Below are 72,089 nucleotides of genomic sequence, written 5' to 3' on the forward strand. Positions count from 1 at the left end.
TTTGTCTTGTATTTACTGTGCAAGATGTAACTTCAAAATCATGCATCCTTTAAAAAAAACCAAAACACCTCTTCCAGATAGCATGTTTTCACCTAGTATCTTTCAGTTGGAGGCCTGCTAATTTCATTTGCTACTATCTGCTTCTACACAAGTGATTTGCTGTAGACTCACTGACAGAGCTGCAGAGAACATTAAGCCCTAGGATTTTTTCTAGCAAGTTTATATAGGCAATGCCTTCTGATTATCAGCATATGCAGCAGTTTGAATAATAACTATTTCCTCAGAGGACTGATTTCATTTTGGTCCATTTTCTGTTCATTGTCAAAGAAACTGACAGTGTTTGGTGGACAGTCCAGTTTATCAGGTCAGTTTTGCATGGCAATTATTTCTAAAATAAAACAGACAGCTTCCTGGGAACATACACGTCTTGTATAATTACCTCTGAGTAAACTTTGCTGTGAATGCAAATCTGAACTGCACAGCTCTTACTGTTTCCAAATAGTTTTAATATTTATAACAGTTCTAAAAAGGAAAGGCCATCTGTTTTAGCAAGACATGCCTTGCATAGCTTATTCACCCCAAAGACAGTGACTGTATCTACAGGTTATCAGGTGAATAAATACTTCTTTGAAGGAAATGAAGCTCTTGTATGCGAGCTGCATAGCACAGAGTACAACAAGCTCATAGTGTGCAAACCAGCATTCAGTTGCTTTAGCAGTGCATTTCCAACACTGCCCATCACACAGATCAACTCTGAGGCAAGCAGCTCATGGCCCCGAGGCAGGAGGACAGGCACAAAACTTTCCTGATCTGAGCACAAGCTGCAGGGGTTTGTGAGTTGCTGACTATTTCCTCTGACAAAAGCAGTTATTTGTAAAAAATAAAAAATTTTAAAAAAGTAATTAGCTTACATTTTATGCTTTATCTGGAAGTCATGGCTTACCTAGGGTGAGATGAATATAGCAGAATGCAGTCACCTCCTGTCACCAGAGTGACTCCAAAGTTAGGCCCCTCCAGGTGGTCTCTAAGAGGCTCCCACTGAGAGCTGAACACAGTGCTGGGAATCTTTTATACCCTCACTAAGCAAAAGATTTCACTGGAACTGTCTCCAGTTGCTGGCCTTTGACAGACAGCAGGACAACCCTCGGCAGAGTGCAGTGGTTTGCCTTTGAATCCCCGTGATGTCCCTGCAGCAGATGAGTTGCTTTGTGAGTGCTGCAGTTTGATGGGTTTACATGCTTAGCTTCAGTCTGCACATTACCCTCTGACAGCTTCTGGTAAAACTGCAAGTATCACTTATAATCTGTGGTGATCCAGGTGCTTTAGGCTCTCTGCTTTTTGCTTCTGTCTGTCTCACTCTTTGTGCAAGGAGTTCACTGAAGATGTGTCCCAGGGTGTCCCTTTGAGGACAGGCTCCCAGCTGAAATCTCCCTCTCATATTCATCAAGCCGTGAAAATTGTCCTGGAGTTCATTCATGTTTAGTTCTTAGTGTCTGCCAGTTCCTGTGTCTGTCTGCACTTCTCTGAAGAAATGGCTTCCTGTTCTAGGTAGAGAGGGGCTTCTTTGCCAGGACAATATCTGCTAGCCTGGGGACACATTAACTGAGCCAGAGCTGCTGATGCTTATTTAAGCCTTTTCTACTGAGTTTAGTTATATGAGTAAGTGTACATATTCAGAATCCCACTTCCAAAGGCAGGCAGGGGCTGCATCACCTCTTTCCCTTATTTGATTATGCAGCTCACCGCTGCTGCTATCGGATTACATCTGCAGCTACTACCAGCTGCACCCAGTTACAATTTAGTCTTGTTAGATGCTTATGTTATGGGGTGCTCCAAACACCCCTTCCCCCACCTCCATCAGCTGAGGTTTGATGGAGGAAGACATAGGCACAAAATTGTCTTCCCCTTTCCCTGGGGGACAGGTGAAAAAGCTCCCATTCCTCCTGCCGGGAGCTGAAGCCCCTCACATGTATTTGCCCGCGGAGGGAAGCCCGCGCTGGGACTTGGAGCTGTGATTGGCGGGGTTCTTCGTGCCCAGTCTGTGTTGGCACTGCACGCATTCTCTAGGGAAATCGTAAACAGAGTGACAGGAGAGCGGCCTGCGCTCTCATTTTGGCTCGCATTTTTGGATCAGTTTTGGCTCTCGTTTTGGACTCGCTCTGGATTCACGATGAAGTTGGAGAGATCAGCACTTGGACCCGGCTGCTCCCCAGACCTGCCTTCCCTGGGGTCCTGCTCCCTGCCTGGTGCTGAAGTGACCCTGCCTGCCGTAAAACTGCGGCTGTTGGCTGGGACAAGTCGGCAGTGTGGCTTCTCTTGCACTGCTCAGACAGTGCTGCTACACGAGTTTTGCCTCGTGGCAGCTGTGTCTAAGGACACTTTGATTTTGGCGGGCCCCTTTGGATTTGTGCCGCGTTATCCACAAATTGGATTATAAACTTGCAGTTCTGGAGCCTGCCACAGAAGAGAGACTTAGGGACTATCACCCAGTTCCTGCTCCATCCTGGTGAGTACAGCTGGCATTCTCATTGGCTTTCCCTAAGGTCTGGTTTGCCTCTGTTTTATAAGTGGGGTAAAACTATTTTGTGGCTTAGCCTTTTCTATTTTCTGAATTCTCTAAATTGTGCTAATGTTGCCCACAAACGTGGTGGTAGAATTCGTGACTGAATAGAACCTGTAAATAAAATGTAACTAGTTTGTACACAATTTTGGGGCGGGATTTTCAGGAAAATAAAGATAATTATATGTTTATAATTCCCGCCTGTTAATTTAATCCCAATCAAACCAGCTTACTATGATGTAGGCAGAAAACAGAACAGAAAAAGGTAGTTTATCAGTTCATAATATTCCTACCTCCTAAAACCTTCCTGAATATTACTTATAAGTTAGTCAATAATCTGTTCTGATGCTATCATGTAAATGGAAATGTGGCATCCAGAGTAACACGGGACAGTTCACATGCACAGCACATATGGTCTCATCTCAAAAATATCACTCTATCCCTACTGCAAGAAAAATAAGTTAATTTTCTTACAAACTCAAAGAAACTCTGTGATTCTGGTCAAGCTTTGAGCATTTTCATGTGTTTTAAGTTCTCTTGGCACTGCTTTTGCCTGAATAAAAGACTGTTTTCTGCATGATAGGCAAATCTGTAAGGCTGGTACTCCTGGCTGTGCATTTCCTTCCAAATTAAGGTTACATTTCCTGGTAAAAATAAACAGACTTTGCATAGCATTAGAGATTGTTTATGTAAATTTATAGAGTCATGTGATAATTGAGAGTAGCTATTAAGGTCTACTAAACTAAATGGAGAGATTGTGAAATGAGCTCTGAGATGGAAGGCTGGGTCAGTGGTAACTTGGTGAGGTAAGGTTTGACCTCCAGAGATAAAAAAGGCAAAGCTTGAATTCATAGCAGGTTACTGGGGAAGCTTCTTTGAGTCCAGGCATAAAGCTCTGAGCTGTGTTTATGTTGGGATCCTAAAGCAGTTTTTACATTATGATTAGCTTTGGCTGGGATGAAAGTGAGGAGTCAGACTCAGTAAACCCATGATTTGTACAAATATAAAAAGTAATCCTAAAATCCAGCATAATCCTAGTTGTAGTTTCTAGCTGGCCTTGAAGAGGGGTGGGGCAAAATGCATTTGTGGAAAAACTCAGATGCAAGCCTGTTTAAACTAAGTGGACTGTCCCACAGTTAGCAATGATGAATATTTTTCAGGAGCCTGAGCTAAAACTGCAGGTAAACACTCAACACATTTATTTTTCTTCTTTGAATCTGCTTGAATCTTGCCAAATATAGCAGCGGCACAAATGCTACGGATGTGCATTGAACATACTGACCTTTCAGCAATTTGCCCGTGTGTTAAGCATTGTATCCTTCTGGGCTCTGGGGAAACCCAGGACACTGGAAGCAAACCCAAGTAAAAGTATGAAAAAATCAATGTTCTTGATTTCAAAGACCATCACAGGCATGAGTCAGTCACAGAGATGTCATTCCTTGCTCCCTTCCCTGTCACTTTTAGTCATCATTTCATTGGAAATCAACCTAAAGTGCTAACCCAGAGGGAGTATCTTCTGACTAGATTTTTCCCAAGACCTTTGATTTTTATTTCTTTTCATGCATGCTTTAGAAAAAAAGACAAAATTGGTGGCTGACCACTGATGACTGGTAAGTTAAATGAATGTCCAGCTTTGGGAGGTAGCAACCAGGTGAAAAAGTGCAGTTATTACCTGTTCACTGGACAAACTGTATAGCCTACTGGGAATGGAGCCACACAACCCTTGGGGAATAGCTGTTTCTCATGGTATTATCTAAGACACAAACAAAAGGCAAGGTCAAATTCTGTTGTACATTTCATGTGTTTTCTAAGTGTAAGTCATGATGGACTTTTGTCTACTCTTACTACATGGTGAACGAAGGTCTTGTAGATGAGTTAGAAAACTGGAAGTCAGAAGGTTGAGGTTTCCATCTTGACCTCAGAATTCCGTTGGAACTTTGGAAAAAAAAAATCTTACTTTTGTGCCTTAGTGTTCCAGTCTACAAAGTGTAGATGTTAGGTAAATGTACCAATTTTTGTAAAGACTGTCTTACAAACAAAATGCTTTTTCTGGATCTGCTAACATGTTGCATGCCTATATCCATTTGGGCTTGTGAGCCCTGGCCAGAGATAGTTCACTGACATGGAAAACAGTTACTTTTCCCAACTTTTGCTCTGATGTTGTGCGTAGAGAAGAAGAAAAAGCATCAAAACAAATGTGAGTAATCTGCAACAGATTTCTATCCATCCTTAAAACGTTTTTTTCAGCAAAGACTGTTGAAGTCATGAGGCTCTTTGTTCATTTGAATAGTACAGAAATCACAAACTTGTTCTGGAATTTGGTGGTATGAGAAAACAATTTAAAGTTGTGCTTGCCCAGCAGAGATGATTTTGGAAAAAAAATTAAACCTGACCACTTTACCATCAGTGTTCATGGAAAGAAAAGATAGTGTCTTAGGCTTTTAATACTAGTTTAAAAATAGCCTGGGTGGCACAAAAATAGCTTGGATGAGTTTTGTGTTATGTAGTAAGGAGGAAATTTCTTTGACTTTGTATCTCTGTGGAGGGTCTGGCGAAACTTAGAAGAACCTCACTGTGATTAACTAATGTCTGTGGAACCAGAGCTTCAGGGAAGCTGAATTTTAAGGCAAGTTCAGTGATGAGTCTACGGATTTCTCATTCTCCATAGCTTGGCCTACTTTCTCTGCTGTGATCTTTGAGGAATGGTGTGGTGCATTAAGTATCCCTTACAGTGTGTGTTACTGATTCCCACTGCTAAGTGCACTGCTGGGGCTAGAGGAAGGTCTGAAGGCGAGTATTCTGTTAACCAGAAGAATTGCCAAGGGAGCCTAACAGTATCAACTCCTACTATCTGCTTTTCTCTGCACAGGTCCATACAGCAGTTGTACTTTCCAGATACAAGCACCAATGAGTTTAAGCAGTTCTTGAATTTGCTTATATACAATTGTATAGACTCCACTCTTGCAATGGGTTTTGTGAGCTAGAGTTGACCAATAGTAAATGACAGCTTGGCAAGTAACAGTTTGGGTGGCCTCTAACTGCCAAAATATATTAAAAGCAAAGGTTTCTTTCAGTATGTTTTAGTATTTGCATTTTGTAACTGGGACAGATGAAAATGTGTTGCTCCTTGTGAAAGAAAAATTGTTCATGACAGGAATGCTAAAAACCACAAGCAAATACTTACCTATTCCTACTGAAGAATACAATGTGGGTCACCCTCTCTCATAAGCATATCAAAGTTCTGCATGCAGAACTTTTAAAAGAGCTATATTCTACATTTTCTTCGTATCATCAAAGCACACTGACAGAGAAGAAGCAGTATGATCTGTTACGGTGCAACAAGAACCAACAGAATGAAATTATATTGTTCCTGTAGCTGGTTTATTCCTCTCACCATAGTCACTAGAGAAATTGAGGAATAGTTACAGACTGTGCAAACTGGAGGGTTTTCTAACACCTGCATATGCAGAAACAGTATTTTTCTCTCTAAGCTGTATTCTGGTAATATTCCTGTTAGGAGGGACAGAGAAGAAACTGAATTCAAGTCAAAGTGACATCACAATTTTGTCATTGACAAAAGGTGCCTTTCATTTATGCAGACTCATTGCTGCAAATTTTCCATGACTCGGCAAACTGAGGAGATTGGCTGTCAGAATAAAATAGATTTTCATGGCACAATGCCAGACTTCAGCGTGCTTTCACTTAGTGTTATCAGAAACTGAAAGTCAATAAAATTTATAGCAGCAAAAATTTCCAGCAAATCCACTACCTTGCTGGAGAAGGTAGAGCATTCAGCAGTGCCAGGAGCCATCTGCCAGTCTTCAGAGGTTGCACTTGCAGTGGTTTGTATCTAGACTACCTTTTGTAAGGCAGGCAAGGGAAGGAGTTTCATGATATTTAGAATTCTAGTCTTATGAAGCGGTGCAATTTAAACTAGATTATACATTATAAACCCACTGTGTACTGAATTGGTCTCTTCATTTTGCTTTATGAAGAAGTGCAAGGCAATGGGTCTCCATAAGAACTTTTAATAGAAATAAATGTCTTTTCTGCTGTGGGAAGTAAGAGCACGTTTCAGTGGGCAAAAATCTAGCTTATTTTTCTGGACATCCTGCATATTACTTTCTAGCTGGAGTAAGTTTCATTATTATGAGCCTAGTTCTTAGGGTCATGAAAGCATTTGCTATTTTTCTGAACATATTCTGGAGAATTAAAACTGGAATACAAATCCCAAAATCCTCTTCACAGGTCACACTGCCTAGAGAGTGCATACCTTCCCACTTCAACAGTCTGATGAAACAGACTCTGCATGGCCTCTCTTTGGGCTTCATAACATTGGCTATGGCTCATTGATGTTGTTTCTAAAGATTCTCACCATCTGGATGCTCTGTACTCTCAGTACTGTGTTCTTTTTCTCTTCTCAATATGATGATTCCTCTCTCTTGTTAATACAATGATGACTCCTTTGTTTCCAGTAAATCTAATACATTGCTCACAAATCAGTTGGTGAAAAACGTCATACCCATTTCTGCTGCAGAAATACTGCAATGGATGCTAGTGTTCTGCTCTATGTTGTTGGAACCTTTCCCAAAAAGCATTTAATTATGTTTTCTCTTTCTCTGATTATCTTTACTCTTATCTCAAACACTTTTTTTTCAGCTGCTTCATCCGTCTGTATAAACTAGGTAGCCAAGTAGCATAATCCTTGTGCTGGCAACAGTGTTACAGGTTGTTAAGGAGCCACTTGTTTTGTAAATGTTGAACCTGGGTCTGAAAATGCGTTCTGCTTAAAAACTGCGCTGTTAGATATTAAACGATGACACTTACCAGAGCTTGGCATTAAGAAGCAAAGACAAGAATTTAAAAATCGCCATCTGGTTGTAAATCCACTTAAACAGCCCCTGAAATAAGGTGGGGCCTCAAGTAACTGAGCACATAATTTCAGTGAATGATAAAAGCAATTGATACACAAATGCAAACCCACCTTCCTTAAGGAATAGCTGTTGCAGCGCTTGACTTATTTACCACCCCAAACCACAGCAAACCAGACCTAGTTTGATAGTGTCTGGTGGAGAAAAAAAAATCCTGTTTTGCAGATAAGACTAAATGAAAAAACAGGGCTCTAGAACACAGCGTAAGTATAAACACTTTCTGCTGAATGACATTATCAGATGCATCTGTTCACCCAGGGCTGTTCATATTCAGCAGTAATATGCCCGTTTGGTCCATCTGGTCTAGAAATGCACTCTGAAAGAAGATTATATAGAGTAGATGCAGTCCATGCTGCCACTAAATCACTGACCAGAGAACAACAGTATTTCAGAATCAGGTTACCATCAAAGTTCTCTTAAGGTGTACATTAATGTGAGGTAATTTGCTCTATGAAATGTGTTGTAAAAATAGCCTGTGAGCTAAAGGAAAAAAAAAATTAAATCAATTAAAGTATGTTGTTCTTTGGCAGCAAAGACACATGGGACTCTTTTCATATCTTTGCAACACCTCTTTGGACCAAATACTTTCTGAAAAGTTGAGATTTTCCTCAGCAAACTACATGAGAAGTGAATTCTTTTGCCATGATTGTGGTGAGACGGGGCAGATTCAAGACAAGGGAAAATTTGAGCCCATAATTAAAACAGAAGATAAATCAGGTCTTTAGAATATACTGTCAATCAACTCCTAATGTAATTTTCAATTTTAAATGACAGATAATTTCAAACAGTAGATGTTTGAAAACCTCCCCACTGGGAAGTTTACATCTGAATTCATGTTTATTATTACTTTGTCCGTTATGTAATGAATGCCAGTTTCAGCAATGGAAAAGGAAAATGCAAAATAACAGAAACAGATCACTTTCTTACATGCTTAAGGAAGCTTCATTTTCATGTTTGAAAATATTGGGATAATGGTACACAAGAAGGAAGTATTATTATTATTACTGCTTAATAATTTCAGTACTGCTTTGTCAGTGATCTTGTCTACATTTTGAGTGGTAGGACAGCAGTACTGTGGGATAAGTTCTATCTAGATTTTATCACCTGGAGACTGTCTAAAATGTTTTTTTCCTTCTGCTTCTTTGCTGGTGTGGTGAATGACACATTAGTTTGAAAACACTCACTGCTTTCTCACTCATTTTGTCTTTCAGTGTGAACACTCCAAGGCTCTGTATAGTCATGCTCTTCTAACAGGTGTTGTGGACCTTGTTCTTAATGCTGTAAGACTTAACAGAAAGAGCTTTACCCCTTTAAAAATTTATTTTACAGACACAATAATGTTTCTACATATTTTGCTCTCTAACTCTACTTCGGTTTAATTTTATTCAAGAAAGCAAAACAAAAGTGTTTCCTGGTACTCATTTATGTGAAAGTGCCAAGACACACTCTGAGATCTGCAGTTGTAGAATTTTGCTGATAATAAGAGCACTGGGATCAGGTAAAAGGCTTGATTTTATTTTTAGTAAATCTCAAGTAGACTCTTTAGGCCTGCTACAAAAAGATACCTTTATCTGCAAAGATGACTGGTTGGGTGCATGGACTTAACAATGTGACTGGAATAGAGCTATGAGAGGAACAATACAGAATGCTGGGAACCACATCTGTCTGCACATTGTGGAGTTATTGCTGGTCACTATTTCTCCACAGGAGGAAAAACAGCACATGTGCCTGGCCCTCAGCTCCTCAAATGAGGTAATATAAGGAAAAAACTTAAGTTATTTCCACTAACAGCAATACTGGTGTCTAAGACATGAAGCTATAAATGAGCTAATTGTATTAACACCAAACCCATCATTTTTATCTGCTTTCGTTAATCAAGAAAACAAAAAATATTGCAATAATTTCTAAAATCTTTCATCATGCTGTCACTAATACACCTCTCCAACAGGAGGTCTAGTGTGACATGAAACAACAAAAATGCCATGTGATAAAAATAACTAAAATAGATGAGATCTTTCTCACAGAGCTTTTGATAGCTAAAACATAGTCCTGTGCAGTGAAACGAGTTGCTGTTGACAGAAGGAAAAAGCTGTTCAATCAGCATCCACTGATTAAATCCTTCCTACTTCTTCTGCTATGAGAACAGTGCATGACTACTCCCTATGTGTTTTGCCTGTGCTGTTGCTGGTTTTATAGATCTGTTTTGCATATCTTCAGTCTCTTTCCAAACTGCAGTGCCTGCAGTACCTTTAGGGGGAAGCTGTTTTGTATCCCTTAATGCTTTCTAATGTCTGTGATGCTGGTTGCATGTATAAACCTGTTCTGGTTTTCTGAATGAAGAGTGCTGCATAAGAAGAAGAGAACAGGTTTTGTTGTAGGTTTTGGTAGGGGCAAAACATTTGTGTAGCTTATTCATCGTAGTATACAGTATCTTATGTGCTGTGTTAATGTGTTACTGGTAGCAAGCGATTGCAGCTATTAAATTCCTAGTGTGGCGGTAAAGATATTAGAAAAGCTGTAAGAAGTATTCAATTATACATAGTCTGATTTAAAGAGGATTCTATATAAGGCAATAAAATAATTTTATCTTGTTAGAAAAACTTCTTTATCCCAGAAGAATAGAAACAGAAGTCATCAACACAGATGTAACTCCACAAATTTCTTCTGGAATAACTAGGCTAGCAATAGCACAACTTTATAAACATAACTAGCAGTGGTTAGGGATTAGTTTCCCCAGTTAAATTTTGTTTACTACTGGGTTTTACTAGAAGCAATTAAAATTTTCAATTAGAGATTTTTTTTTAAGTAAAATGTATTAAAAATAATAATAAAAAAAGAAGATGCTGAGTGTTTCAAATTGTCCTTGAATTCTTGTGGCTAAAAAATGGACATAATCAAGCCATGTTCTTGATGGCTAAAATTAACCTCTGCTATCAGTTTCATAGCAAGAAGTGTTCTAACTTCTGCTTGATTTTCATGGCTAAATAGCAATAGAAAAGGTAATGCTGTATCAGTTAAAATGGGCATTTTCTCAGGAGTATAACAGGACAGCTTTTCATGAAGTGTTTTTGTATCCAGAAAAAATGGTGATAATTTATGCTGATGACACAAATAAGCAGATTTCAGGATTCCAATGATGTAACAAGCTGGAAAAAAGATAATACTTCTAATTTTTTGACAAAACAATACTTTATTTTTAGACTGTTATATTCTCCTTCCTGAAAGAGATAATACAGTGGTTGCTCCTCCAAGGTTCAGCTGGCGTGCATTTACATGCTGAAATTTGCAGCATACATAAGCTGTAGCCTTGTCCTTTCTTTAGTACTACTGTGCACAGCTAATTCAGGATATGCCTGCATGATCTCCTGGTGATTATTCCAGTATTATGGAGCCACACAGATGCTCCACCATGTCCTTAGTGGCTGGTGGTGATGTGCGCTGAAAAGCTCAGGTTTCCTATCTGTTAATGCACCTGGACACCAAGAGAGTCCTAGGGCTGGCATCTCAAACTGAATTTGGTTAGAAATTCCAGCATACAATGAAGCAAGAGCTAAAATCCTGGGGCAGGCCAGTGGTATTCTACCTCTGTTAATGTTTGATTTTTCTGAGGAAAGTACATGAAAATCTTTTGAATCTTTTGAACCTTTTAGGTTCAAAGTTCATTGTTAGAGAAATGTAGAGAAAGTTCAAAGTTCTATGTAAATAAAGGAACAGAAATACCTTCGTATTAATTTTCACTAGGTCGCACCACAGCATATTCCCTTGCTGTATTAATCCAGATATGATTTAATGCAGGTAGTAAATAAAATGTAAATTTGAAGACATGCTCCAAATTCTGCACAGCTAGCAGGAATCTAATCAGCAGTAAGATTGTTAACAAATTTCTGGGATATTAATTCTTAAAAAGAATCAGCCTGACTCTTAGCCCTCTTCCATGGTGACGTCTGAGGTTTGCAGGGTTACACAGTGGCTTCCACAGACATTATGAGAAAAGTGAGGCACTGGTCCTCCTGGTAGCAATGTTAGAATAATTAGAATTTTCGTTTCTTTCTATTTGCAGAGTGTTTCTCTTTCGGAGTGATTACAGTTCAAACACTGCAATTGTTCTACAGTGGACTGCTCAAAAACTGTTATTTAAATAATAAAAATCCCAGGCAGATTAGGGCATGCACTAGTACAGCTGTATTGGTGCATTTGTATTTGCCCCGGTACATCACAATCCAGATTGCAAAGGCAGAATTGGAAGTCCTGCAGAGCTGTAGGTTAAAAGGTTCTACACAGAGAAAATGAACTTTAAAGGATGAATTTTAAAATGAAACTTACATTCAGAATTTAGGGAACAAACTCCCCCAAAACTAGACACACAAAACCTGTAAATTCTTGAATGCCACCATCGATGCTCAGGAACTGACATTCAATTAGGTGAAATAATTCGCTGCATGCTCAGTTTAATGTATGAACTGTCATATCACATAGACACATGTGCTCTCTTCTAATGAATTCCCCTTGGAAACCTTTTTTTCTCAATTATCCTTTATCACAACAGTGCTGAAGGGCTCTTGTTCAAAAATAAAGGGAGTAATTAATGGTAATTAATGACCAGTGTGAACCTAAAATCTGTGTATGTATTTTATGCAGAAGTTCAAGAGTGATGTTGAAGTTTTTACAGTTAGTATTACCTCGTTCCCAGGGAAGAACTGCTACCCATCTGTAAAACTCACAAAGCATTAAGTGGGATGAATCTCACAAATCTAAATGTGTAGAACAACTTGTGCACATATACTGTGCCTAGGATGGGCTGAGATTTATGTCTCTTGTACAATAGAATTGTTTTGGTCTCGTGCATTGGCTATTTGTCCACAATTTCTAGGTGTTTTCCATCTGCCAAAGCCTGAAAATCCAGTGGATTTCATCTTGTATGAATGAAACAAAAATGAAATCCCAAAAATTTCATTTGTCACATAATTTCTATGTGAACCTGCTGCCCACTCTTTTCCTTTTGCCTCTAAATTGCTTCCTCCAAGAACATTTAATCACAGCAAATGCTCTCTCAGGAGACCAAAAACTGCTTTAAGAGGTTCAGGGAAATGTGCATGTAAGATTTCACTGCCACTGTTTGATTTGCATTGTTCAGGATAATTAATTTGGTTTTAGATGCTTTACCACAGTCAGGGGAAAAAACCCCAAACGCTCTGTAAATTAAATCAGCTAGTAGCAAAAGCATCTAATGTGCAGCAAATGGGACTGCATTTTTCTTTCATTCAACTAAATGATCATTTAGATCTCTGAAAACTAAGAGGTATATTATTCAAGATGCCACCAATATAAAGCTTGATTAATAATGATATTTTGGTTATGTTTCTCTATTTTGAGTCTGGCTGAGTAACAATATCCCAACAGTATCTGATGACAACAGCATTTGCCTGAGAACTAAAACCAGACTTAAGTGACTTTACATTTATTCATCTATAAAAATAGATTTTAATTAAACACACACATCAATTCACCATTGTGCAAATGATTTTCTAAATGGAACCCAAGATAAAAATTGCCTTACTGATAGAGCTTTCAGAATTTTGACATGTAGTTAATAAACTGAGTTGAAATGCAAAAACTTGCCATCAAGCAGCTCTGCACAGAAGGCACTGCTAGCTTGGACCCTGTGTTAGCACCATCAGTGTAAAAAGGGGCCAGTTTGTGCTCAAAGACAGCGTTGGTAACCTCAGAGCTGCTTCTCCCAGCACTATGTCACCCTCTGAGTCATGGCAGCCTAAGCCCAGCCTGGCTCTGTGGCAGGGCTGACGTGCACCAGCTTGCCCACCGGCCCACCAGCAGCAGCTTCACTCCTATTGCTTACAAGGAAGATCCATGGGGAACCTGAAAATGTGCACTGGGTTCTGGATGAGGTGTGGTGGGACAACAGATCCAGTCCTGTGCTTGCAGGAGAGCAGGAGCGAGTGACTAACAAGATGGGGGCCATACTAAGTACTCTTGAGTAGGTCTGAGAGGAAAGGTGTCAGATTATCAAATTGGAGAAAATTAGTCTGACATTCATGTGGACTTGACTAAAAGTTCAAGTAATGTGGGAAGAGGGAAAAGGACTGAGTTTAGATATGCTGCTCATGAAGCTGCAAAATGCAGAGATGGTTTGGATGTGTAAGTAAATTGAAAGGTCAGAGAGAGAGATAAATGGTGATGGAGGGCTGAGGGCACTGGAATGATGATAGGATAGATGCTGGAAAAGGCAAACATCTGTGCTAGTTTGTTACGACACATGCTATTTATAACTAGGGAGAATGAGAATTATTGCTGGTACCAAAACCATGACTCTCATGAAACCTACAATTATGTGCCTGGCCCTTACTTGGTCGGGTTACCTGAGCTGCTAAAGGATTGTCTGGACCCTTGAACACAGATTTTTTTTCCTTTGAAATTATGAACACTTGCATATAAAGAAACAAGTCACAAAGCAAAATGGGAAGCCTTGAAGAATCTGTACAGTTAAAACCTTACAGAGGTTTTGTACATGTTGCCAAGAGTCAGATGTTTGGGAAAATAATGACCAAGAGATTAGAGATCAAAACATTGATTTTTTATTTTGCTTGCTTTGTACATTTGGCAGTGTCATGGTATTGTACATTCTATGTCCCCCTGTTCAGTTACCTACACTCTGTGTTCAAAACCACATCTGACTGATTAACTAAGAGCACAGAGCAGTTCTATTAGCACATCCATATGCCTTTGCAAACCAGAGACTTTTCTAACACAGGTACACAGTAATTATTCAAGAATGAAGTGGAAGCCAGCAATCAGAAAACCTTGTACATGTTAGAGAATGTGCAGCAAGACCCATGCAAACTGCAAGAGGCCTTAGGCCAAATAGTTTGATTTGTAATCGCAGCCTGATTTTGGTGGATCAGTTTCAATTTTTAATATCCTTATATCAGTTTTGTCTCACAAAACTTTATCAAAATTAAATACTGGTCTTCAGATTTTCAAAACCAGATGCCATACAGCAGGTCAAGAAGGCACACAAAATCAGTTCTAACACGGTGTTGGAGGAATGTATCAGTTGGGATTAAGTCACAGTGGAGAAGACCACCTCAAACACTACTTTCTAAGTAACCAATTTCCCTGTTTCCCACCTCAAATGGAAAACAAATCCCAGAAGAAAAATAAATTCAAATATAACAAACCCATGGATTTGGTGGCAAAAAGAACAGTTTGGTTTTGAGTATTTTAAACATTGCTGAATTGGAATAAATCTAGTAATGACACTTCAAAAAAAAAAAAGAGGAGAATGGTTTTCACTCATTTTTTGCTTTTTTAGCTGAAATGATCTGAGGAAACATCCGCTTTATTGTGCTTGCTTTTAAAATGTTTCGATGAAATCCGAGTATTAATAAGTATTTTCTGGAGACAATTTTGATTGCTGCAAGAGCTCCATTTAGCTTTTTTCACAGAGATTCTTTTATAAGGCCAGCCAGTCTCTCGAAGGCCTGCAATGACAGAAATATGCTTTGCATTCGTATTCCAGCATTACTTATATAGGCAACGCACCAAATCTGTAAAGCTACTAAAACTACCCTTGCCATATCCAAACTCAGTATTTTTTACTGCCAAATTCTGCTGAAGTTCTTTATTTTCCTTTTATAGCAACATGTATGGGCTTCGGCTAGATAAAGCTTCCACTTCTTTGACAGACAAAAATAGCTAATGAGTTTTCTGAAACAAAAAAAATATATTGATGTTCAAAGGTTATTTGGAGTTCAGATGTCACTAAACAGTTGTATTTTTAATAGATCTAGTGATCCCTGGAAGAATATCTCTTTTATTTTAATGTAAGGGCCTAGAGGTACCAAAGATGAAAGAAAAGGAAGAACAGTTACATAGGAAAGCATATAAAAGATCCACTTTGATTGTCAATAGTATGGTTATGAATTATTTTTACAAAGAAGAAGGAACAAATAGAAGAAGTACAGAAGAACTGGAAAGGCAATAGAAGCACTTACCTGTTACAAACCTTTGTAACTCAATGAAAATACAACCACAAATACTGAACTGTTTCAAGCAACAGAATCAAACAAGCATTAAATCTGCACATATAAATGTCACTTAATACTATTCCCACTGATTTAAAAAATGTTTCTAAAATACAGAGAAGACTAGTTCCAGAGTAATTAAATACAACATATATGTCAACTGTATGGATGAAAAACAATCCCAGAATCACAGAAACATTCAGGCTGGAAAAGACCCTCAGGATCACCAAGTCAAATCAATTCTTTCTTACAAAGAACTGACAATGCACTCACAAACACACACAGAAGAAATCAGGTAATTCAATCTCGGGAATGGAAAGTCTGGAAAATAAAAAGATATGTCATGCCTGCTAACGCAAATGGCAAAACTGGGAGTGTGAAGATCTACGTATGTGAGATACACAGAAAAATTATAAGTGGTCCTAAAAATTCGGTACTTTCCAGGTCATTTTGATATGAATTATCTTGCCTAAGAAACAGCCAGTACCGCTTCAAAACTACTGCTTAATCACCTAAGTACTACAAAAACCACACTGGCATTCAAGAAAACATATAAGAATAAAGAAGTAAAAATAAGGAAGCATTGTGATGTGAGAAGCTGTCGCTAAGAATGTTAAAAACCAAAGAATTTCACTTACCTGATCCATCTGGGCTGGAGTAGAGAGAGAGAAAGAGGCTCTCACGTAAGAACTTGGCTCTGAGCTATCAATATTGAATGCTCCTCCAGGGACCAGCAACACCTGAGATAGATTGATTAGCCACCCAGTTATCACCACTTCCACTGTTTTAAAACACCACATTGACTCAAATTTGAGAAGGCTCACTGCTGAAACACTGGTATCAGAAGACTGCATAATATATTTCTTCCCTTCAAAATGAGAAGCCAAAATGATGCAACCAGGAATTGAATTTTTTGTAAAGAAATCAAAGGACTCTTAGGTTCTGGTTACCTAGACTGGTGGGCTACCAGGTCTGGCCTATCATGACAATGTTTAAAAAGTGGTGTGTAGTTTACTCAGTACACAGTTGTTCCAAATTGTAGAAATAAAATCACACTTAATTTATCATATCAGAAAGATACAGTGGGCAGCCATCAGGCATGCAAGTACATATATTAATATTATATGCATACATGCTGTATATGTGACACTATTGTATACTATAATGGTTTTAAGTAAGCTGATTAAATATCAACATATGAATACAGACATGAAAATATCTTAATGAATCACTATGCAGCAATACCTGACTTTCAAACTCAATGGTTCCCTTGCTTTATGTGTGCACGTACATGTGGATAGATATGGTAAATTTGTTTCATCTTTGCCCTATTTAATTCTAACATCATAGGCCATTAAACCATAGGTCATACTTCTTTCTGCAAAGCTTTTTCCATGATCAGCTGCTGTGTATCAGAAATACCCTTAATCTTGATCCATAAGAACATGCCAGCAGCAGGAGGGTACCATTCTGCCAAATCTGGAGGAAGTAAAGAAGAGAATCAAGAAAGGTGCCCTACCTTACACTGATATATCATAGATTCAGCCATTAAATTTGGCTATTTCAGACAGAGATTTTAAAGACTGAGACTTTAAACATAAAAGGTTTCAGAACAGTGGAGTGGTTTTTGTAGAACTGCTTTACACAGTAATGTGGTGAGCTCTTTGCCCATCACTATCTCCTTGTCCCACCAGAAGAGCATGAAGACAGCAGCACTAGATAATTTGTCTTAAGCTCAATATTTAATGTGACTGATTTGCTTAAAGTGCTTTGCTGTCACTTGAGTCAAGTGATAAACTTCAGTGATTCTTCTTGAACACAAAAATGATAAATAAGTAGGGAAAAAAAACAGTCACTAGCTGTGCTGCACTCACTGACCTTTTAACCACCTGTGAGCAGCACTGAGCATTGCATCCCGCTGGGTCCTGTAGAACTCCACCACTCTGAAAGTACATTATCAATTCAAAGTCATGATCTCATAGAGCTTCACAGTCCATTTGTTTCCGAAGACAGAAACAAAGCTTTTCTACTTGAACAACCTAAGTGTACATTTAGTGGAAATATGATCATAGCCTAGATGGGCACAATGCAGCGTGTATGAAATATATATTGTGTACATAAAACTGCAAATAAAACTTTGTATATGGATCAGAGAAGAGATAAATGCTTCAGTGTGACTGCAACAAAGCACTGATCAACCAGACAGAGGAAGTGCTTATGTGGCTGCTTCTTAAACTTTACATATGTCATGGGAACTGTTACCTATGTTGTATCCATTCTCTCTGTTGTATCAGTGGATACAAGTCCTGTTAGTATTTACTGCACAAAACAGGCCTATTGAAATAAATTAGATGTATGCATCTGCAAATGCAAAAGCACAGACTCAGTATTAGTGCATTTGTGTTGAACTTACTGTGTAGAAGGTACACATGGAAATGGTATTTCAAAAGGCAGAAAGCAAATCATATGACAAACCTGTCACAGTTATTTGACAGCTGCCTATTTTCTAAACTTTTCACACTTTAAGAGAAGCTTCTAAATAACTAAATCTTTTACTGAGAAAAATTAACCCAACCCAAGTTTCAGTGTGGACAAGTCTGGTGCAGTAGCTTTTGTTGACATAAAATGAGGCTGATGCGAAACAGGAGGCACAAGAGAAATGCCTGATACAGAGATCATAAGTCAGATGCAAGCATGTTCCCATCTCTGTAGAGAAAATGTATTTAGTACTTTGCATGATTTTACATTTGTTTTTTTTTTTTCCACTCTTTGAACCAATAGCTTTGATTTCTGGATGTATTTTATTACACCTGACAAACATCAACATCACCAGAGGCTTATATACTTTTGGTACTCAGTCTATACCAAGTACTACATTATGTGCAAAATGGTAAATCTCACTTCCCTCACATCATGAATTCTGTTGCAAGGCTTTTTGCTTTTCTGTTGTCATTGTATTTTCATGTTGGAATGAAATTTAAGTGCTCGTAAGACTGAAAGTACAGCTGCTCCAAATGACAGGCTAGCTCCTACTTAAAAACATTATCTAACAAGTCAACCTTGCACAAATGAAATCACCTGGAAGAGATTGCAGTCAGTTGTTGGCCTCATCAATAAGTCACCTGACAACTGAGATTATAAGGTGGTAAAGGGTTGAGCTCCCCTACCCTTGCACTGTTTTCATTAGCTCAAGAAGTTTCCTGGTTTCAGCAATGATGCCTTTTTGCTTATGAAAATAAGGTAAGTGAAGAGAGGCATTTAGTTTGTTTGGGTTTTTTGCCTATCTGCTCAAGGTTGAGTTAAAGTGTTGTCCAAGTTTCCCTGCAAAACTTACCTTTATGTTGCTAATTCTTAAAACAAGGCAAAGGTAGGGCTGTTGTGTCTGCTTTGTTGGCTTTATTCTTTTTTTTTAATACTGGTGCTTACAGTATGGACAACAGGCAGGTGCTCAGGGGACAGAAATGGCTGTTAGTGAAGTATAAGAACTTTTGCCATGCTTTGCTTACATTCCTGTTACAAGCCTCTGCAGAGTGTAGAACACTCTCACTGAAGTAGGAAGCTTGGGGCTCTAATGGCATCTGAAATGAAGCACAGATACTCAAGAGAAACTAAGTATAATAAATGAAAACCAGATGCCTGTCAGTCAGTAAATAAGAAATGCCTTGCTGAGTTAGACTGTAGCCTAGCACTCGGTCTCCAAGAGTGGTGATGCAGGCAGTGTTTAGCAAGCGTAGGTGAACCTCACTGCTGTCTGTAGATCTTTCCACCAGGATCCATGATCATTAGATTAGGAATGTTACAGGGTGAATCACTGCTGAGTTAGTGAGGAAAAAAAAATCCCTTTATAGAAGTTATGCTGAGTCTTTCTCAATATATTATGTGCTCAGTGATAGCCTTTGCTATAGACCCTACTCATTATTCACTGACTTGGAACTTCTGGGAGCCTCTTGAACTCCCTTCAGAACTGTCAGTGGACTGGCAGTCTTTAGTGACAGGTTATGTGCTCTGACCTGCATCCCTGCAACTTCACAATGAGCTTCTTCAGGACTCTTGTCTGAATATTGGCAGTCTTGGTGACCTGGCTTATCAATTTGCTCTTATACTGATGCATCTCCTATTACTTGCAGTAAACAGACCAGGTTTTAAGCAGGTAAGAAGCTGCAGAATGATAGATGATGAGATTCAGCATGTGGCATGACCCTACCTGTCTATATGCTCCAAGAAACCCTTTTCTCCCCATTGGTGAAGCAGCTGTGATATCATCATCTAAAGAAATAAAACACATCATCAGCACCATATTTTAAACAGGACTGTTTTGCAGTCATCAAGAGATACACAGCCTGATGCATTATTCACAATTCCACAGGCAAGTAACTGCACATGGTGTCTCTTGGAGCCTTTTATAAACAGAGGTGGCAACAGCAACAGACCATTGTAGCCCTGTTACTGCTGTCTCCAAAAATCATGGCAGTGGTTTATAGTTGGAGCAGGAGGAGGGGAAATATGGATGGAGAGCTCCATATAGCAACTGGGGGAAAAAACCTGTATGCTTTACATTGAGATTTTTCAGGTGAACCTATCAAGAGCAAGGAAGTCTTTTTAATCTTGATTCTTGAAATTTGAGAGTCAAGGGCATATTAGCTTTGCTTTCCATGTGCTGAGATGCTTTTTAGCTCTGGTTGTAATTTCTGTGGTGGTCTCTCTTCCTCTGGCAGAATTAACAATGCATGTTTTTTTAATTAAAAAAACTGCAAAGGTGCAAAGCTGTTTGTGGTTTATTACATGGAATATATTCTCTTTTCTAAATAAAATTCAGTTGGCAGCTTGGTACTTGCCTGTGTGAAGGTGCTGGTGTGCATTGTTGAAACCTGAATATGTAGAACAACTCTGTCGATAAGAGGTTTGGGACCTGTCAGAAAACCTATTCTTAACCTAGAGGAGGGGGGAAAAGAAATTACTACAAAAATGCAACGTGTTCATCTTTTGTGAGTAATGGTTTAACTTATGACTAGAAAAACATGTGACCATTTTATTGATATTTTAATATTTTATGCATTTAAGCTTATCTGTATCTTAATACTGCCCTGAGCCTCAGCCTCATGCAACTTAAAAGCCAAGCAGCGAAGCCAAGAAATAAAAACATTTAAGGGTTTTTAATGCTTATAGTAGCTTCTTAGTTCTGAGACTTCAGGGCATATCCTACATTTGTAAGCTTTCCTCTGCAACCATAAAGATTACATGAATCAAAGGGAGGGAAAGATAGGATTTCACAAAATGAAAAACCATGAATGCTAAGGCTTTATGAAAAGCAGATGGGAAGTGGCAAACTGTTTTATCCTTTCATTCTCTTGCAGTGCTGCAGAATGAATGGAATTTAGATTGATCAACTAGATTCTTATTCATGTTTCAATTCTTATGAACCATCTTTATGTACTGGCTGAAGTCCTTCTTTGAAGAAAAACAGAACCAGTAAACTCACATGTCTTTGACAAAGATAAAATTACACCATGCTTTTTTGCAGTGTCGCTTCTGAAAGTGTAATTGAACTTAGCATCATGTTGTGTCCTCACTTTTTTTCAGTAATAGGGTCATAATCCACTAGTTGTCAGTGCAGAATACACATTACTTTTTTTATATCCATTAGGATAATACATAAAAGCAAGTTAGAAATCAAATATACGTTGAGTTGTGTGAAATGGCAACCAGGCAGCTCAGTGTTTCAGGCACGTGAAAACAACCTGAAAGGACTGTAAGGCTAGAAGATGAGAGATCAGTATAGCCCCATGAATGCCTTCTGGAGATGGATGCCATCATTTTCCTTCTATATTCCAAGTTCAGGGAGTAAGCTGGAATGGTAGGAGAGAAAGAGAAATGGAAAAAGAAAAGAGAAAAGCTCCTAGGAGTTCCAGGAACAGAGTTGGAATCCAGCATCTGTCTTTCTGCTTACATGGTGTCTGCTAGAATAGGTTGCCTGGGAAGAGTGGCTTAACTATCAGCATCAGAAGATAAACAGAATCTAGAAGTAAATGACTGCCAAGAGATGACATGAAAGTGAGCAGACTGAGAAAAGCTGTAGACACCACAGTACATTTCAGAGATGGACAGGTATTAGATGAAAAAGCATTGTTACATATGCATGAAGTGTTAAGTCTTCTGCCTTAACTGAACAGGCAGAGCTGAGCAGTCTGAACCTGGCCTTACCCAGATGACAGAATTTTAGAGAAAGAGTCAGTCCTGATAACTCGGCCGTCCACATCCATTGAGAGGAAAGTTGGAGCCCAGGGCTTGGGAGAAAAGTGAAAAAAAACAAATTCAAGTTGCAAGTAAAAGTGAGGGAATTATTTTCTTAACTGTAAGTCAATTAATTTCTTAAGAATTTTTATAATAAATATTTTACAGATGTGCATTCCAAGGCAAAAAATGCTGTAACTTGCTGACAAGTGATTGTTCAGGTTAACTGAGATGTGATTACAGTATTATATGAAAGTCATCAAGAAATCAGCCTTGTTATTTTTTGATGCTTAGCCCACTGTTCAGCATACTAGTGTCCAGTTCACGTTTTGGTATGATGCCATCAGTAAGAGAGAGAGAAATAACTGCTCAACCAAGATACATTTTTTTTTTTTAATGCAGTAAACAGATACTGTAATTTCTAATATAAGAACCTGTAGCTTTGAGTTTTATCTCAGAAGATACAACCAAATTTTGAGTTCAGCACGCTTTATCAGTAATTCTTCTTTTACACCCTCTCCCCTTGCAGTCTTAAAAAAGCTCCACAATGCTACTCAATGAGTAAATGAGATTTAGCACATCCAAGTGCTGGGTTCTGCACATTGGCCACAACAACCCCATACAGAGCAACAAGCTGGGGTCAGAGTGGCTGGAGAGCAGTCAGGCTGAGAGGGACCTGGGGGTGCTGGTTGACAGTAGACTGAACATGAGCCTGCAGTGTGCCCAGGCAGCCAGGAGGGCCAATGGCATCCTGGCCTGCATCAAGAACAGTGTGGCCAGCAGGAGCAGGGAGGTCATTCTGCCCCTGTACACTGCACTGGTTAGGCCGCACCTCGAGTACTGTGTCCAGTTCTGGGCCCCTCAGTTTAGGAAGGATGTTGACTTGCTGGAACGAGTCCAGAGAAGGGCAACAAAGTTGGTGAGGGGTTTGGAACATAAGCCCTACGAGGAGAGGCTGAGGGAGCTGGGATTGCTTAGGCTGGAGAAGAGGAGGCTCAGGGGTGACCTTATTACTCTCTACAACTACCTGAAGGGAGGTTGTAGACAGACGGATGTTGGTCTCTTCTCCCAGGCAGCCAGTACCAGAACAAGAGGACACAGTCTCAGGCTGCGCCAGGGGAGGTTCAGGCTAGATGTTAGGAAAAAGTTCTATACAGAGAGAGTGATTGCACATTGGAATGGGCTGCCTGGGGAGGTGGTGGAGTCGCCATCATTGGAGGTTTTCAGGAGAAGACTTGATGGGGTGCTTGGTGCCGTGGGTTAGTTGTTTGGGTGGTGTTGGATTGGTTGATGGGTTGGACGCGATGATCTTGAAGGTCTCTTCCAACCTGGTTTATTCTATGTATTCTATGAAGTAGGTTTATTGCTTCCTCCCATAAAAACATATTTCAACATAAAAATACTGACCTGTAGCTTTAGCAATGTTTTACTGCTTTGAGACCAGTTTTTATGCCTGAAGTTAGGTATTTTTGCAGACTGCAACTGTAGATCCATGTGTTGAAGACAAGTCATCACTTGTCTGCTACCCATTTGGGGAAATTTCCATGAAGAAGGGAAGCTGCCTATCCTGTAGTAGTACTTGTGGTATCTGAGAGAACTCTCTCAGGTTTTCCAAAAGGCAAAGGTGGCATCAAAATGGAATATAGTAGATTGGGAGTAGGCAGTCTTCCACTAAATGGAAGAAGAGACTGGGCTGAAAGGTACATTAAGAGGCTGATTTGAGTGCTGCTTTGATGGCATACTTGTTTTGCTCTGGAGGCAAAGTCTTTGCCATTGTCTATTAAACAAAATTCTGTGCTGTATATGGCTTGACAAATTTGAACCACTGATTAACAGCACTGATGCAATAAAATACCAGAAAGGAGACAACTAAAAGCAGCACAGACTGTGAGGCCTACAACTACCTTAGCAGGACATGAAGGAGGAGTATGCAGGGAGATCCACAGCCCAAACTTTTGTTCTTTCTTGGACCAGAAAAGGTTACTAAGAAGAATGGAAGGCAAATTACCTTTTCAAACTGAAGAAAGTAGTAAGGATCATCTTCTATTATGAGGAAATCATACTGTCTTGCAAGCTAAAGGAATTAATAAAAATTAAAAGATTTGTTAAAATATGACAACACTGTAAGCTGACTTCTTCCTATACTCTAAGCCCTATTACCAGGACCATATTATGATCCTATGGCTTGCTCATCAACTATATACAAGGTCCTGTCAAGAACAACTTTCAAATGCCCAATTTAGACATAAAGCAACTCTTAACAGTAAATGTGGTTCCTGCAGTACAAGGACACATGTTTATAACTGAAGGTCTGTTCCATGTGGTGTTTGAAACCATGAAGAAAACTTGCATTTAATTCCAGTTTGAAGCTCCTGGCACAGACACTAGCTAACAAAGGGCTACTGTTGCAAAACCAATTTAGCTAATGCATAGCGCATCTCTGAAGAGTTGTTATGAAAGATGTTCTGCTAGAAACAAGTTCTAGGAAGAATGTCTACTGGACCAGTAATGGGCCCAAAAACATTTATCCATTTACACATACAAGGTTCAGGAGGCCCCAGCTACATACCTCGTAAATCTCCTTCTTGCGCTCTGCAGTCAGAGAGTTTCCAGTTGGGTTGCATCCGTTAGGAATAGTGTACAGGAATTTGGGAAGGTTGTGGCTACGATTTTTTACATCATCTGAGCTCCAAGCAGATAGAATTTCCTTTAGAGCTTTTGGAATAATGCCGTGTTGGTCACTCGGAACATTGATGATGTTACAGCCCAAAGGTCTCAGCTGTTGATTGGTAGAACAAAACTGTCATCCCATAATTCAGAGATCTTCCTTTTGTCATTGGCACTGTTAAATTTCATTAATATGACATCTTTCTGGCTTCACAGCTTCCACTTGCATGTGATTCAAAATAAAGTTTTGCCTAAATTTGCTGTGAAGCTTGTCTGACTTTCCACATGACTCTTTATTTGCCCTACTGAGCCAACTGAAAAGGAATAGGTAGCTCTGATACATCCATCTACTGCTTTTCTCTAGGAAACCACACATGGTTTTGCATGCAGGAAAACACTGTGAATTTGAGCGGTGTTCCCTTAGTGTGTGTGTGGTGGGTTAATGCCCTTTCTGAAAACAAAGAGAGGAGGGCTTGCGAGTGCTTTGCCTTCTCTGCAGGGCATTTTCCCCCCGGGAAACTGAGTCTGTTCCACTCCCCCCTCCCTGCCCAGCTAGGGTATAAAAGGGAAGGTATTGGGGTCATTAGTTCTCCTTTTGGCTCCTGCCTCTCCTGGATGAGAGCTACTGCAGCTGCCCTCCTGCTCCTCTGCCAGGTAGTCGGGCCTGATCCTTCTCCCTGCTGCCTCCATACCTCTTCAGAGAAAAAACTGGTTTTGTACTCTTCCTATTTGTCCCCCTCCCATCCAACCTTGTTCCTTGCCCTTGTGAACCTTACCTGTTATTGAGATATATATATAGTTTTGTTTTGTTTTTGTCCTGCTGACAATCTACACTCTACTTCATTGGAATCACAGATTTATTGAGGCTGGAATAGACCTCTGAGATTGTCAAGTCCAGCCTATGACCTAATACCACTACATCGACTAGACTAGAAGTCACAGAACTCTAAGTCTACTCTTCACTAATAAAGGGCAAAGCATCTGTTCTCAATAGATGTATTCAGTGATACAAAGGAGAATGAAATAATGCTATAGCAATGACATGTTGACAGCAATATGAACAAAAAAAAAAAATGGGTAAAATGCCAAGAAAAAAGTATGTTGTTTCCCGTCTTTGGAATTTCAATTTCCATCATGTAGCACTCTGCATTTTTATGTAAAAATGCAAGTTGCTGCACTGACAAAGTATAATTGATTACACAAGATATGTTCAAACTTGGCACAGCGAACAATAACAAAATTGCTTTTGATACCAGGGAAGCCTAGACTGAAATTGTGGAGTAGTATCTATTCTAACCCTTCTTAGGCATTTTAAGCTGACACTGCATACTGATTGAGTTACTTTTCAGAATTAAACTTTGCTATTTTTTGATAGTTCTTAGTAATTCTCACCTTTGTATTCTTGGGCCTAGTCCAATGTCACGCTATTTATAGTCGTGGTGTAATCAGACCATGACGTACTTGAGGTGAATGTGCTGACATGTTAAAACACCCACTTGTTATAAATTTGCTTCAGCCTGACTAGGTTGTGATGGTTTTCTCGCCAATACCAAATGTGATCTTAGCCTTTGAACGAACTAGGATTTGGAAGAACTTCTGTCCTGGTAATAGCTTTTATAGAACTTTTAGTGGAAGAGCTTGTATGAATTAATGTACTTGAACTAATATAAAACTTGATTCTTAAGTATGCTTTGACAGTAAATCGAGACAGTGTACATAAGCCTGCAGATTAGGTAATAAATTGCTGTTGTTTACTTCAAATGTAACATTCTCAACATTCTGTAGCTGAGGAATACTTACAGCTGCTAATGTACCAGAGTATGTAGGTGCATCCAAAAGGATGTTGTCCCCAGGATTAATAAGCATTTCGAACACCTATAGAAGAATAGAATCTATTTTAGAAAGATTGTGGCCTTCTTGTACACATACCTCTGACTACTTAGCGGGATTAAAAGTCTTGATCAGATTTTAGTAATTCCCTAACTGTTTCATTATGCTTTGTGAGAAAATCAATGAATAGATGAAAAAAATTCTGCTCTAGAGCTAAATGAAGCTAGGTAATTGGCTAGAGAAGATCAATTTGAAATGGGACGACAGTGCTGTATAATATAATAGAAACAGTAGTTCAGTTACAGAAAGGATCAGCTAACCAGCAAGAGCTGACTAGAAAGGGCAACTAGTTAAAGAACTCTACCATAATTAGAATTCAGTTATGGTAAAGCAAATAACACACCAATGTACTTACTAGTGCACTGCTTGAGTAACATTAAATGTTATCTTACAGTACTTTCTGACATGCTCTTTGGTTTACATTCAAGCAGTCCTGAAAGACTAGACTGCCACACCAGACATATATTCAACAAAGTACCCTGTGTATAGTTACACTGTTACACTTAATGCTGAATACAATTGAACTGATGAAAGAACAAACCTCTCTCTGAAATAAATGCTTTTAACGTATGAAACTTTTGGTCTTACTTTACACAAGCCTTCCTGGCTTCCAGTTGTGACACACACATCCATTTGTCCTTGCTCAGGACTGTAGTTGGCTGTGGGGGGATTATGTAGATGCTGCTGGAAATCCTTTAGCCAAGACAATAGCTCTGGAATCCTGAAACATCAATAAAATAAGGTGCATCTAACATCTTACATAGGATGAAGCTAGGCAGTTCTCTAAATCACTACCAAATCTAGTGCAAGGTCCTGATTTCAACTGTCACGCAGAGACTGAGATGCTGATTTTATGACTGCTTTATCAAATGATGAGATTTTATGATTCCTTGATTCTGAGATCTTGAAGTGCAAGCAGCTGTGACAAATACCCTGCTGAGGCTGAGTACTGGAGAGCTCTCTTCATCAGATCTTCCCCAATTTCAATATCAGTTCCATGTCCAATGGCAACAGTAACCCTCTTAAATGGAAAAAGATTAGGGTTTGGTGCCCCTCCAGCCAGAGAGATGAGAGATGGAGGAGACTTCTGCATCAATTCAGCTAGAGAAAAAGGAAAATACCTTGATTACAATTTGGTTATTGTGACACTGATCATATCCTTTAGCTAGTATGTAATAACAGTCCAGAGAAGTTGGCTCTATTTTTCACTGCATTTAAAATTATTAAAAAAGCTTTCATCTGGACTGTCCTAATATCACCAAAAAACCCCTTTTTCTGCGAGTGGTGTCTTTTGAGCTTCAAGACTTGAAAATCTTAATCTTCTGTTCAGACTGACTCGGTATGATTGTGGTTTTTGTGTGTTCAGTTTCACTGTTGCTGGTGTGGCAGTAATGCAGCAACACTGATAGTTATATATAGATATATATGATTATAGCTATTCCGTAAGGGAGTGGGAATGTTTGTGGTCACCTAGCTGCAGTAGCAGAGGCACTTTGTAAACAATTCACTACGAAGAAAATGTTAGTAACTCTTGCTTTGTTTCACAATCATTCAATTGGTGCAGTGCAAACTGGACCTAAATCCAGCAAGGGTACTTGATTGCATTAAACCTAACACCTCACGATATGGCATTCAAACTGGCTTGACCATTTTACATCAGATAAGAGAAGACAGATGACACCAGATCAGGCTTAAAGCCTCCCATTATTGAGTTTATTCTCTACTACTTATTAGCAAGCAAATAAGCATGGGGAGTTAATTCAGCTCAGTGATATGGGTCATGTCTGTGAGTTTTGGTCTGGTAAAGAGATTTGTCATCAAAACAGCAGCCTCTGATGTTTTTCTGACAAGCTGTGCTACTTAATATTTATGATGCTTATCACTTGAAAAAGTAGAGACAGGCTAGAGTGAATCAGTTGATGTAGCTGTACTAGTATGAAGCATTTTAAAGTGGAACAGCAAATGCAAGCCCCTTACCAAGAGAGGAAATTGACCCCTGAAGGCTTACCTAGTGGTGTATATCTCCTACACTGATTCTGTCAGGTCCCTGGAGGTTTCAACTATGTAAACAAGTAGGCAGTTAACCTTTTGTCTGTCACACAGAAGACTAAGATTAAGCCTAAAGATAGTCTAATACAGAAAAGAAAGTGTAGTAATACTGAGAGGGTGAAGGTGATGAGGAACTGGAGATTTACAGGATACAGGAAAGCTAGGTGAAAAGAAACATTGTGCTAGGACTGAATTCCAAGACACTAGCAGTTCCTTGTTTCAGGGCAACCAGCATAAATTCAGCAGCAAACTATGCCAAAAGCCCTAACTCCAGAGGCAGTAGCAGAGATTTTTTCAGACACAAAGAAGTGACAATATTTCTTCTGTTTGGATGGGTTTCTGAAATGGTTTAAAGCTCTTAACTTTTTTTCTTTATACCTGCTTGGTATCTCAACTTGACAGAAGTCAATGCAGTTAACTGGCCTTGCTTGTTAGGTTACAGCATATTTTTCTTTCAAATCTTTACAAGTCTTTCAGTGCTAATATCCTAGCAAAGTCTAGAATGTAGAATAATGTCCTCCAGAAAACCTGGAAACATCAGGCCTATACTCACTCAGAAGTCTTATTGGAGATGCTTTTCTTGCTGCACTCACAGTGGTGATGAATCGAGAGTAATTCATATCTATAAGGAAAGAGTAATTAGTTGGACATGAAGCTGGAAAAGTGAATAGAAACCCCAGTGGTTTTGGTATGTGCATCTCCCACAACTAATGCTTTTAATTTGCCACCTTTGTAGATGTGCTCTATAATAAACTGTCAACTTGTGTGAAAGGCGACTTACTAACTTTCTCACTGTTACAAACTTTCCCACTAGTTGAGGCACTTAGACCTTGCAACATTAAAAATCAATGCTGGATTTTTCCTGAGTTGACGAAAAAGCTGTTTACTTTGTGCCGTCTCTCAGTGTGGCTGGCACCCTTGAGATTAGGCCAGATGCTGCTAGCAGCACAGCCTTGATCTGGAGAATCTGTTGGTGTGCCAGTGAACAGGACTAAGTCCCTTTTCCCTCCTTCCACTGCCAGTGGTAGAATTTTAAAGGCAGATAACAAACTTGGGAGATCTGACAGATCTTAAGCAATCATCGGCTCCTTTTAAATGATAATCTGTCTTTATTTAGTTGTGTTAGGAATTGCATTTAACGTGCTTTAACAATTGCAAGCTATCATTGAGACACAACACTTGTCAAATTAGAGGTGCCTCTTTTTTTTTTACGGTGGATAATTAACAATATCTTTCAAAATGGTTCGTATTATATTCTTTGCCTTCTCTCTTCCCTGCTGCCTGCAGAGATTCAGTGGACACTGAACTGCAGTCCTCCGGGATGTCTCAATGCCTCTTCTTACAGAAAAGCCATCTCCTTCCTAAGGGTAGAAACCACAGGAAAGAAATGAAGGGCAAAGAGTCCCTGTTTTGACTATCCCTTCCACGTATTCTTCTACTGAATTCACAAGGAAGAATCCACTAGTAACCATAGCAACACGCATGTGCTGGCAGTTATTAAAACTGATCTGTCGAGCAAGGCTGCTTTAAAAAAGCCGAGCACCTCATGCTTTCTAAAAATCCCGTTCCTAACTTTCCTCACCCAGCTGCGCGTTTCCTCCAGCAGAGGCACGCCGAGGCCTTGCTCTAGAGAAATGGCTGTAGCCGAAGGCTGGCTGGGGCTGCCTTTCAGGCGTCCCGAGACAGTGCCCCCTCCCCGAGGCGATTCCACAGTCACCCCACTGCTGCCCACCTTCTCGGCCGGCACGGAGTCCCTAGGCCCACCCCGATCGACGCAGCCTAACCCGACCAGCTTCCACTCCTCGCCGCGGGATCCCGCCTTGTGGTGGGAGGCACCGCCTCCTCCTACAGCCGCCCGGGGCGGCGTGGATAGCGCCAGCCGCGGCCCTGTAGGGCAGCGCCGGCCGCCCTCGCTGCTGGTCATGTGCGACCCTGCCACTCCGCCCGCTCTGTGCCTGCGCAGATGGGCGTCGGGGAGGCCCCAGGGTGCCGAACGGGGCGATAGGCCACCCTGGGCAGCGGGCCGCAGCCGAGCCTGGGCGGTGCAGCTGACTAGAAGCTGCGGCCGAGTGGGTCCGGTAACTGCAGGCAGCCCAGCTCGGCTGCATTTGGCTGAGCGGCTTTGAGCGCTGGTCCTGTGTAAAAGCCGTAAAACGGACAGCTGCCCCCTCGGTTCCGTCTGTGTAATGTCCTTAAGCGAGGGCTGGCGCTCTATAGGAGCGGGAAGAGGGGAGACAGCCGAGCAAAGGGCACTGCGGCGGACCTGGCAGCCCCAGCCTGCAGCGTGGATGTGCAGCGAGCAACCGGGCAAAATCAGCGTTGTCAGTGGGGAATGCGAAACCTTGTCGTTTTCCTTTCGTCTGGAAGGATGCACTAGCGGACCTGATATGTTTGGTCAATACAACAGATTTCAGCAATTTCTAAACTGGAGCAGAACTAAACCTGGTATTGTCTTGCAGACCTTACTAGGGCAGCTATAAGTAACGGGAGGTATCCGTTCCTCGTGGTCTAAACTTCATAAAGCTGCAGCAGCACAGTCATTCTGCTTCCACCACTTGTTGGGCCTTACTTTTCTGGAGCCACATGGGTCAAAGAAACTTGCATTTGTTAAAGCACAGTTTCAACTGCTCTATACTCTAATGCACTTAATTATTTTTCCACTAAACCTCTGCTGTAAAAGGGAAGAAATGTTTAGATCGAAATTGGAAGTGAAGCATTTGAAAGTAAATTTTTTTCACAGTTGAATAGGGCCGTGAAGATTGTCTACTTCCTTGTGAAGTCTGCACAAGGCAAAGCTGAGGTATGAGAGCAAAATGGCTCTAGCAAATTGAGGAGAAACAGAAACAAGATGCCTTATTTTCCACTTTAATTTGGGACTAAGCAGTATTTAAATGTGATGAAGAGCCCCATAATTAGATGGAATGGATTAAACTATAAATGGAGTTCCTTCCTAGTTTGTGGTATAGATGAGGAAGGATGATTTGTGAATGCTGTTACACTGAAAATCAAATTTCATACGAACTTCCATGGCCTGTAAGAAAACCACTGGTTATATTGACTATGTCTTTAAACAGCCACAAATGGAGAGATCCCGAATTTCTGTGTAGAGCTGTCTGTAAAATCACAGATTGAATTTGAGCCAGCTTTTGTGCAATCTTGTTTTTTTCATTTCTGGACTGTCAGTGTTGCAAATCGTGGCACAGACCAATACCCAGAAAAGTCAAAAGAATGATTTCCATTGATATCTGTGGGCTTTGTCTGGTCTTCTAGCCAGTAATGGTGTCATTCTACTGAAACAAATTGAGGAAGATAAAAGATTAAAAAAATAAATTAGAAAGTGTACAAATGTTTGGATGTTTATCCCTCTTGGATTCTTGTGCCAGATCGCTACCTCACTGTTCATATTCCTTAGCAACCACAAGTAAAACACTCTGCTTTTCTGCTGTGTTAGAATAGTTATTTCCTTGCTCTCTTTTGTGCATCATGTGCACACTTAGAACAATGTCTGTTTGGACCAAGTTATAGATAATTCATGAAGCATAGGAAATGTTGTTTCTACTGTTGTTTCTAAATGAGGAACATTTCCTGTGGTCTGAAAATGTCCTCTAACTCTCTTCAAAATTTCTACATACTGAGGCTAGGTTATGTCAAGTTGTGTGTTACAAAACAACCAATACACAAACCAAAAAGATCTTGAACCACTTTGACTTAAGGGAACAAGTGGGTTAGGCAAATACTATTCCTGCGGTATTTCCTTTTCTCCTAAGGACTTCAGAAATAACAAAATACTTTTTCTTTTATGAGGACCAAGAGAAAAGCAAAGAATTGAGAGGGTAAACACGAGAATTCCACTCAGGCTGTTTCTGCATCTGTGTCAACTGGAGCAAAATGTGTAAATAATTCTAAGAAGCTGCAACCTAACCCAGGATGCTATAATTTTGTTAGTTTTAGAGCATGTTTATTCAGTAAGACTTGTTGAGCGCCCTATTTGGAGCGACAATTAAGCATTTATTGAATGCGAGTCTGTGAAAAATAAGATAATCTCTATGGAGAACCTAGTCGGGAGTAAAACTGCGGGAAGGGTTAAAGCCTCAGCGGTGGCGGTCCAGGCGATGCTAAGGCTGCCTCTGCGAAGGCTGCTTTGTGGGCTCCACCGGCTCTCGTTGGCCGTAAGATGGCGCATCCGCACTTCCTTGCCAGGTAGCGAGCTCAAACTAAATACAAATTTCAGATAAAATCATACTATTCAGATAAAGTCGTATTTTATTTGACTGTAATTGAGCCCCATCTGAACAGCTTGGCTATCTCCTTTTCAGTTAATGGGTTAAATTTTGGCCAATAATGCTTATTATTAGTTAGAGGCAACAGAATTAAAAAATGATGCTGTCAAGAGAGCATTACGACGTGAAGGTGGAAATTTTAGCATGACGAACGGAATGGCTGTCCCAGAGAAAAATCGCTGGAGACCACGAGACGGATAAGTGTGAGATCAGCCTTTTTAAACATCAGAAGCAAATTGTTACTGCCAAAGGCTACCCTTCACAGGAAAAATGCTGACTTTGGCAGTACCTTTGTGTTTGGAGAGCACCCTGTATGCAGCAAACCATCACAGGTGTGCAACAGCAACAAAGATCAGGAAGACCTTAGCAGTGCAGAACAGTTTCAATCCAGGATGTGAACATTCACTGACACAGTTACTGTAAAGATCAGTTGGTACCTCTTTTTCTCTTTTTTTCACGTGGAAAGCTAGAACTACTAGGAGAGTGTTGCCTCTGTGTCTAGAGACAGCTAGTGGAAGAGATACAATGTTAGTTGTCCTTTGGGTTTTGGATTACTTGAATAATTTTCTGACTGTTTATCTTCACTGCAAGGTCTTGGGAAAGTGACTTCTATTATTCCTTTGTGTAGTGCCTTTTTTGCAGTGGGACCCTGATCTTGCTGGCTGCTAATCAGAGCTACTACAAAACAAGTAAGATACTGTGACTTGCTCCTCTCCGTCTCTTTTGAGACAACTGTCTAGTCAGACCTGTGTCTTTATCTGGGGTTTTAGAAGTTGCTGCATCCCCAAAATGGGAAAGAGCTTAGGTAACAATGGAGGAAGGTTCTCACACATTTACAAATTCTGCTGCTTATCCAAATAAAAGTAAATAGCAATTAAGCTCACTTTAAGTTGTTTGTGGTTGTTGACCACCTCAGGGTTGTAATGTCAATGTGCCTTCTGCTAGTGCTCATTTTGTGACTTCATCCCCCCTCCCGCTTGCCTCCTCCCTTTTTTTTTTATTAATGGCTGGCTCATTATGCCTCAGAGACTGTCAGATAAAAGTAAAGGGGCATCCATGGGATTCATAATAATCATAGGAGCTGTCAAATGTCTTGGTATGAAAGACTTGCGGTTCTGCAGAATGGCAGCTGTGGCTTGTATATGTTTGAAGCAGCCCCCTGTGATTGAAAGGTGATTTTACCCAGATATGTAGCAGTATTATTCTTTGATTGACATTTATTTTGTTTTTTTTGTGTACCAGGCCTGTCATTGCATCCATCTTTGCATTTTTCCAGTCAAGCAGAAAGAAAAAAAAACAGTTTACTAGATACCTTTGTGCAAACTCTAGAAAAGTTGACTTTCACAGTCTATTGTTCCTCAAAAGCAGTTGCCCATTCCAGAATGTGTTCATTCAGTAGGATGTCTCATACACTGAAATGTTTTCCCTCAGCACGCATCAGGCACTCCTCAGCTTAAAACAAAACAAAACAAAACAACCCCAGTCGCTGGGAGTGACAGATCACTTTGTCCATGCTATGGAAGCTGAAATTGGATGGAACAAAGATCAATAATGTATCCAGTTAATATATGAACGTAGAAATGAAATGAATCATAAGAAATGAAATGACTTTTTCTGACAATCTTGAGATAAATGCTGTTCCATAATACCTCAGTCTTGTCAATTTGAATTTATATTCTAGGCAAACAGTTGCTGGCATGCAAACCCTATTGTGTAAATCTCCCATGAAGTAGTACTATTATTTGCAACACGTTATTCCATGGGCTCAGCCTTTATTACCCATTTTCATTTAGTGCAGGCAAAAGAAGTTTTCTCCCATGGCTTTGAAGGTTCTGTTCCTGGCAAGGTCACATGTTTTAGTCTCATCCAAGAGTGTCGTGGAATAAGGAATGATCCTAAAGGCAGAATTAGATAATGGAAAAGTGAGATTGTTGATTTGTTCTTGTCATTGACTGGAGAGAAAAATGTTTCTCAGGTGTGGTGACAGCTGGTACTAGAGATGTGCTATGTTTCATTGTGTAATTTGAAGTTTGTCTATTCTATTCAACATGGAATAATTTCCTGGTTTTGCACCTAGTCTTTTTCAAGCTGATGAAGATTTCTTTTCGCTATTGTTAATTCATGATCAAAATGTGGCCTCTTGTAATGGGATTAAGTTTATCTTGACTTGGGCATTTATCATATTTGAATTTCTGATTCTTGCTTCTATAATCTTAAAAACTAATTGAGACTATTCCTCTCTACCCTACCGCAAGCCAGATTTTACATTCAGCAGTTGTGATAGAATTACACCTCTGTTCTATTAGGTTTAGTTCTTATTAAGAGTTAACTAAGTTTTTGGTTTATGTTCAAATTACATCTGTAGAGAAAAGAAATTGTCTCTTCTGAGAACAGATATCTACATGTGTTATCAGAGCAGGGTGTGGATAAGCAAGATCCTCCTATCAATTGATCTTACAGTGGTTATCTGCCTGAAGTCTTTACATGGCTCCAGAGATGATACAGAATTCCTAATGCAGCCTGAAGGTGCTACTGTCACTCTGAATATACAGGGAATCCAGGGAGATTGGCTAATGTAGCTATTGCCATTGAAGCATGCAAATTCTCTGCTGTGTTATGTACTTCATAATATCCAGTCTGAGCTTGATATACTAGTACTCTTCAGCAATCCTAGAAAACTTCTGGAAAAGCATATATTATATTTGTAGAGACTTAAGAAATGAAGCAACTCCATCCTCTGCTTAACTTCACTGGTGGCCACTGCTCTAGTATGTTTGTGTTGGCATATCGTATTACTCTATTGACATATCATACTTGCTTAACTCTTGGACAATGCCTTTGAGATTCAAACCTAAAACAAATAAAAAGCTTCAGAATCTAATCTACAGAGTTTGACCTTTGATGTGAAGTGTTTCTGTAACATTGACAAGAATTTAATCTCTAATGAAGGTTAAATGTTCTTTAACACACTTAAAAATGAAGACAAGACTGGGCAGGAATGAGGAGAACTTAGAGGGGGAGTGTCATTCATTTATAGGGGTGCTTCAGGTATTTTATTTATTTATTCAGAACATCTCCCCTTTTTGTCCTCCATTTCTCTCTGAGAACATTGTCAGAACATTCTCAAAGCATTGGGTTTCTTTTCTGTGGGTGATTGCTATGTGTGACCACTCCTTTTCTAATGAAATTTCTAAATGCACCATTGTTCTGATGATGCTAATCCTGTTAATTCAGGTTGAAGCAAGATCTGCTTTTATTACAGTATCTTTTTCTACTCTGTAATCCTTACTGAAACACATGAAATGCATGCTGAGCTCTGCAGTTCCAAGAGTGAAAAATAGACATTGTTGTGCAGATTTTGGGGCTTCTACCCTTGCAGGTTGTCAACATAAGCCTTTTTCATTAAGTATATTAGTGTTTGCCTGAATTCTGCAGTACTGCAGGATCTATGGGAATCGTCTGTCTCTCCCTTTCTTTTTTTTAAGTTTTCCTCCTTTCTCTTTCAGACTCTTCATTGTGTTGTGCCTATAGCTCTGTCTTTGGTTCCTTGAACTTCCTTCTCATTTTGTTTTCTTTTCTGTCACGTTCTTTCATATTACATGGGACAGGTCCCTAGTTAAAGTGACTCCAATTTCTTCTCTCTTTTCAGAGGAAATCCTTAACCAACCTTTTTGGATTGTAACGAGAGTAGGTTTTGTTGTCTACATGCCACTTGGTACTGCTTTGCTGCTGTTTAGTCTAATGCTGTAGTTCACAATGTAGCTTTCATAGGAAAATCAGTATGATGTATTTATCTGTTGCAATAACAGCATGGATGGAAGCAAAATCACGAGTTGTACAAATCTGGTAGATCTTGGAATGCTCCTCTAATGGTGATGAATACAGATTGAATAAGCTTGGGGCTTTTTAGCTTAGAGAAGATTGAGAGGGAACCTTATCAATGCTTATACATAGTGAAAGAGTGGGTCAGGAAGATGGGGTTGGTCTTTTTTTCCAGTGGTGCCCAGTGACAGGACAAGAGGTAGTGGGCACAAACCTGAGCATAGAAAGCTCCATCTAAACATGAGGAGGACGTTTTTTACTTTGAGGATGGTAGAGCACAGGAACAGGCTGCCCAGAGAAGCAATGGACTCTCTATCTCTGAAGTCATTCAAAGCCTGTTTGGATGCTGGCCCGTGCAACCTGCTCTAGGGGAACCTACTCTGGTGGGGGGTTGGACTAGAAGATCTCCAGGGATCCCTTCTAGTCCATATAATTTTGTGATTCTTAAATAATAAAAGAAAGCTCTAAGAGGTATAGTTTCCTTTTGGCTTTAAGCAGTTGGTTTCTTCCAGTGTTGAACTCCTTGCTTTCATTTTGTCAAACACCTTGATTCCTGTGTCAAGTGAGGCTTGACTGTGCTATCATGGTTTGATGAATTTTGTAGTTCAGTGTTTGTGCCTCAGACAAGTTTCTCATCCTTCCTTCTTCGGGCTTATCTGGAGCATGATTCAGAATCCTCTAAGAGATGACCTCAAACAAGTTCATTTTTATGATGTGGATTTGTAAGGCACACTGACTTTTTTTTAATACACTGCTAAATTTAAAAAATGAGCAGCTCTTGCAACCAGCAGCAGTCCATGGACTTGTACCTCTGTCAGCATATTGCATTTACAGAAAGAATGATAAAATTGACTGTATCATATAGACTATGAACAACATTTTAATGGTATCTTAGTATTCATCAAGCTTCTTAGTTCTGCAGTTGGTTTTGTTTTGCTCCCTGTTTGCATTCATGCTATAAATCACTGCTTTTAAAATGGTTTTAGAAAGTGATTTTCTAATGCTGTCAGCAATTAAACTGTGAAAGTTAATTTGTCAGGAATTAAGTTGTCCAATTAATTAGTAAAACTAAGGCAGAGATTGGTACAAGTTAGATGAACTGTTGAATGGTGGAATTAAACATAGAAAACAACAATATTCACAGGGTGAATTCAATAGATGGCATAATAAAGCAGTTTGTCTTGCACAGGATGTCAGAATTTCTTTCATTTTGCTGAAGCACTAATTGTAAGTAACTGATTGTACAACCAGGCCATGTTTTAGGGATAATTCTGGATAATGCCATGTATCTTCTGTCATGGAGCTGAGAGGAAAGAGAGGGACTAGTCTGCTGCTGATCCTTATAGGTAGATGATATTGTGCTGAAATGTTGCCTGTAAATGATTGTCTGTATTTGTGAGTGTCCTTGGAATTCCAGGAGTTACGAATAAAAATTCTAGGCTATGTAGGAGTTCCTTTTTTCTATGGTGTGCAGGAATTCTTAGGAGAGACTATCAATGGATGTTGGATTGGTAGTTAGCTGGAAAGATTGATGCATGTTCTAGGATTCTCTGAAGTCGCTGGGGTCAGGATCTGAATACCTGTCCTTTTGCTTTTAGGATGGCTGCAGATTGCATCTGCAGGTACTTCAGGCTGTAACTTTTTAGAAAGCTTACCTTGTGCCTACCTTAACGAGATGCCAACTTTGCTCTGACTACACCTACCACAGACAGATGTAGGGATGATACAAATGTTTTTAAATATTATTTGGAAAATTAATCATCTTATTGAATGTTCTTGGAATTTGTCCATGCATTCTTCGGTATTTATGATTTCTTTTTTAAAAGTCAGTAGGAAACTAAGCTGTCAGACTGAATGAGTGTTAAAGCTTTTTTTTTCCTTTTTTTATGCTGCAGGAAAGCCATGATTCCAAAAGGGAAGCATGTGTCCAATTCCTGGCTATCTGTTTATGAAAGACTGTTGAGATGCTGTGCTGGGTATTTGCTGTTAGATTTTAGACTGGTCAAGCTTGGTAAAACGTCAGGATTTTTATTCTCTTTGCCTATCTTGATAGACAGTGTTTCAGCTTCTGAGGCTACCAGGGCTGAGATGTGTTAGATACATTTTGAGGATTTCCTATCAAATGGCTTGTTTGAGCCTTCTCCAGCTGTCAATCACCATGGTAATTCTGACTTACGTGATATGAGTCTCTTAACACTAAACCATCTGGAGGCAGTGAAATACTCTTGAGAAGATTCTGTGGCCGAGCTTCACTTTGAGGGGAAAGAAGAATAGTGTATATATACAGGCTCACAGCCTTGTAAGACTGGAAGGACTGAGGCTGAAACAGCAGTGAGAGAGTCATAGATAAAGAACCATAAGCATCTCCTTTTAGACATTTGGGTTGTGGCTAACAATGAGTGAAAATAAATGTAAGTTCATGAGATGTTTTTACATTTATTTCTTAAATGAGTTCCACTGCCAAGTGCTTTCAAATGTTTTTCTTCCTCAAAATCAAAATTACTATAGATTGATCTTTATGGAAAGGCACATATCCTGTGTTCAAATTGTTCATTTAAATATTGCTGGAGCTTTCTAAAGGTTTTTAAAATTACCTACTTGAAACATTGTTTTTACTAACCTTCCTCTGTAATCTGGCAGTGTCATGTCATATTAATTTGGATAAAAGTGCATCAAAATTTTGGGCTTGACTTTGTAGCATAGGAAACTGAAAATGTTAATACCCTTCTACCCCAAAAATGCAGCTTCTTGGTTTAATACTAAATAACTACACATTTTGATATTTTTGGAGTTTGCTTGTTGTTAGCAGATAAATGAAAGGGAAAGATTTTGTCGCATAATATTTTGGTGTGATTCTAAACAGATTTACTGCTATGACTGGATATCACTGAGAAAGCCTTAAAGCCTGGCCTGTTCACATAATTATTCTTTCTCTTGCAGGAGTAATGAGCGTGCTCTAATTCTCTGACTGCACATAAAGTAAATCCTGCATAACAAAGCAAAAAAGGCCTTGAAATCCGTGGGGTATTGAAGTCTGCATGGACTTAATGAGAGAGTTTAAAGCCTGAAACTGTGCTGTGGAGTGTTGGATGTTTCAGATGTAGTATGTCCAGCTAAACATGCTTGCTTACTTAGCAAAAGCTATTGTATTGAAGAGAACTGGCATATCCTTTAGATCCTCATGCATCTTTGGTTATTTCCCAGTTTACAGGATACTGGAAGAATGCAGTATTCCATAATAACCTGTTCTTTAAAAAACTTTTTCACAACTGGTCACTTCAAAAAGTTTTTCTTCACTTTCAAAGGGTTTGTTTCAAAGCTGTGGGAAGTGTAAGGCAGCTAATAAGATTTACACCTCTGCTCTAAACTAGCCTTGATGGAAGCTGTTCTTTTAATGTCCCAGTAGCTCTTCCTTAAGGGAATCTTTCTATAGCTTCAGGCAAAACCTTCTTCCCCCATCCCGCAAACAAATTCCAAGGCAGAGAACATTATGGTGCTAAATATTCCAAGAGCTGAGGTCTAATCCACCTATTTTCTCTGCGTTTTGTACACACAGCATTTCATCCCACCAGAAGCAGTTGCAGAAAATGTAAATTCAAGCCTCTTGACTATCTGTATTTCCTATATGAGCACGTAGATGGAAACGAGTGCTGAAATTTGCATTGGAAACTAAATTTGAAATTAAAACCCAGTTGTCATTGGAAGAAGCTGCTTTGAAAATTTCATCTGATAACTCATGAAGATTTCTGGTTACTAAACAGTATGCATACAGACTGTGTGAATAATATATCTTTCTAGGTTTGATGAGAATCACTTGTGAACTGATTACAGAACTACGAGTCTGCTTGCATCAGGGTGAATGAATTTAGAAACTGATTGTATTTTGAGCATTTTAGGTGAGACTTTCTCAGTGGTGCAGAAGGCGGTTTTCCTTTATTGCCTGGTCAGTTTTTGACTCTATTTACCTATTTTTCACTGTCCCTAGAAGCTAGTTGAACTATAATTCTATTTATTTTATATACTGTTACCAGCTTTACTGTATCTGGTAGTTGAAATATAACACAGCTTGAAAAACATTTCTTTTCATCCCTCTGAACTGGTTTACATTGCTTTCATTCACCATGTAATTGGTGGTTGTACTGTGTTCATAGACATGATATTTGTCAACTCCTAGACTAAGCTGAACTGAAAGTGCTGAGTTTTCAGGTTGGAAGCTTTCTCATTGTTCTATGAACTGTACTGTAGTCAAAGTAAGAATAAACTCAAAAATCTTGTAAGCTTCTTCATCTCCAGAACTTGTCAAAGATCTGAAGTGATGGCCTTATGTCACTTCTCTGCCTAGGAGGAGTGAGTGGTGTCTGTAGCAGTTAGAACAACAGAGAGTATGCAGAGTACAAAACGTTAGTTGGAATGCAAATGCTAACTTGTTGTTTTGCATTTGTTACGGCATCTGAAGGACCAGGCACTAATGACTACTGATGACAGCATGTCAGGAGCTGGATGTCAGTTCTTGTGTTCAAGGCAAGCTTTGTAATTCATTTTCTGTCTAAATTCTTGAGACCTTCTCCTGTGTTTGAAGTCATTCTGGTAGGATTGTTGCTCATGTTTTATATGAATAATTAGAATATGCCTAAAATGCAAAGGCCAAATTTCATAGCTGTTTGGACTCCAATGTTTGCTTCTAATTATAAAATATAAAATGATGAGGCTCAGTTTTTAGTCTCATGAAGTTGGAGTCATTTAACATTGAGTTCTCTCATCCCTGACTTCAATGAAGCAGTGTGGTTCAGTGAATAGAAAAAAAAAATAATTTTTTTAAGGTAATCTTCAAATGAGATTAATGCAGGCATTAGATACACATTAAAGCTTCTTCCCCTTACTTTCTTTTCTATCTTTTCTTTTTTTTTTTTTTTGTGAACAGCTAAGTTTCTGAGAGAGAAGTTGCACAAAAATAGTAAATGAAAGAAAAACATTCTTTTATAATACTTTATATCCAAATCACATTTCATGTCATCTGAAGATGCAGCTGTTCTTCTGGATAATTGATTCATGTCACCCGCAATTAAAATGTCCTTGCTATTTAAAAAATGCTTCTCAGCATGTCTAAAAAGGTTGTTGAAACAACAGCTTGTTCACAGTGAGAGAAAGGCTCTTAATGCTTTATAGAAGACTGAGGCAATGACTTGATTAGAAAAATCTAGTTTTATCTGATTTCACATCAAGTCATAGATTTTCTTGTTCTTGACATTTATTCTAAACCCAGATCTTCCTGATCTGGAGCTAGAGATGTGTTACACTGTATTTGTGATTTCTGAGTCATACAACATATTTACAAGTATGTGCATACTGATTTTGTTCAATGTTGCCATTTCTATCAAGTACTGGATTTCTTGCACAAAATAGTTTACTTCACTTTTTATAGTATTCTGGGTTATCTAATCCAAGCTTTCTAAACTCCAGATCTTTGATTATTGATAAAGTTGTGCTCTTTCTGGTATTATTGAGTCCTTTGAGGAAAGCAGCATCGTGGGGCTTGTTCTTGCTTGCTTGGTAATGGTTAGGCATTTCTAAACTTTTTTAAAAACCCACAATACTCCTGTTGACTCAAGTTGATGTAAAGATTGACTTGTCACAACTCTTAGCTCATAATACAGCATTAGTAATATGATTGTGAACTTCTTGCCTTTTGGAATTCACTGTCCAAAATTGGACATGTAAGTATTCCGTACAATGTGTGGGCAGCTTTCCCTCTGCTTGTGAGTGTGACATGCTGGTGTATAAACATCTAAGTGAATAATGGCTGTATTTCTGTGTTTTGATTCTTGTTAGGATCCTTGTCTTGTAGGGCTGCCTAGCTCTAAGTTGTGGCAGCTTCCCCGCCCCCATCCTCTCCCCCCCCCCCCCCCCCCCCCCCCCCGCCTTTTTTTCCCCTTTTCCTCTTTTTTTTTTTTCCCCTTTTCCCCTTTTTCTTTCTGCTGTTATACTTCAAATCCCATGCTTCTCTCTGGAAGTTGCTTGGCAAGTAGCAGTTAGACCACTTGTTGGAATACTGGAGGACAGTATCCCATTCCCTTTCTCAGTGAACATTCCAGACTGAAAGTTAGAGGTATTTGTTCAGATTGAAGCTGTTCTTGTCTTGATAGTATAAACTTAGAGGATGTCTGTTATTGTTTGTGGATGTAGGGTTACATAGATCCTTGTTCAGTAAAACAAAATCATGCACTGAAGCAGGAACTGGAACCCAGCTGGCTGCCCTAATCATTAGGACTGTGGTGGGTGCTTCTAAGTTTAGGCTCACAGAAGCTATTAGTCTCTTCTGACCTGCAACACCTTCAACTGAAGAGTTTTTCTTGCCTACTGACTGCTATAAAATGCAAGTTTCCTTCAAGCTGGACTGTGGTAGCAGTTGAGTAGCTAAACCAACTGCCAGCCATACTTCAAATGAAGAGCCTTGCATGTTTTATTAGTTTGAACTGTTTCAAAGCATAATTCACAATTAAAGGTTGTGAATTCCAAGTGAGGGAGGCCACCCTTTTCATATTTTCTTCACTATGCAGAAGCAGGACATGTGAATTGCACTGCTAGCTGGGTTTAAGGTAAAGACAGGATCTCCCACAAACTCCTTCCCAAGTTAGAGAAATATGGATTTGACAGGTAGACTAATTGGTTGGATGGTTGCATCCAGAGGTAGTGGTCAATGGTTCAATGTCCATATGGAGACAGGTGACAAGTGGTGTCCCTCAGGGGTCCGTACTGGGACCAGTGCTGTTTAATATCTTCATCAATGATACAAACAGTAGGATTGAGCACACCCTCAGTGTGTTTGCAGGTGACACCAAGCTGAGTGGTGCAGCTAATGTGGCAGAGGGACCTGAACAAGCTGGAGGAGTGGGCCCAGGGGATCTTCATGAGGTTCAACAAAGCCAAAGACAAGGTCCTGCACCTGGATCAAGAAACTGAGGGATGATGTGGTAGAAGGCAGCCCTGCAGAAAAAGACTTGGGGGTAGTGGTGGATGAGAATCTGGACATGAGTCAAAAGCAGTGCACACTTGCAGCCCAGAAGGCTAATTGTATTTTGGGCTGCATCAAAAGAAGCATACCAGCATCTGGAGAGAGCCACTGATTCATTCACTCTGCTCTGGTGAGACCTCACCTGGAGTAATGTGTCCAACTCTAGGACTCTCAACACAAGAAGGATGTGGACCTCGTGGAGAGGGTCCAGAGGAAGGCCACAAAAATGATGAAGGGGCTGAAGCATCTCTCCTACAAAGAGAGGCAGAGATGGGATTGTTCAGTCTGGAGAAGAGAATGATCCAAGAAGACCTTATAGCAGCATTTCAGTATCTGAAGGTTGACTACAAAATGAGCTGGGGAGGCTCTATTTACAAAGACAGGTAACAATAGGACAAGGGGCAATGGGTTTAAACTAGAGAAAGGTAGATTGAGATTGGACATTTGGAGGAAGTATTTTGCTATGAGGGTGGAGGAACACTGGAGCAGATTGCCCAGAGAGGTGGTAAAGGCCCCATCCCTGGAGACGTGCAAGGTCAGGCTTGATAGGGCTCTGAGCAACCTGAGGATGTCCCTGCTTACTGCAGGGTGGGTGGACCAGATGACCTTTAAAGTTTGCTTCCAACCAACTGCATTCTATGATTTTGCTTTTTCTGTGGCCTGGGCAGTGTGAGGAGATTTGTTAATTCATCCCATATGTTTGTAATTACCACCTGTGTTATTAAGGGAGAAGCAGAAAAAGCCCTTGGGGCTTGTGGAATTTGTTCAGTTTAAAGATACAGAGAAGTTCAGTACCAGAGTTGTAAGCATTGTTGTGTCTAGGTCCTTTGAAAAGATCAAAGTACCTAAAGTCAATTAACATTTGATCTGGTGCACCTGTGCCACTTAAGCCTGAAGATTTTTTCCTGCTTTGCAAGGGCTAAGCCCTTCATCCCTTTCCTATTATCTGTTCTGTGCACAGATGTGCTCAGTGTGATTGTCATCGTGTTCCTTAGAGATAGCTCCAAGTTGGGGTGGCAAAGGGTTTATGACATTGATGTGAGTTGTACATAAGGACTTCTGATAGTTGAGTGTTCTTGCTACGCTTCAAATCCCATGTTGCACTTGGAAGGAAGTTTATTCCTACAGACACTACAAAATAATCACAATTGATACTTTCCCTTACTTCAAATTCTGCTTCTTAATAAGTGCCCAATGTGCATGAAGCCTGACTGTTCTTTGAGGCAGACATTGTGATGATAAAAGCCCCACCCCAATGAAACTGATAGGAATTGCCTTAGGATTTCACATGTAACCCAGCACATATTTTTAATAATACTTGTTACTTTTGGGAGAATATGCATCTCCTCTAGAAAGACTTGCTTACATGCCAATCTTAATGAACATTTTTCACAGCTGTTTTTTTTTTCCACCTCAAACCAAAGCTGCTCATAGACTCATTATGTTAAATGCCTAAATTGATGACTTACATGTCTAACCTGTAATGTGCAATAGCAGCAAAAAATATCCCTGTTCCTCTGGCAAATACTTTGAGGCATAATACCAGTTGCTGCAGGCAAATGAAATTTGTACTGTAGAGGAATAAATGTGGTATGATCATGAAAATATTTAAGATGTTTATCTTTCTTTCAGAGAGTGCTTTCTATTAAATATAAAATAAACCAGCCTGAATTTAGTCAGGTTTGTCTCACTATATCCTCGGGTGGCAATTTTCTGGTCTCCTGCGCTTCATGTCTGTCACAAGATTAAGGAAGGAATGAAGAATCACAGGAGAAACATAAAACCAACATCCTGCAGGACAATTAACAATCTATTCAGAGCTCATCATTGTGCAAATTACAATCCATTACCTTTTTCTGGCATCTTTAGTTTAATGTGGGTAGCAGCTGCTCTGCTGCTTCCTATAGGAATAACAAACTCCTGTAGGAATTAATTTTTATCATCACAGAAGAAGGCAGTGGATTCAGCAAGTAGCATTTTGGGGGGAAAAAAATGCATGTATTAAGAGACTCTTCAATTATCCCCCTAGTTCCATATGGCTTCCTCTTGTATATCTTCACTAGTCTTCATTATTCTAAAACTCCTTTTGCCATTAAATTATAAGAAAATATTTTCATCAGATAATGGAATTAAAGAGAAATTGGGGACAAGTCAATAAAGTATTGTGAGAATTACAAACATAATTTGACAAAAATGATACATGGCCTGCTCAAAGCTACAGTTGTGTTGCTGTGATTTGAGGAGACTAATGATTTAATGGTTGTCTTGTGGTTTTAAAGTGTGCTAATATAACATTTCCAGTGGATTATTATTTTTTTTAAAGCCCTATAGAAGAGGGGTTCAAGTTGAGTCTAAGGTGACTAGACTTCATCAATTCTGAGTTACTAGGAAAGAGACAGGTTCCTTCCGGGCATGATTTAAAGTGCTTAAACCTACTTTTTGTTCTGAATCAGCTTCTAGGGAAAGATGTTCAGTCCCTGAATAGAGCCCTGTGAGCATTTGGAAATGCTGCACAAGAGAGTTTTGAAACTTTAAGTTTCACAGGCTTATGTTAGCTTAGTGCCAAAATTCCTAACTTTGACTTGAGAGAATCAGTGTTATCAGGGGTATACAGAAATACAGTGTAAATGGGGGAAGAATGGAGTTTAGGGTGCTGATAATGTAGAAATTTGACTGGGTGTATTGAGATCCAATGGAAACCGAAGTTTGCCAGAATAAAAACCAAGTTACTGCACGAAGTTGACTCCAGTGTTTAATTAACATAAAGTTTAAGGATTTTGTTTTGATGCCAGATGTTTTTCAGTGTATATTTTATGTAAATTAAAATGACATACATATATAAACTAAAGGTCAGGGAAGTATGGCACTTTCAGAATGTTGGAATGTTCTTAGAAAGGTTTTTGTAGTATGAAAAATGCAATGTAACTGAAAAATTTGCAAAGCATTTTCCAGTGCATTTCTTACCAAAAGCTTGATTAGTGTGGTGGGGCTTTTTTTTGTTTGTTTGGTTGGTTAGTTAGGTGGTGGGTTTTTTTTATTTACATTGTCTAATGGTTTCTTAGATCTGTGTGTTTCAGCCTGAGCCTTCAGTGTACATGTAGTGCCAAGTAGTATATGTAGTGCCAAGATACCATAGCTATATTTCTGTACTGTGAAAGGCATATTTAGCTATTATTGTCTAAATTTGTAACCATGATTAATTATAAAATGTGTCGAGTGAGTTATTTCTTTTTAACATGAAGGTTGTATAGGATGTGGCTGAGTGAGTACTTCAAGAAGAGGTGGATCCATAAGCTTAGAATAATAAAAAGAGGAAGTTCATTTGGCTGGCTACTGTAACAGAAAGATGCACCCGAAATGGACAGAAATTGTAAAGACAGGAGTTACAATATTGCATTTGTGTGCCTTAAGGCTTTCAGCCTGACCCTCTCCTGCCCTACTGTAGCTGTTTCTGCTTAGAAAGGCTGTTACTGGAAATATTTGAAGTCACTTACATGAGTTCTTATCTCAGAGGAAGCCACCTGCAGGTACTGGCTGAAGTAGAGTGTCTGGGGTCTAAGCTATGGCTTGCATGGTCCTGAGAAGCCTAGATACAGGCTGTCTTGGGCAGATGGTTTCAGGCTGAGAATTTTGTTGCTTTCCCATTTGGTGCCCATCAGAAAAAAATACTCACAAAAGGAGTGTCTCAAAGGAGGTGCGACTGGTTAATAGTGTTTCTTCTCATCTGCATGCTCATGGTTTGTTTTTGTTTTGTTTTTTTTTTTTTTTCCTATGAAAGAGTGAGGTCAGGAGCAGTGTGGAAGGTCTGAGTGTAGAAAGACACTCCAAGACTCTACCCTAGGAGAGACACTCCAAGACTCTACCCTAGGACTGTACTCAGAAGAAAATGAACAGTGGCTATGAAGATCCTAGTGTGTGTCAAATGTATTCAGTTTGTAGGAGCTCTGTTGTGGATGGGGCCATGTTTAGGATAAAAGCAAGACACATAATTCAATATAGACAGAGGTAGAATACTCTGGTGTCTATTGTCAAGAAAATAATTGCTTCAGTATCAAATGACTTTTGAAAGTACTTTAGAATAAGATTCTAGTTACAAATAGAAACATACTGTCTGTGTGGAAACCTTAATATCTGCTGGAGTAGATCATCAGTGCCCATTCATTTTGTAGATTATCATCCTCCCACCCTGTCTTTTTATGTCAGTGTAATAACAGCATTACAGAGGCTTGCATTTCTGGCCAGTGAAACTCATCAGGTAGTTCCTATCTTTTTTACATAATGAAAATAGGTACAAATTTTAATAAAGAAGTAGATGTGAAACTGCTTTTACTTGGGTGGTGAGAAAAAGGGCACTATCTTCCGTCATTCTTTGTGCCATTCTCTGAAGGGTGATTATCTGTACAGTGTTGTGTTTGCTGTGAAGAAAATATCTCTTTCAAAGAGTTTGCAATCCACTGCTCTAAACCTGCATTGGAATTCTAGGAAGCAGAAGGCTGCAGACTTGTGTCTTATAACTTGGTACGTGTCTGTAAAGATGCCTGCGTAGGTCAGACTTTCTGCACTGAATCACAGTGTAAGACGGAGAGATGGGAAACAAAAAAATGTTACTACTTCTAAATGTGATTCCTTTTTATAACACCTGGCCTGGGTTTGGCTAGGGTAGGTGTTTGGTGTTGGGTTTTTTGTTTGTTTGTTTGGGTTTTTTTGTTGCCCAGAAAAAGCTGTAAGGGGTCACACCCAGCAAAGCAGCTGCAGCAGTCAGTGAGGTAGTGGCTATCTTACTGAGTGCCCAAGCAGGGCTTTTGAGCAGGTGGCTGCACTGCAGAGCGGCAAGATGGACTATGGTGGTCAGTGCTTCATTTTGTGTCACTTGCTTTAGATCCTATTTTATTAGTGTTATTGTTATCCCTGTTGTTTTTTTTATTCCCTCTTATTCTATTAACCCCTCTTTATCTCAATTCACAAGGTTTTGCCTTTTTTCCCCCAATTTTCCTTCCCACACCACTGTGGGGTGAGTATGGGGGCAGTTATGTGAGCAGCTGCCAGCTGGGCCTGAACCATGACAGGCCCTTTTGACACTCAATGTGTCAAAAGAGTTGAGATAGTGAGAAATATGACCAAAGCCTGTTAAAATAACTTATACAATGTCTGTGTTAGCTGAAGAAGTGCATGTTTACAATGTTGGTCCATATGCTTATGTGGCTGTGTTACGTAAATCCTTATGTACACTGTGTTCTCTGATTGGGACTATCATGCTGCTACTGTCATTATGCTGGGCTGATATTTCTGTTCAACATTGTCACTCAAACTATGGATGGGACAGGGGAGGACACTTTATCAGCTTTTGAGAATTGAATGTCATCAGGACATCCAAGCCAGCATGCTTTTGTTGCTCTGTCTCCTGAATGTCTTGTTTAGAGTTGTTCAGTTGTTTTGTTTTGCCTTTTCACCTAGAAAGCTGTCCTGAGGCTTGACAGTTATGAGTGATAGGGTGTGTAAGAAAGTATGACTAAGTGGTCATCTCCAATGTTTCAGAGTTTGATTCCTGAACAAGTGCAGAATCCTGATAAATTAGTAAACTATTTGAAAAAAATATGTTGTTAGTCTGGCAGTTCCCAAGAGACAAAAATTACTGCAATGAGCAGATAAACCCTATGCACACCAACCATGTGGAGGAAGTTGTTATATGCCAGCTCATGGGCAGTGGTAGACTGGAAAGATGACCAGGGACAAATGGTGGATGAATTGGCCTGCCAAATCTTGCAATATAAATGAAGTCTCTCTTCCTCTCTGTGTGCCTGTGTTTTGGCTGTGGAGGGACTGTCCTGGACTTCCAGCAACTTGAAGAGGACATGTCCTTCTCCCCACCTGTACAGTCCTGTGTCTGAGGTATTAGGAGTAGGTGCTTCCCTGCCCAAGAGAAGGGAATATGGAAGGTGAACACTATGGAGCACCTTGTGGTTTTACTATGAAGAGGACATGAGGAAGTGGGATGGAAAACACACTTCCATCTTAGCTGCAGAAGTACATGAGCTGTGAAGGAAAACAATCATTAATAGCTTTCTGATGTATTAATTCACAGTTCCAATAGACAGAGGGTTGATGATTTGGATTAGGTAAACGATACAAAACTTGTGACAAATTTGATGTTGCGTGAAGATGTGGGCCCTGTGAAGACATGGCGCCTGTGCCTATACTTAATGGTATATAGCCACACAGCGACAATATTTGAAATACTGATGCTCACAGAAGGACCTACCTGGCTTAGGTTACCACATGAAGTTTCCATGATTTTGATCAGCTTTGCCAAGCAAGGTATTGTTCAGTCCTCAAAGTGACTATTTAGGAAAAGCTGCCTTTTGTGTTTTAAATCAGCAATCCCTTATGTGATTTCTTGCCCAAGATTTGCAGCAAGAATGGCTGGTCACCTATTCTATTCATTGACATTAACTAGCTCTTGGCACTGAGTAGTTAAATATTAGTGAAACCTGCAGTTTATTTCTATTTTGAATTACAAGAAATAAGTGGAAATAAATAGTTAAACAGGTTAAGCAAAGTTACTAAAATGATAATTGAAATTGGCTGATTTTTAATTTTTTTTTTTTTACTTTAACTTGTGGGTGAATAAGAATAACATATTAAAAAGAAAAAGAGGGGAAAAAACAAGAGAAAAATCTGTTATATGCCACTGGTACATCTGACTCAGCTGGCTGGGAAGAAATTTTAAACAAAATTGTGCAATCAGTGGAAGTGTTTTCTGACAATGTGATTCTGTTGTTGTTCAATGGCATTACCTATGATGCAAGCAAGTCCCACTCAGCTGAAGTATCTTGGATGAATTTGGGTAACAGAGCTGTTCTTATTTGTTTAGTTTAAGAAGAATGACTTAATTTGGTGGCATCATTTAAAAATGATGTTCCTAGTAATATTAAGCATTTCAGTGGTGACATTGTGGCACTAGTGATTCCCTGGGGATTTTTGAGTCATGCTGTTAACAAAATTGTTCAGTCTTTCACTATAATGTGCAAGGTGCATGGTGGGACTGTGTATACCCATTAGTTGATTTATAGCTTGTATCCCACATACTGGTAACTTCACCCTTGTCTGTCAGAGAGTGGAAATGCTGCTCACTTTCCCTTATAAACTTGGAAAACTGCTTTTGGGCTGTTGTGACACAGTGTAAGTATGCTTAATGGAAACCTATATGTGAATGCTATTTAGTTTTCACATACCCGGTATTCAAGGTAGATTTTAAAGTTTGTCATGTTTCAGTGAACCTTTTGACCTGCTGCTATCTAGCCATTAGTTTTACCTGAAGGCATACTTGCTACTGCTTTTCCTGTGTTTCTCTGATGTGAACAAATTGACACAATTTATGAATAACCCTAGCCATGCAGAAATAAAGAGACCTGCTTTTTTCCTTTAGTCTCCCCCATGGCAAATCAGATATGAGATGTTCACCATAGGTTTTTAAATACCTGTAGGAAAAATGCATGAAGAACTCCTGCTAGAAGGATAGCAATTCAAGCAGGATAAACCACTGAAATCCAACCAATTTTCTTCTAGAGACACCTATTTTTCCTCTCCCCATTTTCCTTTCTGAAGAAGAAAAATGTTGGAAGGACTATGTTTTCCTTCTTCCCATATTGTGTTGATGTGGAGGAAGATGGTGTTTGTGTTGTTTTGCCTGTAAAGTTTCTTTACAAAACAACTGTAAAGAGTGAGCCCATCAGAAATAGTAACACATCTTGTCAGATGGACCATGCTTAGAAATTGCTTAGTATAGGAGGTTTTGAGCAAGGTGTTTTTATCTGTAATAATTCTCTTATAATGAAGCTCCTAAGGAAAAATGCATGGATTCAATAACATCTTTTTGATCTGAAACTTAAAGCATCTGACTTTGTTTCTTGGAACCTCTATCAATTGTGAGTAGAGGCAGTGTTATTCTATGGCCAAAATTGTTATCCTTCATGAATTTTGTAGAGGCTCTCCGCAGACATTTATTCATGTTCATATCCATTTTTCTTAAGTTCTCTAAAATTGTTTGCTTCAATAAACTGCTGCAGGCAGGATGTCTCATGAATTTATTGTACAGGACATAAAATTACAGCTCTTTTTATGTCTCAAATATACGTTGTAACTTTAACTAATTGAATTTGTACAATACCCTAGCTGGCCACCATTTACACAGTGATAGCAAGTTTTAAATGATTTTCCATCTGTGTGTTGTGGGTATATTTTAGCCTGGAGAAGAGGAGGCTCAGGGGAGACCTTATTGCTGTCTACAACTACCTGAAGAGAGGTTGTAGCCAGGTGGGGGTTGGTCTTTTCCCCTAGGCAACCAGCACCAGAACAAGAGGACACAGTCTCAATCTGTGCCAGGGAAAGTTTAGGCTCAAAGGTGAGAGAAAGTTCTTCCCAGAAAGAGCAACTGGCCATTGGAATGTGCTGCCCAGGGAGGTGGTAGAGTCACCATCCCAGGAGGTGTTCAAAAAAGGATTTGATGTTGCACTTGGAGCCATGGTTTAGTCAGTTGTGAGGTGTTGGGTCATAGGTTGGACTTGATGATCTGAGGTCTTTTCCAACCTTATTGATTCTAGGATTCTATAGAGCTAGTGTTTGAAATCACTATGGACCTTAATGAGCCTGAATTAGACACATCTTTTCAGAAGAAAGTTTTGGATTTTCTCCCTTTGGTAAGCCAAAATTTTACATGGTTATGATTTGTGGGTGTGGTGGTTTTGTTTTGTTGGTTGGTGGGGTTTTTTTGTTGTTGTGGGTTTTTTGTTGGTTTTTTTGGGGGTGTGTGTGGGGGTGATGTTTGGTTACCGTTGCTTTCTGAAATACCTGTATTCCATAGATTTTTATAGGTAATCTGTTCATGTTGCTGAAATGTATTCAAAGGTAATACACATTAATTGTACCATAAAAATTCTGTCCTCACAGTTTTAGTATCTATTTTGCAAGCTCTTACACAGCTGGAAGCACCACGGTATCTACTTGATAGGTGTATGAGGAGTGGTAGGATTAAACTAGAAAACCTTGTACCAGAGTTGGAGAATTATCTTGGTTTCAGAGGCTTAAATCCCAACACTTGAAATGTGAGTGACTTCAAATATTTGTGTAGATTTCTCACAAGGTCTTCGTATCAGTGTACATGAAGGTAGATATAGGCCACAAGATACATTCGCTTTTAAATGTTGGTTTTTAATGAGGAAGTGGTCATCAGTCAGAGCTGAGTTGAACAGCAGTGTTATCTCTAACCTTTAAATTGCTCAGTTTTTGTGTGTCTGACCACTTATTTAAGATAATATGTTGCAAATGAAAAAAAAACAAAAACACACAAAACAATCCAAAACATAATCACCCTGTAACATTTTATATGTAGATTAGGGAAGATAGGGGTTTAAGTGATGAAATTACATTTTAATAAACTGAATTTATAACCACTTTGGATATGTCATTTTAGAAGCTTTAACTCCTGAATAAGATGGTTATTTTGGAAGGAAAAAACCCCACCACTAGGCATACTTCTGTATTGATTACAGGTTATCCCTTATTTCTCTGTTCTTTAATAGCAGTTGCTTTAAGTGTATATGGGACACAAAGTGACAGACAGCTCTCTTGAGTGACTATGCAACCATGCTGTTTCTGGAAGCTTCACTATATATATTATCACCCAGACACTGTACATATCAGAAATGACAAGTCAAGTGATAGAGTTTGGACAAATAATGTTATTTGACAGGAAACTTTCTTAAGAACTCCCCTTTCCCAATGAAGCTTTCAGTGTTCATCTGCCTAAGAATTATGAGGGTTTCTATGGACACAATTTGCATAAAATGCCTGTAAGGCACCTGCCTATAAATATCAGGTGTAATACCTGCTACTCACCTATATTTGGCTTGTGTCCATTGTTAGGGATACAACTATCAAGACTGAGGCAAGTTCTGTTCTCCTTTGGGAGTCCAGCTCAGGTGGAAACGCAAATGGAAGCATTGAAAGTGTGGCAGAGGTGCATTAATTTGGCCCTGCTTGTCAGTCATTTCTGTTGATGGATCCCCTTGTAATCAGTGCTTATAGCTCACAGTCAATGCCTGTAGATTTTTTACTGCTGCTCATTGTCCATTTACAAACCTCTGTCACTGCTACTAAGTGATTCTACACAAGCAGGGGGTCGTGTACCTGTGCTGTTGTTCCATGTATCTGTACATATCGCTACCAGTTCATGTCTTTGTCTACTGTTTATAGATCTGTGTACAGGAGTAAAAGTAGCAGCTGTGAATATGTGTTTAAAGAGCAACCGAGGTAGTGGAATGCATATGTGAGGAGTGGGTGGTTAGGAAAGAAAAGACAGCAGAATAGGTCATGGCACACTTGTCTTTGACCCATGGCTGTTGCCTTTCAAACTTAAGCAGGGCTGTCCAGGGGCCTAGAATAAATGGCTAAATTAGCCAGTCTGTATCCCTGCCAAAATGAAACTGATTGTTGCAGCACACTTTGAAAACTTTGTGATAACCTGAAACATGAAACAATTTCACAGTGTAATTGATGGAACATATCAATAAGGAAGTTTTAATCAAAATTTCTCTTTGCTGGTCTCCACCATTTTACTTCTAATCATTTTACATCACACTAGATAGATCTCCTTGTCCTTAGAAGTTACATCTATCAAATATTCATGGATACTTGTGCTCACTCTTCACTGTGAGTTAGCTAAGATCTATGTGTTTCACTCATCATCTTTCCCCATAAATCAGTTTCTCAGTCTTATCATTCGGGTTACTCTTCACAGATTGCTGCTTAATATTACTAGAGCCGTGAACAGCATTTCAGGTGGAATCACAGTTAATAGAAGTAATAATTATTGCTCTTCTGCAGTGTGGTTTCACCTCCTGTGACTGCCAGGAAGGCTTTATAAACCAGCACAGGTGCTTGCTTTTTCTTTGTCTAGTTGGATTCATTGGTTTTGTCTCCATTTAGCTTAAGTCTGACCAATTATAAGGAAACAAAATTTTCACCTATGAGCTATTTCTGTGCATAAGTGAGTTGACACATTGGCTTCAAGATCCTAAGGTGTTCCTTACAGCAACAAAGAACTAGCACTTTTACTAATCAGAATGGCACTAAATGCCCCAAATCAAAGTATTCCATAACTAGTTACAAGAGAGAATGCTATTGTTATCATGTGGAAAAGTTTTGCTACAGATTTTGCAGATTATGAATGAAAAATGCTATATATTGCTGGAGTTCTTTTATTTTATTGTAGTATGAATTAATTTGATTTATAGTTAGAAGAAATTCAGGCTATCAGTGCCTTACTTTTAACCTTGTGGTTCTTCCTTTCATCTTAAATGGAGCATTTTCTTCCTTAAAAGCTTACTATTAAAATGCTTGTAAATGTGGATTGCATAATGGTCCTATTTTCATCAATACATATCTAAAAATGTGAAAGAAAAAGTAATCTGTGTGTGGTGTTTTGGGGTGTTTTTTGGATTTTTTGTGTGTGTGGTTTTTGGTGTTTTGTTTTGTTTTGTTTCTCTTTCTCATTTAGTTTTCTGCCAAAGATAATGGCTATTTCACCCATAATTTTAATGTACTCCAGGCATCCAGAAATGTTGTGGCTGTGATGATTTTACATGCCATTATATTGATACAATTGCCCTTGTGTCATTCCCAGTTTTGGATTAGTGTAAATACTGGTATTTGCAGATATAAATCTTAGAGGCAGTCATTTTTGCTTGAGTAACATTCCAGGACAAGTAAAGAATTACTCCATTTGAAATGCATTGTCAACATGCTTAGTATGGGTTTTGCAGCTGATCATTTGTGCTTTTAACCTTGTTGTTGCAGGCCATATTCACAACAGCTTCATCAGTCATGAAATAAGTCAGTTAAGATACAACCTTCTTGGTCCACAGTTATTTTCACTTTCAGTGCTCAACATATATCCTGCCAGTTTAACTACTGAAGTTTTCTTTGATAACACTTTGCAGTGCACAGAATTTGTGTTACCTTTCTGTGGGTGCCTTGGTGTGTTTGCCACTACTCGCCAGTTTTCAGAAGAGCAGGGAATAAAACTGTAAAACTTTGGGGGCAAAGAGTGAGTCTTTGAGATAACTTGTTTCTGTCTTTAACAGATCAGACTGTCTACTGACAATCAGGGAGCAGAGAATGCTTACTTGGTCAAGGAGGGTGTGTATAACCTGCATTACTGTTGTAATAAAATACAGGTCTGTCTGCAGAACTTGCTTTCAGGGAAGAAAGTTGTTCTTTTTCAGAAACCTCCTAAATCACATGCATGTTAGCAAAGCTAGCACCACTAAGAAAAAATAATCAAAGAAAAGGCTTAGTGCTGTAGAATGTGGAGTGCTGCTACATTATTAATAGTGACCTAGAAGTTTTTGAAATATCATCATATTTTTCTTTTTAGTGTTAGTGAGAAATATCTTTAGCATGTGTTAAGAGCATTATTTAATGGAACAAGGAGACTGTTTTTCCTTACTACTCAACCCTTATATGTACCAAATAGTGAATAATTTAATGAGAATATACTTTCTTGAGTAAACCACATCATAACTACAAGACCAGTAAATAGAAATATGTCAGTTTTGGTGTCTAGTTTATATGAAATAGACACAATACTGTTAGGAACTTTTTTCTTGTATAGTATGAAGTCTTATGAGCTCCAACCCTGAAAGATGCAGTTTGCAGCTCTGTCTTCAGTAGTTTAAGCAGAAGAACTTGGGCCTGACCTTTGAGAGTGGTGGCTTTTCTGTTGTCATCTTAGGAGTGGGATTGTTGAAGATAGATTCCTTTCAACAAATAAAGAGATGACAGGCAAGAGATTGTCAGTGTTACAGGATGCTGTGCCTGCCTTCTTGGGTGTAAAACTTGACCTTTCAGATGTGCTGCTGAAGTGTGGAGGGTGTTTTGTTATTGTTTTTCAGATATCCAGCCTTCATCTTGCATATTTATTCCACAGTAGGTATATGGATAAAGGTGTTTCTGCAAGTGCTGGTTCAGGCAGTTCCTTTCAATGTAATGTTGAAGATCTCAGATCTGGTACTAGGCTTTGCTATTGCTCACAGCTGCAATGGTAAAGAAATTCCTGATCAGCTCTATGCCAAGGCAGACTGGTGCAAATGGCATCTGTCAAAGTTTTGTCACTCAACGTCTGGCAGATCTTTATCTTCAGAGTGCACAAAAAATGGAGACAAAAGCTGTATGTTTTTTAGTGGCCTGTTGTTCTGCTCCAGTAAGCCTTGGCTTGTCATGTGCGTGCTTGAAATCGTGCATATTGCTCTGTCAGGTTTTTTTTAACGTGGGGAAAGCATCTTTGATTCAGAAGGCATTGCATCTTTTACCCATTCAGACAAGACTGCAAGCTTCAACCTGAGCAGTTAATGTGCAAAGTTACAAGCAACTGAAAAACATTTTATGATTAAGGGAAAGGAAGACCCTAAATACTGTCTTTGTAAGTCTGTTGTGTGTGTGAAGCCAAACTTAAACACTAATCAAGGACACTATTAACTTGGAAGCTGGCAGAACTTTACCAGAAGCTCACGGCTTGGCAACATGCATATATATATTACTTGCAGCTTTCTCTTATGAGATGCTGACACAGATGCTGCTAAGGAGTGTTGGTTAGGAGACATGATGGAAGTCTTGTGTAATGGTGAATATAGGAATGGCTGGGATCTAAGCTTTGTCTCTCCTTATTTAAAAAAAAAATCTGCAAAGAGAATAGCTTACTCTGTGGAAATAACTAAGGAGCTAGGATAATCCACTTGCTGACAGCTGCTGAACTTGCAACTTACCACCTGTTAACAATACAACAATGCCTAAATATTGCATCTGTGTTTTCTTGTAAGACATTGAGTGTTTGTAGGAAAATCTTGACTCTTCAGTAGCATGTGCTGAAGATGAGATCATCTGGCTTTCTAAATGTGGAAATAGATGCTGGCCTGCTTATTCTTCTTGATCTTCTCTTATCATTAAAAGAAATTTGCTTTGCATTATGAAGCTTGCTGATGTCAGAAGGGAAAAAAAATTAGGCCCAGATGGCACGATGCAAAATAGAGCTAAGCACAAAGTGTGCATGTAAAAAGAGGCCAGTCAGTTTTTGCTGATCATTTACAAGTGTGAGGAGAAAGGAAAAAAAATATTTGTCTTTCAATTCATCTTACTTAAAGAGACCCAGACTCTGTATGTGTTATAGCTGAGCAGAAACCTGCACGACAAAAGCTTCTCACTACTTTTAGCAGGACAGTTCTGTCATTATTTCTCAGATTTCCCATCTCCATCATGTTCCCATGTCCACCAGTCCTGGCTCACTGGAGAGGTCCCAGATGACTGGAAACTGGCCAATGTGATCCCCATCCTGGCTCACTGGAGAGGTCCCAGATGACTGGAAACTGGCCAATGTGATCCCCATCCACAAGAAGGGTCGGATGAAGGAACCCAGAAACTACAGGCCTGTCAGCCTGACCTCAGTGCCAGGGAAATTTATGGAGCTGATCATCTTGGAGGCAATCACTGCACACTTGAAGGATGGCCAAGGGATCAGGTCCAGCCAACATGGATTTGGGAAAGGCAGATCCTGCCTCTCCAACCTGATCTCCTATGATCAGGTGACCCGTCTGGTGGATGTGGGGAAGGCTGTGGATGTAGTCTACCTGGATGTCAGCAAGGCCTTTGACACCGTCCCCCACAGCAAACTGCTGGCCAAGCTGTCAGCTTGTGGCTTGGACCGCAACACTCTGTGCTGGGTTAGGAACTGGCTGGAGGGCTGAGCCCCGAGAGTGGTGGTGAATGGTGCCACATCCAGCTGGCAGCCAGTCACTTGTGGTGTCCCCCAGGGATCACTGCTGGGCCTCATCCTGTTCAATATCTTTATCTTTATCTTTAGTTGATTGACAGCCAGCTGAACATGAGCCAGCAGTGTGCACGGGTAGCCAAGAAGGCCAATGGCATCCTGGCCTGTATCAAGAATAGTGTGGCCAGCAGGAGCAGGGAAGTCATTGTGCCCCTGTACTCACCACTGGTTAGGCCACACCTTGAGTACTGTGTCTGATTCTGGGCCCTTCAATTTAAGAAGGACATTGAGATTCTTGAACGTGTCCAGAGAAGGGCAATGAGGCTGGAGACAGGCCTTGAGCACAAGCCCTACGAGGAGAGGCTGAGGGAGCTGGGATTGTTTAGCCTGGAGAAGAGGAGGCTCAGGGGAGACCTTATTGCTGTCTACAACTACCTGAAGGGTGGTTGTAGCCAGGAGGGGGTTGGTCTCTTCTCTCAGGCAACCAGCACCAGAACAAGGGGACACAGTCTCAAGCTGCACCAGGGGAAGTTTAGGCTCGAGGTGAGGAGAAGGTTCCTCACAGAGAGAGTTGTTATCCGTCGGAATGGGCTGCCCAGGGGGTTGCTGGAGTCACCATCCCTGAAGGTGTTCAAGAGGGGATTGGATGTGGCATTTGGTGCCAGAGTTTAGTAGTCATGTGGTCTGTGGTGACAGGTTAGACTTGATGATCTTTGAGGTCTCTTCCAACCTTATTGATTCTATGTTTCTATCATTCTGTGTTTTAAAAGTGACTATCTGGAAGCTTAATTTAATGGATAAACAAATATCAACCCCCTAAAGATAGGGGGAAGAAAGATTACTTGATTGCAGTTGTTATTGCTCTTGGTTTGCTAAAATCCTTGCGTGAATTTTTTTTTTTAGGTACATCTGAATAGGTTGGATACTAATTCACCTAGAAAGTGACAGCTATTGTCCAAATTTGTAAATGCACATAGCCGTGTTACTACTAGAAGATTTGGTTTTGAATAAGAATTGTTGATGCTCATAAAATGAAACTTCTATGATTAGATTCTGGGTTCTATACATATTAAAGGTACAAACTAATAATTACACTTGCATTCTTATCATAGAATCCTAAAATGGCTTGTGTTGGAAGAGGCCTTAAAGATCATCTAGTTCCAACCCCCCTACCATGGGCAGGGACACATCCCACTAGGCTAGGTTGCTCAAAGCCTCATTCAGCCTGTTCTTAAACTCTTCCAGGGATGAGGCACCTACAGCTTCTCTGGGCAACCTGTTGAGTGTCTCACCACCTTCATAGTAAAGACCTTCTTCCTAATGTCCAATCTAAATCTACTCTGCTCTAGTTTAAAAAAATTGCCCCTTGTCCTGTCACCACATGCACTCAAAAAGTCCCTCTCCAGCTTTCCTGTAGGCCCCCTTCAGTTACCGGTTAGTTGTGTAGCTATCATGAATCTTGCAGGCTTCCACATCCAGTAGTGCTCAGCATTGGTGTTCTTACTCTTTGGCATGAGTTACACATCCATAGCAAGAGCTACAATAGTTTTTAAAATTTGGCTAAGAGCAGCAAAGCCTCAAACATGCATGTTGATTCTACTGCGGTAAAATTTCATCCTTGACTAACAGGCTTTCTGCTGTATAAACTTTCATTTATCCTAATGATTAAAATTGCCCTGAAATATTTTGTGTGCTTGTAAAGGTCATTTCTGCTTAATAAGAAGAATTTTATCTTTACCAGCCATGAAAACCACCTTTACGCTGCTTTATCAGAATCTTCTTAGTGTGCCTCTTTTTTGGTCTTTTTATCACCCTGGTGTAATCTTTCTAGTGATACATATGTGCATATCTTGATGTTATTTATGTACTATTTTTCCTAGAGTACCTGTTGTTAAAGTGTGGTGTGAGACCTGCTCAGAGAAGCTATTGAATCTCAACCCATTTCAGACAGATTTGTTTTAAAGCATGAGAGGAAGAAGAAGCCTTTACACAAATGAAGATCATAAAATATTTCATTCATTCTATATATCAGATTTGGGGCTTTATTTAGTGTTTTGTCGTGTTTCATAAACTTGGGAAAGTAAACAAGCAAAAGATGCATTTTACAGGATGTCTGTAAACTGGAAGGATTCAAAGAGGTTCTCCGTGCATTTTCATGTCTAAAATCTAGCTGTACCACTTATTCTCACTAAGTTGCATTGTTGCAGCATTCTGTTGGTGGCAACCGTTTCAAAAGCACTAAGAAAAAAATGTGGGAATGATTTATCCCACGTCTCCCTCTTCAGTTGCCACAGAATATCATTGCTCTCTAAGCTTCCTCCAGGCAATAAAGGTGTATGCTAATTCTCACTCAGTAGGAATCTTTTAAAAGACCACTCTTCTAGTAAGTCCTTTTTTTGGACTTTGTTACTCAGATGTGATCGTGAAGAAAACAGAACAAGAACAACAGGTTGAACCTCACACTCCAGTTCCCTTTCTAAATGAGAAGATAAGCAAAAAGCCAAGTAAGTCTGTTTTTGTCTGGTATAGCATTTAGGAACTGCATTTAGGCCTGGAAACAAATGATGCAATAACCCCTTTTATCACTACTGATTGCTTTTTGTTAAGAATAGCCTAAGCGCAGAGCTCAACCTGTATACAGGACTAAACTAGCAGTTGCTTTGTCACCCAGTGACACTTCCCCATCTGGGAAGGGGAATCAGGAAAAAGAAGAGGCTTGTGGTTTGAAATAAAAATGTATTTAATGAAACAGCAAAGTTGATGTTAACACTAAGGCTACTTAATGTAAAATACTAATGACAATGTAAAATATACAAAGTTAGCTCAGTGAATGTATGATGGACCCAATGGAGAGGAGAGCAGCCCTTGGAAACAGAATGGTAAGGGAGTGGAGAGAAGCATGAGGAGAAAGAGGAGGAGGAACTCCCATCCTCATGAAACTTTCCCATTTTTAATGAGCATTACGTTCTTGGTATGGGATACATGTGTTAGGGAGTTTGGGTCAGCCTCCCTGGCTGACTTGAAACTCCTAATGGCCTGCAGCCCTAGAATTCTGTCCCAGAGAAACTGAAACAAAGAGATGTAAGAATTGGTTCCTAAAGCTTTTAAAGTCATGAGAGCTGACTTTGACAGGTGTTAATTCAGTTTGCTGCAGCATTTAGCATCCTTAAATGTTCTGGTACTTTTCCATCCAAGTGTTTTACTCTGCAAAATAAAAAAAGAGAAAAAATAGTGTTTAGAAAATGGCATGTAGAATGCCTAGGTTCATTTTGAAGTTCGCTCATCTGCTGTGGGATGGAATATGACTCTAAGGAAATATTCTGTGTAATAGAGTAGAGAGAAATAGATTTTGCTGTGACCTTTAAGTTGAGCTTTTCTGTTCTGAACCACATTATTTTGCTAAATACAAGGAAACTGGAGCCAGCCTGTGACCTTTTGTTATCATGCAGCTTTGAAAAATGGCAAAAGTCATTCTGATGCTCAGAAGTTCCATTACAGAGATACTGTTAGGTTTTTTTATTAAAGAAAAACAAACAAAACCCCCCAAACTACAACAACTCCAAAACAACAAAAAACAACCTTGAAAAAGATTCATAATTGTAGCCTTATACCAGAACAATGTAACCATTTTCAATATTGACATGAATTAAAGCTTCTGGAGTGACGATAATGTCTGAAGGTAATTACAATCTATGCTGTCCTCATCCTTTTTTGATCCCAGAGGTGCTCAAGACCTCCAAGGAATAGATTTTCAGCTCCTTAGTCTTTTCAAGTAAGGAAACTATAGCAGAAAACTGATTAAATAATTTATCCTTAATTTTCTGTGACTTCTATGAATTTGCATTTGTGGCTCTGTGTCTTTGCTGGTTTAGGATAGTTCACTTTCATAGCTTGCTAATTGAGAGATACAATGTCCAGAGGAAGCAGAGGTGTGCTTTATTTTAAATATCAATGTTGTAATTTAATCTTCTTTCTTAATACCTTTCGCCACTCTGTTGCCAAGTGCTAAAGGAGATTGATATTCTCTGATCTTCACAGCGCAGGGTTACCACTAAACAGTGATGACCTTCCCTGATGTGCCAGATCCTGCAAATACACCACCTGTGCGAGATCTCTCCGCCCTCAGGATTGGAGGGCTGGGGACTTGTGTGCCACTCTAGTGCTTTGAAAAGATCACCTTGGCCATGGCATAGATTCAGAGCAGTAAAATTTTGTTTGGAAGCTACTTTTAACTCAGTATTAATTCTGAAGTGTTTCTTTTATTTGTTTCAACTAGCAGGCTACCAAATCAAGCTGGTCCCAGACTGTCTCCCATAATTTTCCAGAGCTGAGATACAATCTCTTGGCCAATTTTGGCCCTTAGGTATATCTTTCTAAAATTAACACTGGAGATTCTTCATACAGATATTCCCCTTATCTGCTTTGCCAGAGAGTATTTCATCCTTTGTGCTGCTGATACTTTTTAGTTCTGGTCATTGACTTGGTTACGAGCATCGTTTTTTCTGGTCTCTTTCTTTGGCAGGTGAAGTTGCATTGTAATAAAGAGATAACAGTGACACTTTGGGAATGTGCTTCCAAGGAGGTGGGCCTCAGCCCTGTATCTCACTGTTGTAAAACTACAATGTCTTCACCCTGTGCCCGAGTCTCCTTTTCCAGCAAGAAAGGCTTTCTGGATATCAGAATTAAAACATTCTTTCACATCATCTACAGATTTAGAATTAGTGGTACAAATCTCTTAATGAGAACAGGGAATCTAGTCATGACTTGCTCATTAAAACTACACTCAATGAAAAACAAATGTTTTTGATAGTAGTAGAAGAAATGGAGCTGTGGAAATATATTATGGACTGACATTCTGAGCAGTATGTTTCAAGCTGCATTCAGACCATGAGACATTGCTTTATTTTGATTGATGTGGGTGTGCTCTGTAGAAGGAAAGAACCTCAGAGACACACCTTATCTTTTCAAAGCACAATTAAAAGATGGACATCTTCTGGATAGACAAATGGTACTGACAAGTTTGGATCCAGTTTGCTGCTTGGACCCACTCCTACATTATCAGCAGATGGTGTCTGAGAATTTGATGAAGATAAATAATGTGCATCCCCTTTGTCACTGACAACTGATGCAGTTGTGTTTTTAAGCCTCAGTTCCCTCCATTTACCACTGCAGTTCTCTCATCTCTCTATGCCTTCCACTTCTGCCTTGGGTGCTCAGGAAGAGTGAAGCACTGCAGATCATTAGCCAGATAACCACAGGCCCAGACGAGTAGTTAATTTAGGACCAGGCAGACTGAAGGAGTGGGAGAAAAACAGTCCTATACTGTTTTTGGGTTTCTGGATACAGTACTGGCTGGGCAAAAACTGAAACATCTTGATCAGCCAGCCAGTGCTCACAGTTACGGTAGACACAATGATCAAGCGATGCTGGCTTCTGTCTGTCCTGAAAATGCCTGAGATGATGGGGAAATGCAGCCTCATAGCATTTCTAAAAGGATTGTGTTTGCAGTTAGCAGAGTGGCTTTACAATGCTTTTGATCACCTTTAGGGAAGTGAAGTGGACAGGAAAAGAACAGCATGAGGAAATTATTAATACAGATGTATTAAGACAATGGAAATAAGGATAATGGAGGATACGGCAGAGTAGGAAAGAAGTGGCAATCATGCATGGTGACTAGGCAATAAGCAGAAATATAAAGTGGGATAGCAGGGATGCAAACATAGGTCTTTCAGAGCAGAATGCATCTGAAACTTGTGAATATAGAAATACTTTCTGAGCAAGGAAACTGAGAAGAGTCTTGGGTAAGATCCACTGTCTGAATGATGAAGGAAGTAAGATGTTTAGTGTGTTGGGGAACACAGCTCCCTATTCACATGGATTTAGATTTGGCTGGCAGCAGTAGTGATGTGTTGTGCTGATACGGGTGCAAAATCTACCAGGCCTGGAACTGTCTGAACTTTTAGTTCATTAGTAAGCATTGCTGCTTTAAGTCTGTACTCATTTACCAGTTCATTCAATGGAAACGTTTTGTGGGGACGTGTCTAGTGACCTGCTTGAATACAGCTGATGCCTGACGTGGAGAGGAGGCCTAATTTCTTTCATTGCTAGCTTTAAATATGGCATTAGAAAATTGCGTGTAATACCTGTAGTCCTGAAACACATGTGGAAGACCAGAAGGTTGTTTTCTTCTCATTCCTTTTTGTCTGTCTGCTTGCTTGCTTCCTTGATTGCCTTTCCTGTAATGACAGGAAAAAAACCTATTTATGTTGTCACAGTGTCTTGACTTGGGATTGTATAAAATATATTACGCAAGAGGTAAAGTGAAACTCTGAATTATGAAAGTCTCTTTAGCTAACTGGATTCTTGTCCATTATTTAATTGCCTTTTTTGGTTGTTTTTGCTAGTTTGTGAGATCTCTGGAGGGACAATACAGTCAGATCTCAACCCATGAGAAGACACATAAATTCCAGTCTGATGACAGAATGCTTACTATAGTAATACTAAAGGAATTTGGTTGTTCGATTATTTTGTTGTTGTTGTTGTTGTTATTTTGCATCTTTTTTATAGTTGGGGTACAAATCCAAGAGCTGCAGCTCATATTTCATATAATTAATAATGCCTTCATTTGTTTTCCTTTTGTTTGTTTTCATTTCAACACTCAACAGTAAATTGAACTCTGAGTTGTTTAATTTGTGTGAAACAGGTGAGGCAAGGATAAGTCCTGCACTGACTGAAGGTTGAAGTGCTGGCAAGACACTGACAATACAGATTTCACTGCACATAAGAACAAAACTATCTTTGGACATTTTTAGAAGGGGTATTTCAAGACTTAGTTCTAAGATTTCCAGTCTAGGTTTTCACTTAATCATTTTTAGAGGAAAATGCTCCTAATCTGACTGCTAAAAGTGAATGTTGTATAATTACCAATGTTGCATTTTAGCTTCTCATCAGACAGAGTTTTCCATATATCTAAGTTGTCTGTATTCTGGATATGCAGATTTATTCTGAGCCAGAAACTCTGTTTTATTTTCATCCCTAAATATCAACTCAGTTTCGTGGTCACTTGGCCTTGACTAATTTTTCTGTCACCTGTTGATAACCTTTAGTTCTTTCAAGACTGTTCTCCTTGTTAGTGTGATCTGACAGGAAGATTGTTACATTTATCCCAGTGTCTACTGTTGGCATTTAAATTTATAACATGAAAAGAAAAGGAAACCAATTCCTTTTCCAGCTTACTTCCCTAAACAAGATATTCTAGGGGAGAAATCTACTGATTTACTGATGTGAATTGGTTACTTGATTGTATTGGCAATCACATTGAAATCTTTCACATTTTTCCTTGTATGATCATGCTGCAGCTTTCTCTTTTATGTGGCATTGAGCCTTGCAGACACATCTATTAGTAATGAAGGTAAGACAGACTCTGTTTAAGAGTATTAAAATTAGAATTTTATTTCTAAACTAATAACTACCTGGCACTGAAAAAGTTTCATCATTTTATCAGAGCATGCAGTTAATCATTCATGGACTGCAGAGCCTGCTTTTGCTGTTTGTTTGCTTCTGTCCTGTGCCAATTCAGAATGTTTGGGTTGTTTCAGCATATTGCATCATCCTGTCCAGAGCTCATGCAGAAATGTTTGCAATTAATCTTAGCATTTTCCTTGTGTCAGCTGAGGTTGCAAACCAAACTAACATCATTTTTCAAAATGCCACTTTAGGTGGAAAAGAACTGAATCTTATAGTCCTTAGCCAGTAAAAAACAAAACAAAACAAAACAAACCCAACACACACCAGCAACAAAAACCCCAAACCCACAAAACCCCAAAAAACTTATCTTTGCTGATTTGGCAATATAGAATCAGACTCAGCTGTCTATAGAATTAAAACAGGCTGAAATTTACTACTGATTTTAGTTATTCTACTAGTACTAAGAGCAAACAACATTACACCATAGCTTGTTATTTACATGCTTATAATATCTGAAGGGTTAGTTGGGATGTGGAATTTTATATACCTAGGCATAGATTCTAGTTCTACAGTTGACTTGGAAATATTAAAAGCAATAACACTTTTGACTTATTAGTGATAAAATTCAGTATTAAGTACTTTTCTGTCTTTTTGGCTGGGCTGGCTGCTGTGTGCTTGGGTGGAGGGAACCGTCTTATGGCTGACTTCTGCTTTTGCTAAGGTAATGGTATAGCATATTGCAACAGATGAAAAGTCTTTTCCAATTTTGTTTTCTATGCAGAGATGATCAGCATAAATTGGTTTTGGTGTTTTGGTTTTGGGTTTTTTTTGAGAAGTGCAAACTTAAAGGAGTGTCTGCATTTTCATGGAAAGCTGAGTGTTAGATTAAACCAAGCATTTTTGTCAAAAAAGCAGTTCAGAGGTTGCAAGTCTTGGAAGGGTCCCCTGTTTTAAGGGAGTGTAACAAAGCAATGTTGCTTTTCCACAGACACCAAATGAGGATGCAGTATTATGAAGTTTTATAAAACCCTTCAAAGGGTGAGTTTCATTATTGCATACTTTAGCCAAGGTATATTAAGGTCTCATTAAAGAAATTAACAGTATGGAAGAGACTACAGGAAACTGAGAATATTCTCTGAACTGAATGTTACGTATGAAGTCTACAGAGTAGAACCTCTTAGTAGATAGTCCCAATCAGTTGTGAGTGGTGAATAGTGGTAAAATATCTTGTGCTTGGAATTAATCACATACGATGTTTTCTGCAAAAGCTTTGTGTTGCATTTGTAAGCAAAGTGCTGGATCTAAGGGAAAAATTTTAAGTGCATTGTTTCTCTTTCCTACTACTGCCTATACAGAAATTGAAGCACAGTTTGGCAGAAGACTGCACGTCTGATAACGGTGGAATTGCTTGGACTATAAAATAAGTGTAATTTGGTCCAAAAAGTGTCTTACTGAAAAACTCAAGAGCAGAACTGATTCAGAATATTTGAAGTTATGTTCCTCAAAGTGTGCGTGTGTGTTCTCAGAGTTTACAACAGTAGCTTAGTAAATTAGTGGTATTATGGAAATGATTTAACTGGTAACTAAGTATGGGTAACCGTAGATTTTAAACTTCTCTGAAGTGTGGAGTAGCTATATCTTTTCTGCTGCACTGTAATAAATATTCAAAGGGCTCGGTGGTCTAAAAGTCCCTGTACTCGTAGATGTTCCTTTCCACTTTAGTCATCCTTTATGTTTTACTGTCATGTGTGTTGTAATTCTTTCTATAGTATATCTTGGGAAAGCAGTCATTTCAAGATCATAAGGGATTGAGTTCAGTTTTGTATTGGTGGCATTATGAAACTGTGACAGCCAGAGTAATTTGATATTTGATGCTGACCTTTTCCAAAGATACTTAATGTTTATGACTTCAGCTATTGGAATAATTCCTTGATTAATATCATGCAGATATTGAAATTGGTGAATTGGAGCCTGAGGGAGATATTTAGAAACCTATCAGCAGATGTGTGTCAGCCTCAAGTGGTTTAATTTGGAAGTTCAATTTAGATCATTATTTGTTATCAGGAAAATGAAGGATTAGGTAGAAAAAAGACATGTCTCCAGATGTAGGATGTTGTTCTGGCTTGCTTTTGTCTGCTTCCCTCCGCTGTTCTTGTTCTTCAGTGCTTTTCCAAACCAGAATTTGCTCCAGTAACATGAGCAGTATTTAATGAAATGTTTTGCTTTTAAATAGTAAAAATTTATAAAGTGGTTCTTTTGTGTTGTTAGACAGATGAATGTCTTGCTGTGTTCACCTGTGTCATCTTGTTTCCTTAGGCAGGAGTTATATGTATGGGATAAATTAAAGGAGTGGATTATTTGCATGTGATATTGCTAATTAAAGTTACATCCAAAATGATTACTTTCTGCCTTTTCTGTCTACCTTCAGAATAGAGGAGTTTTCTGCTTTCCTTCTATTCCTGCCACAGGATGGACAGATTATCTGTGCTGGCCTTATGAGTCCAATGGAAGTAGCTCCCAGGTGTTAAAAGCACAAAACTGTGGAAAATTAGAGAGATCAATATTACTGATAAATGCATGGTGGCCAGAGGCACAGAGACTGGGTAGAGACCCAGTGGTCTACGTTGCCATGGCACCAGGGAGACTAGAGGGTCAAGTCAGAGGCCCACCTATCTAGTCTTACACTTATGACCTGCCAGATTGCTGACCAGAGGAATTACAGCAAAAACAAGGACTGTTTTGTGCAATTGGTGAAAGAACAACAGTGTGCCCACCAGGAACTATGGCTTGATCATGGTCCAACCCACACACTCTGCACAATAGTAGATAACGTGGTATAAATATTACCCCAGTTTTGTTTTCTCATTTGGAGGGGAACATGAACTTGATGCCAAACATTTGGGGCAGATAATGGATTTGTCCTCCTCTTTCCCCTCCCCCTTTCCCCCAAGTGGCACCTTTTGATAAGATTTGTGACATTGGCTACACCAAGTGCTTCCCCAGGAGATCAAGTTTGTGATAGAATTCATATTATAGAGCTACTTTATAGTTTGGTGCATTTATCACTGGCTATTAGTCTAGAATCTGCCTGTTAGAGCACTCAATTGCTTCTGAATGCAGCTGGACCTACAGCAGGTGGGCGGTTTGTGCTTCTAGTGTCAGGCCTATAGTCACAGCCACAACTGGCAAATCTGTTAAGAGGTAAGTTCAGCTGTCCATAGGCCCTCGAATCTGTGAGGCCTGGCTACAACACAAAGGGATTTGTCTCTTAAACTCATTAATATTTTACAAAATTTATCCATTGCTAAATGCAACACCAGGTTGTACAATTGAAGTTAGTCTTGGTTTTCTACTAGTTCTAGGTCTCTTGGGATTTAATTTGTAGTAAAAAAGAGTAGAAGAAAGAGTAATGATAATCTGTTATACTTTAGGATAGCTACTTGCTCTCAGGTATGCTCAGGAAAGTTTCAGATGTTTGAATAGTAGTAGCTGTTTCCTTTTGTGCCATATAATGATGTGAACTCTTTGCCTGAAGATATTGTCCTAGGTATCCTTCTGACATGAGGCTGTATTCAAGGTTCTGATTCTTCTCTTCAAAGCACCTAGCAGCAATGTGTCCCAGGAGGCACTCCTTTGACATGGTATCCAACTGACATACAATTCTGCAATAGATCGTAACAAACCCATCAAAACTCTTAAAAGGACAGTTGATGTGCTCTAGTGCTGACATGGTTTTGGGCAGCTGCAGATTTACTGCCTTCAGGAGCCTAGTACAAAACTTACTTCTTGTTAAAGTTATTTTTTTCACTGTCATTGTATAATAAAAAGAAATTCTCAATGTATGCTCCTGTCTTACCTCTAAGAAAAAAAGAATACCAATCTGTTGACAGTAATACTAATATGTGGAGAGTAAACCTGGAACCATACCTGAACAGACTGACTAAAATGTAGAGAAATTATCCAGCATACCAAGCAAGACAAGACCTATCTCATATCTTCCAAAAGAAGGTGGAGAAAAATAATTCTGTATCTTGTATAAATGTTGCAAGACTGAGTACTCCAACAGTTTGTTTTATATATATATATATAAAAGTAAACTCAAAGTTTTATTAAGCTTTGAGGTTTACTGCTATTTGCTGCTTCCAAACTCTGTGTAGCCAAAGTGCTGCATGTTCCAACTTGTGGTTCTTTTTTTCCAGTCTGGTTTTGGTGGCTTTTGGGGTGCACAACTTGGTACCGTCTCTGGGTGCAAAATGACATATGTGGAACACTGCAGCTTTGCACTCCTCTTGCATAGTACTGGGATTGGGAGAGAGAGCAGAGAGATTGAGTGCTGATATTCAAATGTAAACTCGGTCAAATTGAAACTTAAATATTCTCACAGCAAAAAAAACTGAAAAATGGAACTTTCCCTGAAAATTAGAAGTATCTTTCGCACATATTGGTCAGTGATGAAGTCAGATTGACAAGTAAATGGCTCCATGAAATTTTTTTTTCATAGGTATGTTGTGGTCTTTACAGAGGAGTTAAATTGCGTAATGTAGAGTCATAACGTGTTAAAAGTATCTGTGGAGCAGATTCCATCTCAGAGATGATGATGGTCAAATAAGCATTTGGAGAATGTTGAGCTAGTACCTGAAAACTTGGAAATCTTTGTTAATTCTTTACATTTCTGAGTCTTTCTCCACACACACCACCACCACCCCCCCCCGCCCCCTCATGTATATCTGACACCAAATAAATATAGCCCTTGTGTTCCACAGCCTCCTAATTTTCATTTTATTGTGAAAATACAAGGCCCTACAGTATGAGCATGAAATATTGGTGGGCAACAGAAAAGGACACTCATCTTAACAGCAACAATAACAAAAAGTAGCAATGTTATCAGCAAACCCCAAGACATCTCTGCTGGCTTTTAGAAAAATTCTGTATTTTTAACACGTTGCTCAATATTTATCAGTTTCATCAGCCTTGAAATAGAAGCTACAGTTGCTTTGAAAAATGGACCCTGGTAATTTAGTTTCAATCTACTCTATGTAAGGAGCAGTGTGTCTTCTGCTGAAATGCTATTTTGTAACTTCAAGGAGGATTCTTAGTAAATTATGACCTATACTCTCCCCCTCCATGAAAACAGTGGGGAGGGAGTGGTTTTCTATCAGACTAGTGCTTCCCAAAATGTCATTGTGTTAAGCCTGCTTTTCTTTAGAAGACCATGGAGTCAAAGTTGTAACTGCTTTGGCCTTGCAGCACTAAGGTTAGTATAGTCTAGACCTCATTTGATAGTGTTGATCCAAATTTTAATTTCTATCAGCTCAGGTGTAAATCTATTTTCCTTTGCTCATAGTGTGCCACTTATCATACATCTTTCCTGTGTCTGAGAGAGGATTTGTAGAGTGAATATGGCATATGGTTGCCACATATTCTTAATACTCATGAGCACTAAAAGACAAGATGGTGTGAGAACTGACACAGGCTGTGACATACCTGGTGAAATGCTCATCAAGAATGAGTAGCCAAACAGTAGCCATTTGGGCATGCTTACTGGGGATTTCTCAGTTATTCAGCTTACCCTAAGTTCTCATCTATCAGTTCAGAACCTGTTACATTAAGAATGAGTTTGCAGGGAATGCGTGTTAAGGCATACAAGACAGTCTGATGTTTTCGTATCTTAAAATTATCAATTTTCAGTTAAAAGTTGACCAGGCTCAATGGACAGGTTTCGTGCAAGAACCTTCCTCATATTTAGGAGATTACTGGTGGCATGGCTCCAAGTTCAGTTCCGAGCCCACCCAGACATCTTCCTGTGCTCATTCTGCATTGGTAAATCTCAACATTTCCCCTTATCTTCTTTGCATAGCTTGCTTCATGCTGGTCTCTTTAGAGCTAATTCAGAGTCTATCCATGAAGTAATCTGTAGGTTTTGATTTTATTTTTCATTTGCCCTCACCATTTTTTTTCCTTTACCTTTTCTGTTGCTGTGAGTTTCATGGGTTTTGTTGTACTCACGTGACTTTGTTGTTATGCACAGTGCATGTTTATGCTATCATCAGTGCAGCCCTACACTTGCAATTAAGTGCATTAAAACCAGAACTTTGTTGTTGATTTCTCCGTTCTTTTGAGAAACAAGATTTTGCATTATTCAGAGGCATACCATCTTATGAATATAATAAAAAATATTTACTCCTAATAAAGAGAAAACTATTCTTAAATAGGAGCTTGGGCCTTGATCCAATTTTTGACAGCTATCAGCAGTGCTTTTGCAGATTTGAATTTAGATAACATGGCATAAATTTTTAAGTCTGCATTCTTGTTGCGATTGC

General features: G+C 39.3%; 1 protein-coding gene across 1 annotated transcript; it reads right to left on the reverse strand.

The window, feature by feature from the left end:
* Window positions 1–14,798: 14,798 nt before the first annotated feature.
* Window positions 14,799–30,194, reverse strand: AADAT (aminoadipate aminotransferase). Its single transcript, XM_054166062.1, has 14 exons — window positions 30,103–30,194; window positions 28,924–28,992; window positions 27,254–27,422; window positions 26,910–27,042; window positions 26,232–26,306; window positions 24,334–24,543; window positions 23,773–23,838; window positions 21,735–21,817; window positions 20,369–20,465; window positions 19,738–19,799; window positions 17,412–17,476; window positions 16,906–17,012; window positions 16,172–16,273; window positions 14,799–14,990 (listed from the first exon to the last, which is right to left on the reverse strand). The coding sequence occupies exons 2-14, from the start codon at window positions 28,988–28,990 to the stop codon at window positions 14,949–14,951; spliced, it is 1,278 nt and encodes a 425-aa protein (XP_054022037.1). The 5' UTR covers window positions 28,991–28,992; window positions 30,103–30,194; the 3' UTR covers window positions 14,799–14,948.
* Window positions 30,195–72,089: the final 41,895 nt, after the last annotated feature.

Source organism: Dryobates pubescens, chromosome 1 (genome assembly GCF_014839835.1).
Source record: "Dryobates pubescens isolate bDryPub1 chromosome 1, bDryPub1.pri, whole genome shotgun sequence".
NCBI lineage: Eukaryota > Metazoa > Chordata > Aves > Piciformes > Picidae > Dryobates > Dryobates pubescens.

Coding starts and splice junctions, on each gene's coding strand:
- AADAT (XM_054166062.1), bottom strand. CDS start 28,990: ATGAATTACTCTCGATTCATCACCACTGTGAGTGCAGCAAGAAAAGCA. Junction 20,466..21,734: donor TCTAAAATTCTGTCATCTGG/GTAAGGCCAGGT, acceptor CCCCTCCTCTAG/GTTAAGAATAGGTTTTCTGA. Junction 17,013..17,411: donor TGCTCACAGGTGGTTAAAAG/GTCAGTGAGTGC, acceptor TACTTCCTCCAG/ATTTGGCAGAATGGTACCCT.